The following is a 70195-nucleotide window of genomic DNA, read 5'->3' on the forward strand; positions in this document are numbered from 1 at the left end:
GAGAAAACCTGGTACATTTTAAAGAATCTTCTTGGGTCAGAACAGATCCAGGCCCATGCGGGTCAGGGACTGCATCCAAATTGATTAGCTTGTACCTACCTCAGTGTTTAGAACAGTGCCTGGTCCATAATAAGCACTTAACAAATACCATAAAAAGAAAGATGCAGGCACACTGGGTAAAGTGTACTCAGTTTCCATCAGGTTGGCTCTTTGAAGACCCGGGCGGCGGGATCATCACCCCGCTGAGCCGTGGACTTTGCCTGGAGGAAGGACCCAAGCCGGGACTCTGAGGGATGCAGTCTTGGCCATCCGATAATAGACGGATCCACTTGCTCACGGTGAAGGACTTCCAGTTCAGAAGCAGCAGGGTCCTGATCTGGCCGGAACTTCTGGAGCAGCGGTGAGCAAAGTGAAGTTTTCTGAACCTTTCTGCAAGGCTTCTGTCCAAGCCCCAGAAGGCTGGTGCTGTGTCCATTTTTCCCTTGGACACCAGTACGAAACCAGCACCAAAGTATAGCCCATTTATCCCCCCACCCAGTTGAAGTACAGCCAGAAATAATTCCTTCTCCTGTCTGCCCGAACCCTGCTTTCTCATGCTCCTCAAGAAAAGAAAAGGAAACAGAGGAGCAGAGAAGGAAAACCTTCCTCTGGATTCCCATTTCTGAGCAATCTCCCTCTTCAGATCTAGTTTGCATTTTCATAGCTCCTCGACAATCAGCATGAGAGCAAGCTGGGGCAGTCTGGGCAGGAAGGGGGCCTGACGCTCTGATCCATCTTATGCAGGTGAGGCATTTGCCTGACCCTCGCGGACACCGTGATGTTGGATTCCGAGGGAGGCAGTGTGGCCTAGGGGATAAAACGTGAGCCTGGGAGGCAGAGGGGCTGGGTTCTAATCCAGGCTCTGCCCCTACCCTGCCATAGTCCTTGGGCAAGCCACTTTATTCCTCTCTACCTCAGTTTCCTCAATTGCAAAAATGGGGATTCAATGCCTGTCCTCCCTCCTATGTAGACTGTGAGCCCCATGTGGGACAGAGGCTGTATCGGGTCTGATTAATTTGTATCTAACCCAGGGCTTAGAACAGCGCTTAACACATATTAAGTGCTTAACGAATACTATCAAAAAACCCAAAAAGACCACCCGGAGCCTTTTCTGCCTCCCTGTCGATTGTGTCCAGAGGTCGCTCACCTTTTACCTCCGGACTGTAGACGAAAGAGTGGGAGAAAACTTGAATGAAAATGGGTTTGTGCTCAGGAAACGTCTAGAATATCAGGGGACATTCCCCTTCATACTTCGGAGCAGGGTAGATGCTGCCAGAAGGGAGGTTGGCCCTGGAGCAGGTGAGGAAAAACCGTGCTTGCAGCATGGCACGCATCAACTTCCCACGGATGAGACAAGAATGCAGATGGCAAATCTGCCACTGCTACTGTCTTGTCTCATGTGATTCTGGCTTTCCTGGCCTTGTGAATGCAAGCTCAGAACCGTACCAGCTTCGGGGGGGAACTGGGGACTCTGTCTGGGCAGTGTGCCGACTTTCCACTTCCCATCTCTGTCTCTCGATGCCAGTTCCGTTGGACCGAATGTAGGAGGGAAGCAGCTTGGGATCAGACCGTGGCTTCCGGTCTTGACTTATTCTGACTTCTCAAAGACCTTTTTGCCCCACCATTTCTGAACTAAGAAATTCTCACTCAGAGAGATGGACCTGACAAGAGCTGAGCGTTGGCCCGTCTAGCTCGTTCGGTTTAAGTTCTTTCTGCAGGGAAGGTCAGGAAGGCAGGCTGGCCTAATGGATAACAGATGGGCCTGAAAGCCAGGGGACCTGGGTTCCAATCCCAGTTCCACCACTGGCCTGCTCTGTGACCTTAGGCAAGTCACTTCACCTCTCTGCGCCTCAGTTTCCTCAACTGCAAAATAGAGATTGAATAAGAGGTCTCCCTCCTACTTAGAAATGCAGCCTGGCTTAGAGGAAAGAGCCCGGGCTTGGGAGTCAGAGGTCATGGGTTCTAATCCCCCTCCGCCTCTTGTCAGCTCTGTGACTTTAGGCTAGTGCCTCAGTGACCTCATCTGTTAAATGGGAATTAAGACTGTGAGCCCCACGTGGGACAATCTAATTACCTTGTACCTTGGAACAGTGCTTGACACTCAGTTAGCGCTTAACAAGTACCATCATTATTATTATTATAACTTAGACTATTAGCCCCATGAGACATAGGGACTGTATCCAGCCTGTTTAACTTATATCTACCCTAACACACAGATCAGTGATCGACACATAGTAAGTGCTTAATAAGTACCATAAAAAGGGCCTTTTGCTTCTCTTCTAATTAACCAGGCCCAGATTTGAAAAAAAATAATAATGATGATTATGGTATTTGTTAAGCGCTTACTATGTGCCAAGCACAGTCCTAAGTGCTGGGTTAGATACAGGGTAATCAGGTTGTCCCATGTGGGGCTCACACTTTTAATCCCCACTTTGCAGATGAGGTAACTGAGGCACAGAGAAGTTAAGTGACTTTCCCAAGGTCACACAGCAGACAAGTGGCGGAGCCAAGATGAGAACCCACGTCCTCTGACTCCCAAGCCCGTGCTCTAAATAGTCAGATATAGTGTACCACTCCCATTTCATTCTATTTCAGAACAGATTCGCCATGAAATGAATAATGAAATATCTACCGATATGCACGGGATATCTACCCAAGCATGAAACAGGTGTGGGGGACTTTTATCCTGACCTCTCTTCTGGAAGACCTCACTTAGCCCAGGGACCGGCAGAGGGGCGGAGGTGGAGGAAGGGTCACGTTCATGAGCTGGGTGGATGTGGTCAGTGAACCCAAGTCAGAGTCCTTATCCTTCTGGAAATTCTCCCTGCCTGATGCTTCCCTCAGCAGCTGGGCCCCAGTGGGCCAGACTCAGCCACAGAGCCTGTGCTGGAAGTAGGGCAGGCCCTCCACCGGGCTCCTGGTGGGCCAGAAGGAACCCCGTGGGGATTTTTTACACCGTTTTATACTCCTACTGGGATACAGATGGGATGGGGAATTTGAAAGGATTGGCCTCATGCTCCCAACAAGCCCTGAGCATTTGGCACTGAATCTGAGCTGCCTTACCCCTTCCCTATCTTCTCTTTTTCTCTCCACAACTTTGCCCAGGCTAGGGCACGATTCACTTCCCCTCTGACACCCAGTGGCATATTGCTCAGAAACAATGGTGGGGAGCTGGGGAGAGGGGAAGGGGAAGGGGAAGGGGAGGTGTGTGTGGTGTGTGTGTGGTGGGGGGGAGGGCTGAACATTGAGGCTAATATTAAGTTTTGCTGCTGCTTTTGATGGCTGTCAGTAATGATTAATTTTAACCTTGGACAGTTTAAAGTACAGGATGAAGTTTTATATCTCTCCCTAAATGTTAAACCTTAGAAAATAAAAACATCCTCCCACCCTTAAACAGTCCATAGAAAACTGTTTCGTCAGACTGTGAGCGCCTTGAGCGCAGGGACTGCTTAGTTCAGAGGCCCAGTCAATGCTGGCTATGGGAAAGAAGATGATGAGGACATTGACTTTTATTGCTGTCTTACTCGTTTCTTTTCCACAGACTAAGACCACTTATACTCTTCATTTCTTTTGGCAAACTAAAGGATTAGTATTTCAGTAGTTTAACCTCATTTTTGAAACTGCTGAACAATTGCTGTGCTCCCATCCCAGTGAGCTCATTCTGTCCTTCACAGAGGCTCTACTGTAGCCACAGCTAGTCAAATACAGTGAGCAAACATTTTCTTAACTGCTGTCTTCTCTGATCTGAAACTAAGTTCTCATTCAATTTCCACATAAAGACCATTGCCTTATGACCTGCTAGATGACCTGCATTTTCCTCATTATTGCTCCCCAATATCCAAGTAGGATTTTAAATCACTTTTGCCAATGCTTAGGATGAATCTCAGGATGGATGCCTGAATGTTGCTGGAGTTCTGGAGAGAATCTTTCTGAATCTTTCTGTTTGAAGATGATTTACTCTCTGCAAGATCAATCCGGGTATTGGCTGGAGTTGCAAGGGCCAGCGTAGGACTGACACTCTTCCCCACAGGGGTGCAGATTTCATTAAGCTGGGAATGGGCTGGTGGTATGGCGGAGGCCTGGGAGAGGATGCTGCTACCTTGTAGGATTGGTGCTTTTCTTTCAGTCCTAAAATCCCTTTTGATATGAGCCCCCTGTAGGGAAGGAGGGTGCTAATGGAGCATGGCTTTAGTCATGGGTACCTCAGGGATATCAAAAATGGTCTTCAGCTCTAGGCAGTTCTCCCATTTACTACTAAAGTGCTACCTCACAAACAGACACACCATCAAGGCAGTAAGCAGCTGTCACGGGACACTATTTGGGCTCCACAGTCATGCTTTATCCTCTCCATGGTGCCCAACATGGACAAAGCCCTTAGTAGGGTTGCCCTAGACCCCTGCTGTCAGGAGCAAGACATCCAAGCGACCAATGCCTTGGGAGATGATGGTGCTTCCTCCTTCCTGTGTGCTGGTGTGGTGGAAGCTACTGGTGGATGGAAGAATGGTCCACGGGGCCAAAGCGTACACTCCTCTGAGGGCCTGAATACGATGATAATAATGATTGCGGTATTCGTTAAGTGCTTACTATGTGCCAAATGCCTTATTAAGCGCTGAAGTAGATAGAAGGTAATCATGTTGTTCACAGTCCCTGTCCCATATGAAGTTCAGAGTCTAAGCAGGAGGGAGAACAGGAAGTGACTCTCCATTTTACAGTTGAGGAAACTGAGGCACAGAGAGGTTAAGTGAGCTAAGCGACTTGCCCCAGGTCACATAGCAGGTGAGCGATGGACACGGGATTAGAACCCAGGTCCTCTGACTGCTAGGCCCGTGCTCGTTCCGCTAGGCCACGGCTCCAAACGTGAGACCAGCGGTAATCTCCCTGGGTTTGAGAGGGGGCCCCTCTGGGGCAAGATTAGTCCAGTGGGGAGAGAGAGCGTGGGGCTCCACTTCCCCTAAAGAGGTCCCTAGGAAACATCGGCTGGGCACCAAGTTTCCTGGCAAATTGCTTGGATTCAAATAGCCCTGAGAGAATGAAAGAGGCCATTGGCAAGCATCTTCTGAGAACGGGCCAAAGCACAGACCTTCCACAGGATAGTCAAAGTCTACCAAGGTTCAAGGTGGCAGAATAGAAAAGGTTTGTCACAATTTTTATCTCCGTGATGTGCGAACAACTAATTCTTTGTCCAGCAGGTGACGCCATCACCGTTAACTTTTCAAGAGCGCATTTCTGCCGTCTCTGCAGCCAAATGATTCCTTTTCCTTTTTCTAGAGATTACTTTTACCCCCAAATTGGATTTTTTTTCCTAGCGACGCCGTTGTTTTATGATTCTGCTGCCCGCTTATTTTCAAGCATTAGAGAACCTGATCTTTGGGCGAATCTCAAGCAGTGAAAAGTATTTATTAAATAATAATGATGGCATTTAAGCGCTTACTGTGTGCAAAGCACTGTTCTAAGAGCTGGGGAGGATAGAAGGTGATCAGGTCGCCCCACGTGGGCTCACAGTCTTCATCCCCATTTTACAGATGGGGTAACTGAGGCCCAGAGAAGTTGAGTGACTTGCCCAAAGTGTCTGAGCCGGGATTTGATCCCGTGACCTCTGACTCCCCATATTCCTACTATGTGGAGATCACTTTACTAAACACTTTGGGAGGACACAAGAGAGTTAGTAGACATGACCCTGCTTTCTAGGAGCTTATAGTCTAGCAGGGGGAGGCAGACACCAAAATAAATTGTAAGCTCCTTGGGGGCAGGGATCGTGTCTACCGGCTTTATTGTACTCTACCAAGTGCTCGGTACAGTGCTCTGCGTACAGTAAGCACTCAATAAATACCGACGATTGATTAATTGATGGATGAATGTCATAAGAGAATAAAGATTCTGTATGTAAGTGCCACGGCACTATCCCTTCTGTGGACTCTGGTCTGGTTTACAGATCACAGGCAAGGGAACAGTAGGTTGAAGGAATCAGGACACGGTGGTCTTCCGACCTCTATTCCTAATCTTGCCCCCCGTCCACTCCCCCCTCCCGAAGTCGAGTCTCCCTGAATCCCCCAGGTGGGGAGCCAAGGCCGCAGGACCTGCGACCGTGACACCCAGTAATCCCAAACCTCCCGTTCACCCCGCCCCAAGTGCCGCCCCTATTCCTGCCTCTTCATGGGTTTAGTACGTATGCTAAATCATCGTATGATCTGTTGGGTGGTGCTTTCATCATGTCATCTGATAAAAAAAATGTCACTAAGGTTTTTCTAAATTCACTTACAATGAGCTTGATTTGGGTGGTAACCTTTATCTCGACTCCCCTCCTATCTGTTTGTGGCCCCATTTATAAGGAAGATCTAGAACACGGGAAGGCACTTGCGGTTCCCTTGCCTCCTTATCTTATCCTTGTCTACCAGTTTTCTTTTTGGCTCTTCTGTCTAACCCTACTCCACTGCTGGGTAATCTACTGGAGTTTTTTCACTTTTCCTTCTCCATTTGATTGGCTTACTATTTCTCGTTTCATTTTCAATTATTCTGGTGCTGTCGGGGCCTCTTAGTCCTCCGCAGTATGATCCAGTCGAACCTACAAAATCTGTGAATTTCTGCTGTTTGAGTCAGTCCTGGTGATCAAAGGTGGAGAGCGACCACGGTCTGGGAAAAGCCAGCTGAGAATGGGGTGGTGGTATAGGAAGAGAAATCTTTGAAGAATGGGGTGGGCGGCAGCCCACTCCAGCAAGCAGGTTCTATTCCTCTTAAACCAATTTACTCACTGTGCTTCATTTTCTTTGCCACCTCTGACCTCTTGCTCACACACCCTCCTCCTGCCTAGAACACCCTGTCCCTTCACTCCCACTTAGCTTCTGCTCTCCCCACCTTCAAATTCCTTCTGAAATCACATCAGTCGTATCGATTGGCCTCGCCCAGACCTTCCTCTTTTAATCACTAATCTCCTGTTGCTATCCCCCCTACTGCCACTTCAGCTATTAAGGGTTCATACGACCCCCCTCCCCCAACATTGTCTTTATGTACATAGCATTTACTCTCTTACTTCTTCCTATATGTAATTTATTTAAGCATTTCTGCAAGATTGCAAATTCCTCAAAGGCAGGGATTGTGTCTACACACAGAGTAAAGTGCTCTGCACACAGTAGAAGCTCAAAAATCCTACTGATTGTGGTGAACTTTAGTGGAGCCTGTCTGGGAAATGGACAGACAGCAGGGTCAATGCTTTCCCTGCAGAGGGCCATTTGTCACCAAGCACCGTCTGGCAGCTCACCCTCCTTCGCCCAGGTCCCCAACTGGACCCCAAGCCGTTCACGACTACCCTTTGGGAACAATCTTCGATCCAGTTATGCCATGGCCCAACAGCAGTAGATCGTAATCCAGTCCATTAAACACTCCTTTGGATGGTATCTTTGACCTTTCTTATACTCTCCCCAGGGCTTACAGCAGTGCTCAGCACATAGTAGGTGCTGAAGAAATACCTTTGCTCGGTTATTTAGGGGAAGCAGCGTGGCTCAGTGGAAAGAGCACGGGCTTGGGAGTCAGAGGTCATGGGTTCGAATCCCAGCTCCGACACTTGTCAGCTGTGTGATTTTGGGCAAGTCGCTTCACTTCTCTCTGCCTCAGTTCCCTCATCTGTAAAATGGGGATTAAGACTGTGAGCCTCACGTGGGACAAGCTGATACCCTGTATCTACCCCAGCGCTTAGAACAGTGCTCTGCACATAGTAAGCGCTTAACAAATACCAACATTATTATTTGGTTGATAGAGTCAAGACCCAACCGTCTAGCTTGTCACTGGATTGCCTGTGGGCAGAATCAAAAGCCTATCATGTTCTCAAGAGAGCACGCCCCTTGCTTCTTGTCTACAGAAGCAAGCCACTTATCAGCTGTGTGACTTTGGGCAAGACATTTAACTTCTCTGTGCCTCAGTTACTTCATCTGTAAAATGGGGATTAAGACTACGAGCCCCATGTGGGACAACCTGATTACCTTGTATCTATCCCAGCGCTTAGAACAGTGCTTGGCACATAGTAAGCGCTTAACAAATACCATCATTATTATTCCAGAGACAGAGTCGGGCCCTCTTCCAAGTGCTTGCAGAGTGGTCAGTCAGCCTTCAACAGAGATGCCCAGGAAGATATTGGAGAAATCTTCCAAAAGTTTCATCTCCAAGATGGTTCTTTTTGACTTGGCAAGGGTGGCCTGATTCTCAGGGGCTTTCTCAGTCCTTCCAGATTAGCCAGCCAAGGGCCCCACAGGAATGTCAGGCAATTCCCCAAATATCCAGGGTGCATGGCATGTGACCCTCCTGGCTTGCAGATAACCTAGTTTTTTAAAAGTTCCCCCATTTCCAGTTTGGTTTTCCGGTCTTCCAGTTTCTGTGGGGGCCAGACTAATTGGTCACACTCACACTGGATGCTTTCCATTAAAAAAAAAACCACAAAAAACCCAAACCACAAAGTGCTCTGAAGTCTCACAGTGCCTTCTATTGGGTTTAGATCTTTTGGGAGGAACATTAACACTTTCCAAGGTCAAAAACCATTCACTGTACTTCCAAACAATGTGCAGCAACCACCATGGAGTTCTGGCTTTTTATTTAGCAACATCGACATATGAAAATCCAAGGGAGTTGGCTTAGGGTTGGATGAGGAGCAAGAGGCACATAATAGGAATCCAGGAAGACGTCCAGTGTTGGAAGAACCCATAAGATGCAGCCTGTTATCACAGAAAGAGAGGTGCCAGCCCAGTTTACTGGCTCCAAAATGCTCCAACCCCTGCTCCTGATAGCTGGGTTGACTCAGAAGGGAGAATGGGGCTGAAGGAGAATCCCATGTGGGACTGGAAGTCTCATGTCTTGTTGTTCAACTCTGCAGGCTAACCAGAGTGGAACTCAATGTTCTAGACAGAACAGTTCAATTCTGAGAATTGGAGATATAGAGGAAGGAAAGGAGAAAGGGTTAAAAGAAGAGGCAAAAAGAAAATGAAATTACCCACTTTCATAAATGAGGAAGAAAGGAAGGGGGCGGGGGGAGAAAAGAAGTTCAGCTGACTGCTTTATTCATCTTGCCCCCAGAGCATCCGTATTCAACTCAGTCTTTTAGTTGAGAGACTTCATACAGGTAGGCACTTAGCATTTTCACTCCCTCTATGTAGTTAGTCCTAGACAAAGGTGAAAAAATAAAATAGTTATTAGATAGGCAGTTGTGGGCCCTAGGGGTCATCCCTCCCTGCATTCTACAACAAGGACCCAAAACAATGTGCTCCACAGCTCTTGGAATCAGCGTGCAGGAAAAGTAAAAATTAAAGGCCCACAAAAATACAGAGTTGCCCTTTGCAAACCTGACAGGCCAGAACTGGAAAACGCCAGGAGCAACACAGCAGGGCAATCACAGGCCAGGCCAGCTGTTTTAGGGCAACAGTGTCATATTTTTGAATTTCTGGGCAGATTTGGGAGGCCTGTCCCCAACAACTGTCTGGTTGCACAGCCAGCCCAGACAGACACCCTTCTGATAAGGGAAGTCCTCTCCAAAAGAGTTGTAAATAAGAACTTGGAGATCAAAGCAAAGAGACAAACATCCAAAATAAATGGGAGAGTGGAGGAGTGAACTCCCTGTTTGTGTATAATTCTGCCCCTCAGACTCCCTCACTCAGACCAAGTCTGGTGGGACCTCTGGCTCCCAAATTGGTGGCCTCTGGCAAGTCAAACAGGGCCCCCACCACCACTACCAGCCCCCGCAGCCCTGCCAGTTTTATGTGGGACAAGTCTGTGCTCCACTAACTCCACAGTTCGACTAAGAGGCTGTTTAGTTCCGGGTGGGGAGGTGAGGCTTTCAAATAGTGGGTCTTCATTCATACATGTTGAAAATTTCCTATGAATGAAGGAGATTGTTGTGGAAGAGAAGGTGGAGGAGAAGGAGGGAGTTATGTGTTGATTCTACTTGACTGAGCACAGGGGAAGTTTTCCTAGCAGACCTCTGCGCTAAGAGCAAGGTATCTTCTCAAGGAACTCGTGCCAAATGGACAGGACCGGAGGGTTCTTTTTGTTTTGTTTTTCCTAGAAGAACACTCTGGAGAGAGTTGTTCTGGGTGGATAGAGCCATGATTTTTCTGGAGGAATGTTCTGGAAAATCTCTGCTACCTGGGACCACCCAGACCTCCTACCACTCACCTGTTGAGTTTTTCATTCTGAGAATGAGCCCCATCATCCGCTGACCCCACAGGCAGCAACATGACGTTCTTGCCGGTGGCCTCCTGGAAGGTGAGTGTTACAGGAATACTTCCTCCTTCCCTCGTCAAATCTGGCTCCACCCCAAAAACTGGAAAAGAGTAAACACAGCACACACAATTGACCCAATCTCCTGCCATTCTCCTAAATTCCTTAATCAAGTACCTTCGATTCTTCTAGTTTTTTCACCTGGAAAAGGAAACTTGGAAATCTGATATCAGAATTTCCCAAAACAATCAAGAGGAGTATTAACTCAGCAGAGAATTGGGCCCAATATACCGCTGACGGGCAAGTCTGCCTCTGCTCTAATAGCCAGGTAGCTGGTGAGTGTAATTATTTCCCATTTGAAATAAGAGACCTGGAACGCACAGAGGAACGTGTCTTTCCCACTGGAACTCTAAGCACTGGCCTCTGTCTGATACGGGGCGATGAACTCAGTAAGTTATATTGTTTTGTCATAAAAGGGGATTGTTGGCTACGGTAGTTTAGGGTGGCAATGTTGAAGAAGACCAGAAACCAGTGGCAGGGGTGGGGTCCCCATGGCAGGGTATGTTCACACACACCATGCGATTGCTCCCCTCTTCTAGACTGTAAGTCCATTGTGGGCAGGGATCGTCTCTATTTCTGAATTGTACTTTCCAAGCGCTTGGTACAGTTCTCTGCACCCAGTAAGCGCTCAATAAATACGACTGAATGAGCGAATGATTGTTCCTGGAAGGCTGCTGGGACTCAGCTCCACAGTGCACAAATACACGCAGTACCTACGAGCACCACAGCTTCCCAGCCAGTTGCTGCCCCTGGATTCTCAGGTGTAGACATCAGCAGTACAATCCGACATAGCTGCCCACCAGATGTCCCATCACCCCTGGAAGGACAGCATGGTGTTCTAGGGGACTGAGCCACACCAATGATGAAGCCCTGTGGTAAGACATAGGGAAATACATTCCCGTCTTTAAGGAGGATAAGACACTGGAACTGGCTGTGAAGGGAGGCAGGCCTGTGGACTTCCTCTCTGGATTTTTTCTTAGAATCATCATACTCAAAGTTTAATTCATTTTTAAAGTTAATTCGTATTCTTTAAAGAGACTACTTGTCTTGGAAGTTGATCCTTAAATGATCTGAAGTCAGAGGGTTGGCCCCAGTGACCTGGAGGTCTCCCTTGATTCTGTAAGAGGACTGAGAGCTTGTTATGGAGTCTCCCACCTGTTTTCATGGCTCTTCTGCCGGCCATGTAGTGGGGGTGGTTGAAGTCAGACACCCAGGGCTTCCCACCGTGGCCCAACTTAACTCGGAACTTGTTGGGACTCTTCAGCTCAGCAAACTTCTTTGTCAAGTAGTCTTCAACCTTGAGCAAAGGAAGACGGGGAACATCTGTGACTGACATTTAGCACTCAGACATTCAGGGCTGCTGGGCAGCTCTAACCCTGTCATTCACTACGGGCTGACTGGCCAACTGGCAGCAAACTGTAGCAAAGCATGTTCGGTTGAACTATTGGGAGAAAAATGTTCTATATTGAAACAAAACTATAACAAATGTAATTTTATACAACTTCACCAGCTGAAACCTGAAAGCTGGCGCAATTCCACGATTACATGTAATCGTGATAGAGAAGCAGCATGGCTCAGTGGAAAGAGCCCGGGCTTGGGAGTCAGAGGTCATGGGTTCCAATCCCGGCTCTGCCACTTGTCGGCTGTGTGACTGTGGGCAAGTCACTTAACTTCTCTGTGCCTCCGTTACCTCATCTGTAAAATGGGGAATAAAACTGTGAACCCCACGTGGGACAACCTGATCACCCTGTATCTACCCCAGCGCTTAGAACGGTGCTTTGCACATAGTATGCGCTTAAAAAATACCAACATTATCATTATTATTATTACACTGGCTTAAAAAACAACAACAATAAATCAGGGACAATATTTTCCTTCCAGAGCAACACCATGGAGCAATCCAAGCTGCCCGGGAGCTTATCTGTGTGGAAGCAGGGGGTATGGCCAGGGGTGGTCTGGGCCCCTGGAGATTCTCTGCAGAGGACTGGAAGCCCAAGGGTGCCGGCCGCACCCATTCTGGGGGCCATGAGTCCTACGTGCTTGCATCAAGGCCGTAGCAGTATTTTCAGCCTCAGGGAGTAGCCGAGCGATTCTCTGGATAAAACGGGAGGGGGTGGATAGAAGTTGTTCTTGGCTGAACGTTTTCTGGCCGAGTGGGAAAGAGGCTGGGGCTGTGGTCCCAGAGCTGCAAGGGACAGAGAGAGACCTCCACCGTCCTTATTAACAGCAACCAGCACTTTCTGATTACTATGGGCAGGGCACAGTCCTCAGGAGCTGTTTGCTGCAGGACACTGCTCTGCACTTGGACGCGAACCAGTAGAGAAGGTCCCTGTCCTTGAGGATCCTATCATCTACCGGGGGCGATACATAGACAGATAATATGCACAACTGGAAACAAGAAGGAAAACAACCCATCTCTTCATTTTTCTCTTTTGCTTCTATTAACCATACCTCTAAAAACTACACACATCAGTACCACTGGATATCTGATGAGGGAGATGAAGATCAGTCAATCAGTCAATCGCTTACTAGGTGCAGAGAACTGTTCTATATTCTTGGAAGAGTACGATTACAATAGAGTTCGTAGATATGATCCCTGCCCACAAAGATCTTAGAGTCTACAGGGGGAGACACAGATATTAAAATATACTAGAGAGAGGGGAACTAATAAAGTATAAAATATTTACCTAAGTGTCGTGGAGCTGGGGTGAGTACCAAAACACTTAAGGGGCACACAGCCAAGTTCATAGTTGATGCAGAGGCTCCCATCAAGTGTGGATAGGAGAAATAAAGGGCTTAGTCTGAGATGGCCTTTTGAGAATATGATTTTAGGAGAGTTCTGAAAGCTGGGGGGGGGGGGGGGGGCGCGCGGAAGAGTGGTGGGCTTGTCGGATACGAAGTGGGAGGGAGTTCCAAGCCCAAGGGAGAATGTGGACAAGAGTCAAGGAAAGCTCTTGGAGGAAATGTATTTTGAGGAGGTACACGGCTTGGTGTATTTGAGTGGACAGAAAATTTCATGTGAGAACACGGAGACCGAAGAGGCAAAGGTGAGACATAGCCAGGAGATTAACTTGGAAAGTGCAAAGAGTGTGAGCTGGGGTGTCGCGGAAGAAGAGCGCAAAACCAAAGGTAGAGTAAGGAAGAGACGGCTCACGAAAAGCCTCAAATCCCATTATCAGGCGTTTCTGTTTGATGGCAAGAGAAATGGGGAACTGCTACAACTGGTTAGTCCTCACTATTGGCTTCAAAGCTCTCCATCACCTTGCCCCTTCTTACCTCCCCACCCTTCTCTCCTTCCACATCTCCGCCTGCACACTCCACTCCTCTGGTGCTAACCTTCTCACTGGGCCTCGATCTCGCCTACCTTGCCGCCGACCCCCGGCCCACGTCCTACCTCTGGCCTGGAACGCCCGCCCTTCTCAAATCCACCAGAGCCCTACTGAAGATGCAGTCCTCCAAGAGGCCTTCCCAGACTAAGCCCCTTTTTCCTCAGCTCCCCCTCACTTCCACATCACCTCGACTCGCTCCCTTTGTTCTTTCCCCCACCCCGCCTCGCAGCACTTACGTATATAGTTATATATCTATAATTCCATTTATTTATATTGATGCCTGTTTACTTGTTTTGATGTCTGTCTCCCCGACTCTAGACTGTAAGCCCGTAGAGGGGAGGGATTGTCTCTATTGCTGGAATGTACTTTCCAAGCACTCAGTACAGTGCTCGACGCACAGTAAATGCTCGATAAATACGATCGAATAGAACATACCTGAGAGTTGACCATCTCTGGGGTCATGTCTGGCACCAGCCTAATGGAGAATTTGCCAATCACTTTCCTAGGAATCACGGTTTTCGCTCCAGTCCCAGAGAAGGCTCCTTCGATTCCGTGAAGTGACAGGGAGGGGAATCTCCACCTGTTCATCAAGATGTCTCTCTGTGGGGAAAAAGTTACAGTTCCGAGGGAGTGCCCCGCGTCTTGTGCGCGCCCTCGGTCGGGGGCTGAGAACATTCCAGTGAGCGGCTCCCTACCGGCAAGGTCCGGGCCAAGTGAGTCGGGGGATCCGAGCCAGGGGCTTTCCTCCGCTCTCGGCCCGGCTCCCAGCGGCGGTGGGGAGCCTGCCCATTCCCGACCCGGGACCCCAGTACCAGCTCTGAAGTATCGGTGGGGGCGTTCAAGGTGACGGGTGGGTCTCTGTCACCCGTCCAGGCTCCGAGGGCTGCCGGATGCAGCCCGGTCAAAGTAAAAACCCTCCAACGGCCCCCGCCGCCTTTGGGCAAGCACCTGCTTTCCCTCCGTCCGACCCCTGAGGACTCCGGTAGTGGAGCAGGGCAGGGCACGGAGCTGGGAGTCTGTCTCCCGTTGATGCGGAGTCTGCCGACGGCAGCTGTTCCTACCGGCGTCCAACAGAGGTTGCGGGGGGGAGACCCGCCACTATTAATGCCACAACCGCCCACATGCCAACCTACCCCACGCTTCTTTCCCAGTGCGCGGTGGCATCGCAGTCTGGCCTCCCCCACTGTTTGGATCGTGAGCACGTTTCAAATGAGGGGAATCACCCCCAAAGCAGTCAGCAACAACCACCGTATATGCCTCCTTGCCGATCCCGCCTCCCGTCTCTCCCGACTCCAGTCCACACTTCACTCTGCTGACCGGGTCATTTCTCTACAAAACTTTCAGTCCAAGTTTCCCCACTCCTCAAGAACCTCCAGTGGTTGCCCAACCACCTCCACATCCAACAGAAACTCCTCACCATTGGCTTTAAAGCACTCAATCCCCTTACCCCCTTCCACTTTACCTCACTCCTCTCCTATTACAACCCAGCCAGCACGCTTCACTCCTCTAATGCCAACCTACTCACTGTACCGAGATCTCATCTATCCTGCCGCCAAACCTCTCACCCACGTCCTGCATCTGCCTGGAATGCTCTCCCTCTTCATACCAAACAGACAGTTACCCTCTCTACCTTTAAAGTTATTGAAGATAAATCTTCTCCAAGAGGCGTTCCTTGATTAAACTCTCATTTCTCTTTTCCCACTCCCTTCTGTCTCGCCTTGATTTGCTCCCTTCATTTACCCCCCACCCCCGTCTCACAGTACTTATGTACACATTCATAATTTACACTAACATCTCTCTCCCCATCTAGTCTGTGAGCTCACTGTGGGCAGGAAACACGGACTGTGACATTATACTCTCTTAAGCAATTAGAACAGTGCTGTGCACACAGTAAGTGCTCTATAAATCCAGCTGATCGACTGAGGCCCTGAGGCTGTGGTGAACGATGGGGAAGAGGAATCCCTTAAATCCCTTTCCTTCCCCAGTGACACTGTGGAAAATTCTCTACTACTACTAGTACTAATAATAATACCACTTTTTAAGCGCTTACTATGTGCCAAGCACTGTTCTAAGCACTGGGGTAGATACAAGACAATTAGGTTGCCCCACATGGGGCTCACAGTCTTAATCCCCATTTTACAGATGAGGGAACTGAGGCCCAGAGAAGTGAAGTGACTTGCCCAAGGTCACAAGCCGACAAGTGGGGGAGCCAGGATTAAAACCTTGTTCCTCTGACTCCCAGGCCCGTGCTCTCTAACCACTAAGACACTTTCCGAGTCCCAACCACCTTCAGAGTCAGAACAAAGAGCAAAAAGGCTTCCCTGCAGCAGGTCAGACCCTTCTTCCTGGGGGGCTCAGCACCACCACATCTATCTGACTGGGCCAAACCTGACCCACAAAATGCCTAAAAGGCAAATTAAGGAACTTTAAAATGAGTAGGAAACAGGGTAATCAAAAAATGAGCACCTTATCTCTTTTAAGCGTGAACCCAAGCATTTAGCTGGTTAAGACAAGTACCATTTGGGGTTTTAGTGGACTGACATTTAAACTGAACACTTCGGTCCCTGAAACCTTTCCTGATGCTCACCCTTCATCAGCTTGAGCGATTTACAAGCAGGAACGGCCATCTTACAGCAAGCAGTGAGATGATCCAGTCTGACCCCAGAAGACCTCATCTCCAGCAGCAACCTGGCACAGCAGGCTGGAATATGCTCTATGAGGAAATGTTTTACCACTGACTTTCACAGGCACCTTAAAGAGCGAGGCACCGTAGACTAGCTTCCTCAAAACAGAGCTCCTTTTTCCAAAGAAACCGGAAATGCTCATTTTCTCAACACTCTGTCAGTATTTCCGCAGATCTCTGCTTTTAGCCATCGCACCCACTGATAACCTGCCTTCACCGGGGCAGGACTTCTGGACTGATGGACAAGTCACCGAGCGGAAACAAAGCTCCAGGTAGAGAGTTTCACCATCACCTTTGAGCCATGCAGGAGGGTATTTGCTCCTATGTCCCGCGCATACTCGTCCAAGTCAAAGTCGATCTGCTCGTAGAGAGAGAGCTCCTCCTCGGTGACCGGGGCCACGGCCTTGTAGATACCCGGAATCAGGATCTTCCCCTTCTTATCCACCAGGCAGCCTGGAAGCGACAGACATTCCGCCAAAAGAACCTGTCACCGTGGAGTGTGGCGCGCAAAATGCCGTACTCACCGGGCACGCTGCAGGCCCCGGAAGTGAATGACCCTCGTTCCTTCGGGTTCGCACGGGGAGAGATGATGCCAGTGGAATTCAGGGTAGGTCGGTGAGTTCCCTCCACGCTTACCCATCAAAGTGATGAGGTCTGTCATGGCCTCGTGCACCGAGCCACCGTATACCCCGGAGTGAAGGTCTTTGTCGCTGCATTCCACCTGTTTGGACAACAGTTTGGGGTGTGAGGAGGCTTAGTCGGGGGGCCTTGACTGGGAAAATGTTAGGCTGAGATGGGGAAGGCAGAGTGGTTCTGTGGAAAGAGTTTGAAACTGGGAGTCAGGAGACCTAGGTTCTAGGCCAAGCTCTGACACTGGTCTTCTGAGCAACCTGGGGCAAGTCACTTAACCTCTCTGGGCCTCAGGTCCCCATATGTAAAAGTGAGGCACTCCTTGTGGGTAGGAAACATGTCTTCTAAATCTGTAGATAAAAATACCACTGAATGATTGATAAGATCTCTGCAGAGCTGGAAAGCTATAAACATTAACACACATAGATAGGCTGGAACAGTAAGGTTGCATGATAGTTTCCTAAACAAGCTGGGTTCCCCTACCCTGTCCCAGCAGGGACTCCAGGTGCTTTACCTGGGAGGAAGGGGGAGAGCGCCAGGGAAGGACAGAGGTAGAGGGAGGGGGACACAGATGGAGGAAGGGAAGAGGAGGGGTAAGTTTGAAACCGAACCTCAATGAAAAAGTAGCAGATCCCTCTGAGCCCATAGGTGATGCAGGGTTTCTTCTTGCCCAGCCAGTAATTGTCAGAGATGCAAACGTAATCCACGTCTTTGAAGAAAGTGTCCTTCCGAGAGAAGATCAAGTCATCCAGGCCCTCGGAGCCAGACTCCTCCATGCCTTCCAGGCAAAACTTGACATTGACAGGAACTTCCTTAGAAATGGAAACAAGGAAAATGTCTGCACAGGTTGGAAGGGAGATAAAGGAATCTGCCAAGTTATCTCTGCTCCAGACCCATTTAAGCAATAATGAAGCCCAAGGGCAGGGCCCCACTAGCAGGTTCATTCACATTCCAAAGACCCATTTAAACGCTGCACTCCTGAAATGGAGTGGGCTGGTGTGCCAGAGAACCAGAAGAACTCGCTCACCTTCACACAGAAAATTCTGGGGAACTGATGACCGGGTCCCTTTAACGGGATAAAGTTATAACACACACCAGTCTCAGAATTGTTCATTAGGATTCCTTCTCCTGGACAGAGAGATGTGATTTCATCTCTCTATCACAGCAAAATCTTGGCTTTCGCTGTGGGATGGATGGCAATTTTTAAATATTTTGGCAGCCACATTTTTCTTAAAGGTAGCAAAAAGGAACCTCTGGTAAAGTCATTACAGAGGTTTGCTTGCTTTGCAATACGCTCATATCTGTTGCCTGATTTCTCCTCACAACACCTCTGAGATATTGAGAGAGAACCAATAACCACAACAGAGAAGTTAAGTAGTTTACCTAAGGTCACACAGCATACTATGCTGGTGGTTCCGCCAATCAATCGATTGATCCTCACTGTGGACAGAGCACTGGACTAAGTACTTGGGAGAGTACAAATTCCTGCTGTGCAAACCTGGGCAAGACCATTAACTTTTCATGCTTCAGTTTCTTCGGTTGTAAATTGGGAAGTAAATCACCCCAGCCTGTGAGCCCCATGTGAGATGGGGACTGTGTCTGATCTATTTTATCTACCCCAGCTCTTTCCACAATCCTTGGTACACAGTAAATGTGTTGCAGATATCACGATTATTATTACTAATATCTGCCCCCCACCCCCGCCGACAGTCTGACCCACACCTTACCATGGTACCCCTGCTGGGGAACGTGCATTCCGTGATGACAGTTTCTGACTAGAGCATTCCATGAGGTGGACAGGCTCAGCAGGAATCCTAAAAATTACTGCCTAATATAATGGCAATGGAGGAAGCTACCCAAGCGCTTAGGACAGTGTTTGGAACACAACAAGCGCTCAATGAATAAGACCGACTGATACCCTGGCAGGTCTCTGGCACTCCAGCATAGCATCAGCATTGTGCTGCAGTCACTTTGGCCAAAAATCGGCTTGTAAGTACTATCCCGCTCGCGCGCTGTCTCTCTCTCTTCCCCTCCCCCCAGCCCGCCACCCCTCACCCCTGCCCGCCTATATGTTTGTTGTGCTCAGGGCAGTAAAGGGAGAGCAAATGGCACTAGGCCAACAACCAACATCATAATCCATTCCTCCACTCAGGTTCTTCATGACTGGAAGCAGTCAAACACCACTGACTGATTGTGAATGATTGACTGATGGAATGGACCGAGGCTCATCTGTTATTTTCATCGGGACGCTAGAATAGTCAGGCGCTTCTTTCAGCTAATCAGGGTGCAAGTCCTACTTGCAGGCAGCCTGCTGCAGTTTTGCTAACTCTTCCGTACCATGAAAACAGTTAAACTTCACCCAAACAGCAATTTACGAGTTAAGGGGGAAAGTTGAGGTGTTAGGAACATATCTAAACTTTATTTGCTCCCCTTCTGAGAACTTAAATGATTTTTCAGGGGTGGGTAGCAGGTGGGGACTTACCTTCTTGGTTTGCTGAAAAGCCTCCAGGGCATTCAGCCAGGCGAGCACCGGGCCCTTGTCATCGGTCGACCCTCTCCCGTACAGCTTTCCTGCAAGAGACAGCAGCACATTCTGAGGAGAATCAGCTGGCTTCCCCAAGTAGCGGGGCTGCAGCATCGAGGCAGGGCTTTGACCCCTGGAGGGAAGTCACCGTCACGACAATCAGGATCCCAGAGGCCATCTTATGAGACAAGCCCTACACAGACCAAAACCACAGGTACAACAGAGAACTATCTTTCTGTCCACACACGGTGGACTGGGGCATCTGAGATTAATCTTTTCAGCCACAAATGCACACTTAGAAAGGATTTCACCATCAGTACAGTCATCTAGAAAAGGAGATATAATCATTCAAGCCATCGGTGCTATTTATTGAGTGCTTACTATGTACAGAGCACTGTACTGAGTGTTTGGGAGAGTCCACACAACAGAAGTAGCAGATGTGTTCCTTGGGAGACAACAGTGAAACAGAGTTAGCAGACAAGTTCCCTGTCCACATACACATACACATTCGCACGCATACCCAGTTCTTCCATAATACGTGCCCATCTTGGAAAGAACGCTGCTGGGAAATTCACAAATGTCCTTCTAACGATCTCGGCCCGTTTGCTTAAAACACGTTGCAACGTCCCCACGCAGGTTCCACCTCCTAAATGTCTAAGATGAGGCCCAAGGCTCAGCCTCGACAAATGGCTCCAACATGTCCCCCTGACCGGCGCCCTTCCCGCCCTACCTCCCAACACCCCAAGAACTGTAGGAAGCCCGAGATCCTGGCCTCCGGGGTGGCTTTCTCCCAGGCCCAGTGCAATGTTAGAGCACTGCCACGGGACTGGGGTCTGGGACTGCCCCTGCTGCGCGCCCCAGAGCATACAAAGGAATGATCACATCAGGGAATGGGGGAGTGGCTCAGCCCCTCAACCTAAGAGAAAGTTGGGGGAGGCTTAAAAGTAACGAGGCCTTGGGAAAGAAGGTCTGAAAACAAGAGAGTGAAGCTGCAGCACCAGCCCCACCAGGCGCTCCTCCAGGCCAGTGAGCCCGGTGGTCGAAGGCCGGTGCCCGGGGTATTCTCCAGACGTCCTCGACGTCTCAGAAACACTTGTCTCCTGCGCGAGGCCACTCTCGCTCAGGCCCTGCTAGCCCAGATCTCAGGTAAGGGTCCCATTCCTCAGGGGATGTCTCAGGACTACCCTCATTTTATACACTGGACACACTGAGGTGAAGGCAAAGGCTGGAATTTGCTCCCAGTGAAGGAAGGGGTTTCTTCTGCTGCCATATCAAATGGAATAGTTTTTCACCGCCAAAGGGAAACAAAAAAAAAGGTGTGTATGTCTCTCTCTCTATTTCCTTCTCTCCCTCCCCCACCCCCACTCCTCTGTATGGTCAGGATTCTTACCATCTCTTTCCTCCAGCGTGAAGGGATCGCTGTCCCAGCCGTCCTCCCGGGCTGCCGGCTGCACATCCAGGTGGCCGTAAACACACACGGTTTTCTTTTGGGGATCGGAGCCCAGTATGCCAAGTAGGATTGGAGGAAGCGGGATCTGGGAGCCATCAGGGAGCTAGAGGCCAAAAAGCAAACCATGATTTCCAAATTATTCTACTACAGTTTTTAATCCTGCCAAAGATTTACCATGAACTATTGTGAATGTTACCATTAAACTGTCAGTGTGCTGGACCTAAGGCAACAGTGGCACTGACCAACATGCGGGAATCCTGGGATTCCGGGGGTCCAAGCTCATACCGTTTCTTTCCCGTTATCCACCAGCTCGGTCGTGCCACCCAGGCGCTCTATTTCGGCGGCAGCCACCTCCATCATCCGTCTGATCTCGCCTCTCTTCTCCGGCCAGGCCGACACGCTCTGGATCGCCACCCATTCCGCGAGTCTCTGTTCGCCAAGAGACAGCGAGTGAGTCTATCTGTGAGCCGTCCAGGGGAGTGGGGAGGGAGAAGGGAGGGAGAGGGAATGGAGAGAGGAGAAGGGGTCTTTCCTGTCTGCCCCCATCGGGCTGTATTCTCCTGGTTAGGAACCCGCTTTGCCAAGGGCTAGAAACCAGTGCATCCCATTTATTGGCAGCGAAAAGTGAACTAGAGGGGCCAACACTGGAGCCATGGGAGGGGGGACTGCAGCAAAGTTTAGAAAGTGCGTAATCCATAAAGCACTAAAGCAGGAAACAGATGTCAAATCCACCAAAGTTTTCCAGGAAGGAGGGCAAACGTGATGCGATGAGATAAAAACGTATAAACGCATGAAAAATAGCCAACGTATCAGCAATCTGAAGGAGTCCAAATCACTCGATTGTATAAATTAAGCGCATGCTATAAACAGAGGACTGTACTAAGCACTTGGGAGCGTACAACAGAATTAGCAGACACATTCCCTGACCATAACGAGCTTAAGGTCTAGAGGGGGAGATGGGCATTAATATAATATTCCGTCCTAGTGTGACCTTTTGATTTATAATCCCGCAGGGTTGCATCTGAAACCCCTTCCTCCTCAGCAGTTCCCCAAGGGTAGGGTTTCATCCTGACCAACAGCTGGTGAGGCAAGCTCTCCTCCCCCCCCGCCCCACCAGCAGGAAGTGGTAACCAATGATCCCTAATAAGAATAACGATGGCATTTGTTAAGCGCTTACTATGTGCAAAGTACTGTTCTGAGCACTGGGGAGGATACAAGGTGAGGAGGTTGTCCCACCTGGGGCTCACAGTCTTCATCCCATTTTACAGACGAGGTAATTGAGGCACAGAGAAATGAAGCGACTTGCCCAAAGTCACACAGCCGACATGTGGCGGAGCCGGGATCTGAACCCGTGACCTCTGACCCCCAAGCCCGGGCTCTTTCCATTGAGCCACGCCGCTTTTCTCGAATAATAACGATGGCATTATTATCTAAGCGCTGGGGAGGATACAAGGTGATCAGGTTGTCCCACGTGGGGCTGACAGTCTTCACCCCCATTTTCCAGATGAGGTCACTGAGGCCCAGAGAAGCGAAGTGACCGGCGGGAAGTGTGACCGGCGGGAAGTCCGCCCGGCGAACGCGCCCCGCACCCCGCTGGAAATCAATCAATTGATGTCGGTATTTGTTAAGCGCTTACTACGTGCAGAGCACTGTTCTAAGCGCCGGGGGAGATACGGGGTCCTCAGGTTGTCCCATGTGGGGCTCACGTCTTCATCCCCATTTGGCAGATGAGGTCACTGGAGGCCCGGAGAATAATTATAATGATAATAATGTTGGTATTTGTTAAGCGCTTACTATGGGCCAAGCACTGTTCTAAGCGCTGGGGTAGATACAAGGGAATGAGGTTGTCCCACGTGGGGCTCACAGTCTTCATCCCCATTTTACCGATGAGGTCACAGCTGATTAGCGGTGGAGCCGGGATTTGAACTCAGGACCTCTCACTCCCCAGCCCGGCCTCTTTCCACTGAACCGTGCTGCTTGTAGATGGCCGGACAAGGAGGCAGAGGCAGAGGAGGCAGAGGCAGAGAAGCAGCGTGGCTCAGTGGAAAGAGCCCGGGCTTTGGAGTCAGGGCTCGTGAGTTCGAATCCCAGCTCTGCCACTTGTCGGCTGTGTGACTGTGGGCAAGTGACTTAACTTCTCTGTGCCTCAGTTCCCCTCATCTGTCAAATGGGGATTAAGACCGTGAGCCCCACGTGGGACAACCTGATTCCCCTATGTCTACCCCAGCGCTTAGAACAGTGCTCGGCACATAGTAAGCGCTTAACAAATATCAACATTATTATTATTATTATTAGAGGGTCGGACAGGGAGAGGGATGGTCGGGTGGACGGAAGGACAGGGAGAGGGACGGTCAGGTGGATGGCAGGGAGGGGAAAGGACGGGCAGGGAGACGGGCGGTCAGGTGGACGGCCGGGAGGGGGACGGGCAGGTGGACAGGGAGACGGACTGGCAGGTGGACGGCAGGGAGACGGACGGGCAGGTGGACAGGGAGACGGATGGTCAGGCGGACGGCGGGGAGGGGGAAGGACGGACGGGGAGGCAGACGGTCAGGTGGACGGCAGGGAGGGGGAGGGAGGGAGGGAGGGACGGACGGACCGGGAGACCGAGGACAGGCCCTGCCGGACATTGGCCACGGCGGCGCCGACGGTTTTCCAGGGGTGGACGGGCCCGCAGGGGCAACGGCCCCGATGCCCCCCTCCCCCCCTCACCTCCCCCATCCCACCCCGCCCCCCGCCCCCCGCCGGCCCCCTTGCCTGGACGTAGCGGTCCTGCTGGCCGTCCACGTGCAGGAACACGGGCTGGAGCGCCGACATGGTCGCCCGGGCGGGGTGGAGAGGGGGGCCGAGGTGGGCACCGCCGGGGGGCAGCGGGGGCCGGGCAGGGGCGAGGGGCGAGGGGCGAGGGGCGAGGGGCAGGGGCCGGGGCCCGGCCGGGCCGAGCAGGACAGCACGGGAGCAGCAGCAGCAGCAGCAGCAGCAGCAGCAGCAGCGGGAGCGGGAGGGAAGAGACGGCGCGCCTGCGCAGTAGGGCCTGCGCCGCCCCGGGGGCCCCGCCCCCTGGGGGAGGGCCGGGGCGCGCGCGGAGGACGCGGGGGCGCGCCGAGCCCCGCCCCGCCCCGCCCCGCCCCGCCCCGTCCCGCCCCCTAGCGGCGGCCGGCGGGAAGCCCGCCCGGCGAAGGCGCCCCGCTGGAAAGCAGATGAACTACTGTTGCAATTTGCTGAGCGCTTACTAGGCGCGGACCGCTGTTCTGAGCGCTGGGGCACCTACGCCCGTCCTCAGGTGGAAGCAGCCCGGCTCGGTGGAAAGAGCCCGGCCTGGGGAGGCAGAGCTCCTGGGTTCGAATCCCGGCTTGTCGGCCGGGGGACGGTGGGCAAGTCGCTTCCCTTCTCCGGGCCTCAGTGACCGCATCCGGAAAATGGGCATTAACTGGGAGCCTCACGGGGGACCACCTGATGACCCACGTGGGGCTCACAGTCTTCATCCCCATTTTACAGATGAGGTCACTGAGGCCCAGAGAAGTGAAGTGACTTGCCCACAGTCGCACGGCTGACAAGTGGCAGAGGCGGGATTCGAACCCATGACCTCTGGTTCCCCAGCCCGGGCTCTTTCCACGGCTTATCTCGACGATGTCATCTTCTTCTTCTTCTTTTGTTCCGTTTTGCCTTACGGTCCGTCTCCCCCGTTTAGACGGTGAGCCCGTCGTTGGGCAGGGATCTGTTGCCCAATTGCAGTAATGATAATAATAATAATGACATTTGTTAAGCGCTTACTATATGCGAAGCACTGTTCTAAGAGCTGGATTGTGCATGCCAAGCGCTTAGTACAGTACTCTGCACAGAGTGAGCGCCCAATAAATACTATTGAATGAAGCAATGAATAATAATGTTGGTATTTGTTTAAGCGCTTACTGTGTTCAAAGCACTGTTCTAAGCGCTGGATTGCACATTTCGAGCACTTAGTGCAGTGCTCTGCACAGAGTAAGTGCTCAATAAATGAATTATTGAATGAATGAATTAATATTTATTTTTTGTTAAGCGCTTAGTATGTGGCGAGGATTGCGCTAAGCGCTGGGGGAGATAGAGGGTAATCAGGTTGTCCCACTTAATAATAGTAATGATGGCACTTGTTAAGCACTTACTATGTGCAAAGCACTGTTCTAAGCGCTGGGGAGGATACAAGGTGATCAGGTTGTCCCACGTGGAGCTCACAATCTTCATCCCTATTTTACAGATGAGGTCACTGAGGCCCAGACAAGTGAAGTGACTTGGCCGAAGCCACACGGCTGACAAGCGGCTGAACGGGGATTTGAACCCATGACCTCTGACTCCCAAGCCCCGGCTCTTTCCACTGAGCCACGCTGCTTCTCTAAGCAGGCTTCTCTCCCACGTTTCTTTGGGAGCAGGCCCGGGCCCAGCCCTTCCCTTTCCCAGGGTCTTAAAGCCAGTGGTGTGAGCCCTGTCCAACCCCAGCAAGGCCACTTCTCTGGCTCTCTCCCAGCAGCGCTGCCGGCCAACCTTTAGAGCAAAAGCTGAATTTGAATGCTGCTCCTCTTCCCCAAAGCCCTTCCGCCCTGCCCCTCATTTGAGCTTCAGCTCACCTCCTCCAGGAGGCCTTCCCAGACTGAGCCCTCCCTTTCCCTCTGCTCCTCCTCCCCTCCCCATCGCCCCGACTCCCTCCCTCTGCTCTTCCCCCTTCCCCTACCCACAGCACTTGTGCCTATTTGTATATATTTATAACTCTTTTAATTTTGTTAATGATGGGTATACCTCTAGGATTCTATTTATCTTGATGATATGGATGCCAGACTACTTGTTTTGGTGTCTGTCTCCCCCTTTTAGACTGTGAGCCCTTTGTTGGGCAGGGATCTGCCTGCCTGCCTGCCTGTGAGTAGCAGAATATCCGGGAAAAAACAAATGGGACTTCTTAATTGTGAAAAGCGAACAAGGACCCCTAACGTGTCAGCTCGTCCTCTAGACTGTAAGCTCCTTGTTGCCGATCGTACATTCCGAGGGCTTAGTACAGAGCTCTGCACATAGTAAGCGCTCAGTAAATACGATTGATTGAATGAATGAATGAATCCCTGGGAGGCAGGAATCACCATCATTAACCTCATTTCGTGAATGATGAAACTAAGGCCCAGACAGATTAGGTACCTTGCCCCGAGGTCACACGGCAAGCCATTGGCGGAGCTGGGAGTTGGGAAGCAGGGAGGCCTAATGGAAAAAACACACGCCTGGGATTCGGAGGCCCTGGGTCCTAATCCCGGCCCTGCCGCTTTCCCGCCGAGTGACCTTGGGCAAATCCCTTAATGTCTCTGTGCCTCAGTTTCCTTATCTCTGAAATGGGGATTGAATACCTGTTCTCCCCCTTACATACTGTGAGCCCTATGTGGGACAGGGACCTGCTCACCTTGTATCTCCCCGAATGCTTAGTACAAAGCAAGCACTTGACAGATACCACAATTATTTTTACCGGGACTAGAATCAAGAACCCGCCCATTCCACTAGACCATTTTCCCTCCGCTTCGAGAGGGTGATGCTTCCGTGCAGATTAGGGTCACTCAGAGCACATCGAACTCCTGAGAACATTTTCAGTGTCATTCCCAGGTCAGATCGATCTGGGTTGTCCTCTGACTTGGACACAAGGTATTATTAGCCTCCTGGATCTCACTCTCTCAGCCCCGTTCCTTCGCTCTCCACCTTTAACCTGGTAACCTGTGTGATTAGAGCCCTGCTTGCTCCTAGCAGCTCCTAGATGTACAGATAAGGCAGTGGAAAAGATGCTTGAAGGGGAAAACATAGTTCACCCTACCTACGTTTTCCACATTTTCAAAAATTATACTTTTTGGCAAGGGTAGTGCAGAGAAAAAGGCAATGTAGCCTATGCTTCCAAGCCCCATTAGACTCATCTATTGGCTTAGGAGAACACTTCAAGTTGAGAAATAACAAAATCTTTTTCAAAGTGATTGGTTCAGGGGAGTTCAGAGGGACAGCAGCAAAGTAATGAAACATGGTGTCTCCCAAAGGGAACCGGTTGTTATTCGACATCTCTACATCAAACACAAAGTATCTGTGCTTCTTTTCTCAACCAGCCATCACTTCTGTTATGCCAAATCTCAGTCAGTGAGGTGCCCTTCACTTGGGAACAGAAAATGGGCAAGGAATTCCTTGCATCGTATTTCAGTTTGCCCAGTATTTATAATTATTATTGTTCTATTTATTACGTGCTTTCTATGTATCAAGCACTATTCTAAGCACTGAGATAGATACAAGTTAATCAGGTGGGACACAGTCTCTGTCCCACATGGGCTCACAATATCCTAGCTTTTCTAAACTAAGTGGCTTCAAATTTCCCTTCCTCCCAGGGACATAGAATGAGATTATGGGCCTACTATCCACTGGGGAGATAGAAGAGCAGGTCAAGTCCGAAGGGTTATTGTGAACTGCTGCTGGTCACAGTTCTCCCTCCAGGAAGAGGATTGGAACTGTTCTGGGGATCAGTCCAGCAGAAATTCTCTCTGAATCCCGGCCTGCTAGGTGAACAACACACTCCCTACCAACCAGACAGGGAGGGGCCGTCTCTTGTTGACTGCAGATGACCCATCGAAGCCCTGCTCAGAAAGCCAACTGGGCCCCTTGCCAACTGACCCGGGGGGACCTTGACCAGCTCTGTTCAGAGGAGAGACAGCTTTTACCTACTGGCAATGTCCTAGAGGCAGGAAGAAGTTATTGACTCTTCCAAACTAATGAAAACCATCATCTCTGTCTCTCTCTCTTTCTCTTGCTCTCTCTCTCAAATCAAGCAAGTTGTTTGCACTGTACCTACAGGAGGCAGGGCATTAAGTACTTACAATGGAGCTCGGCAACTAGGGTTTGTCAGCTTGTTGGTTAGTCCTGGGGCTTATTTTTATTTAGCAGCTTAGGCCCAAGATATACGAAGCAGTAGTTATTATATGACTTCTAGAAATGACAGTTATCTCTCTCCAGATTCTCTGGATGATTTGTTAAAGCCCAAGAGGCTGGTACCAACGGCCCTGCCCCGGGCCAGCCTGGACACTACTGGAAGCAGAAGAGGTTCCCGAAATGGAGGGCTGAAGCAAACGGAGACAGAAAATTTAAACCAAATTCACAGTTCAAACCTTTTACTTCCATTATTCAATGACCAACTGACCAGCTTAATAATCACATCAGGTGTGAGTGTCCAGGGGGAAAATAGACATCCCAACTCAATTCAGTTCTTTAGCTGAGAGACTTCATACAGGTAGGCACCCAACGTTTTCACTCCCTGTATGTAGTTATACCTAGGATGGGATAGCGGGAAGGGAGGGGAAAAGAGAAAGAAAAGAGTCACCGGACAGACTGTTTTGGGCATCCCGTCGCGTTTGGATCAGCTCTGTGGAGCCCCAGGGAACACTGGGACCTTCCACGGTAAGGACCAAAGACAGCCCTATTTCCCAGCAGTTGTTAATTCCCTTTTGCATCAACCGAGGCAAAAACTCCCTAAAGCGGGGGAAAGCTGCAAGTAGTTGAATGTGGTAGGGAGTCTTGGACTGAGGGTAGGTGAGTAGGTAGGTAGGTAGGTAGGTAGGTAGGTAGGTAGGTAGGTGTGTAGTTGTGCAATGGGGAGAAACATGCAGAGCTAGAGCTGGGGTCCTTTAGCTTGATCTCTCCAATTGGACTAGTGCACAGTGACTGGAGAGAGACTGGAGGGGAATGAAAGAGGCTCCTCCTGGCCCCAGAGGGTTGATCTGCACTGGCCCAATAAAACCCCTCTAAACTGTAAGCTTCTTGTGGGAAGGGAAGGGATTTTCTTTTAAAGGTATTTGTTAACCACTTACTATATACCCAGGCTGGCGAAATCACAAGCTAATCCAGTCGGACACAGTCCATGTCCCACAAGGGGCTCACGGTCTTTACCCTCAGTTTACAGATGAGGTAACAGGCACAGAGAAGTTAAGTGATTTTCCCAAGGTCACAAAGCAGATAAGTGGCAGAGCAGGGAGTAGAACCGAGATACTTCTGACTCTCAGGCCTATCCGCTAGGCCATGCTGCTTCTTTAACTGCCAACTCTGTTGTACTGTACTCTTTTAGGCGCCTACTACAGTGCTCTGCACACAATAACCATTCAGTTAATACCACTGATTCCTTGATATATATTGTTGGTATTTGTTAGCGCTTACTATGTGAAGAGCACTGTTGTAAGCGCTGATCCCACTTAGACCCCTGTTTCTCTTTCTGCCATCAACTGAAAAACAAGAAGCTTGTCATTAATGCTGCTGAGAAATATTCAAGCACTAATCTATGTCATTTGGATCAGGAGAACAGCATTTTTTCTACTGTGCCACTCCCAACAGTCTGGATCGGTGGTGGTGTCTGGGCATTTCTGAGCAATGGTGATTACCTGCTGTGATCAGCAGATGGTGGGGAGAGAAGCAAGGACCCCAGAGTGAATTATTGGCCCGGGATCCCTTTGCTCGTTCAATTAATAACTAATTTCCCTAGAACAAATCCTCCTGATGATCCAGATGCCCATCAAGGGTCTGCCCAGGGAGGCATCAAAAGAAAGCCAGATTAGCTCGTATTAACCCCAGTCCTTAGAACAGTGCTTGGCACATAGTAAGAGCTTAACAAACACCATTTTTAAAAAAAGTTCTGGAGGGAGTCTGCGTGTCTGGATTCTTAATAATAATAATGTTGGTATTTATTAAGCGCTTACTATGTGCAGAGCACTGTTCTAAGCGCTGGGATATACAGGGTAATCAGGTTGTCCCACGTGAGGCTCACAGTCTTCATCCCCATTTTACAGATGAGGTAACTGAGGCCCAGAGAAGTGAGAACGAACAACAGGAAATTTTCCTAGTAAAGGTCTGGGCAAAGAGCAAGGCATCTAACTGATGGGTCTTGCTCCAGATGGATAAAGCCCAGTGTTTTGTTTTTTTCTTGAATAAAGGTTCTGGGGGAACTTGTTCCCAGTTGGATGGAATCCGGTTGTTTCCCATCTCTCCACCCCCAACTCCCAACTTCTAGAACAATGTTGTGGAAAGACTCGTTCCAGGTGGACAGGGCTATAATTTTTCTGGAGGGGTGTTCTGGATGATTTCCGCCGCCTGGGGCCACCCAAAGCCAGACTCCTTCGCCTCACCTGTTGAGTTTTTCATTCTGCGAGTGAGCCCCATCATCCGCTGCTCCCACGGGCAGCAACATGACGTTCTTGCCGGTAGCCTCCTGGAAGGTGAGCGTTACAGGAATACTGCCTCCTTCCCTCGTCAAGTCGGGCTCCACTCCAAAAACTGGAGAAGAGTAAAGACAGCACCCACAGAGTTTACCCAGTCTCCTGCCGTTCTCCTAAATGTCTTAATCAAGCACCTTCAACTCCCCTGGTACTTTCACCTAAGAAGTCAAGCTTTAGAAATGTGATAAAAGGATTTCCCCTAACATCAGAAAAAGTGCAGCTCTGCAGAGAATTGGGCCTGTCTGACAGTCAATTAGCATGATGGTCTCTACTTTAATAGTGGGGTAGCTGGTGGGTAAAATGATTTCTAGTTGAAAATAAGAGACCTGGGACCCAAATTGGATAAATGCCTTTCCCACGACGAGGTAAGAGTCGGTCCCAGGCTTCCCATCGCTCTGTGAGTGAGTCGGATGGGCCCAGTTGTTGCCCTTGGATTCTCACGTATGGGAATTAGCAGTACAATCCAACATAGCCACCCACCAGATGCCCTATCACCCCTGGAAATACAGCAACAGCAACTAATTCTAGGGGATCGAGGCACACCAGTGGTGAAGCCTCTGCAGGAAGACATACAGAAATATGCTCCTGACTCTTAGGAGGCTAAGACACTGGAACAGGCTATGAATAGAACCAGGCCTATGAGCCTCCTCTTAGGAATTTTTTTTAATCAACATAATTTTATTGTTTAATTCATCTTTGTAGTTGCTTAATTCATAATTTTTAAAGAGTCAGTGTTTCTTGGATAGTTTGGTCATCGTCATCCCACTAGACTGTAAGCTCCTTGAGGTAGGGATCATGTGTCGTAGTCTACCAAGTGCTTAGTACGATGCTGTGCACACCATCAGCACTCAAGAAATACCACTGATTGATTTAGTGGTCTGGAGGCAGAGGGTTGGCCCATTGACCTGGAGGTCACCCATGATTCTGTAAGAGGAATGAGAGCTTGTTATGGAGTCTCCCACCTGTTTTCATGGCTCTTCTGCCAGCCATGTAGTGGGGGTGGTTGAAGTTTGACACCCAGGGCTTGCCACCGTGGCCCAACTTAACTCGGAACTTGTTGGGACTCTTCAGCTCAGCAAACTTCTTTGTCAAGTAATCTTCAACCTTAGCAAAGGAAAACCAGACAAGAAACACTTGTGATTGACAGAGCCTTAGGCCCCCAGGCAACCCCCACCCCCAACCCCTCATCTGCCTGATGCCGTCAGCTGTTTTTCGGGCACCCAGTGGGATGGGTTGAAATGCTATCTGCAAATCCTGTTCGACTCAAACATAGGAAAGATAAAAAGATTTGTTATTTTTAATACAAAACAGCTAGCTCGTAAAGATTAGGAAACCCTTTGCCCACGAACTAATTTTCCCATCTGAGCTGAGTTTACGTATTCATTCCTACCAGTCTTCCTCGGCAGTGGGAAAGTACCACAGGGGAGAGGGAAGTTATGTTAGACAGTAAAAATGACATTTAACTTTTTACCTGATATTTTTTGAAACCTTGCTGTAACTCTAATACCGGAATTAACAGCATCGGTTCAATCGATCATATTTATTATGTGCTTACAAATTCCCAACTCCCTTCTATAGATTTTTGAAAGATAGAGAATTCCTGATGTCTCTTCTTGGAGGAACAGCCCCACCCCTCATTCGTTGAGTCACTCATATTTATTGAGCGCTTGCTATGTGTAGAGCACTCTACTAAGCGTTTGGGAGAGTACGATATAAAAAAGGACATATTCTCTCTTCACAATGAGTTTACAGTCTAGAGGTGGAGACAGACGTTAATATACATAAATAAATTACAGATATATACATAAGTGCTGTGGGCCTGGGAGGGGGAATGAATGAAGGGAGCCATGACTGGGCTCAGGAAACCCCCAAATGAAGTCCCTGGTCATGCCCCTCAACTCTCGGTGGGACGGCCCAAGGCAGGGAGGGGACATCTCAGGATGTCACAGGGTGTGCCCCAGGGTTCCTCCACCCCCCCACCCCCCGATGCCAGCAGAGGCGAGTGGACTAGGGCAGCCCAGTGGGGGAATGTTGGAAACCGCATAAAGATAGAAACGATGTTGCCACTTCTTCAGCAGGTACCATTGGCGGACCTGGCTCGCCAACCAGTAAGGGTGAAGGCATCACCCTCTGTCACGGGCCGAAGGAGTGACTGCCTGCAGCCCTTCTGAATCGGTGTGGTGCAACGGGAGGGATCTCAAATCTTGGCAAGACTGGTGCGCCGAGTATGCCCTCAAATAATGTGGGGCAGCGGGATTGGGGGCAGAGCCATTAGTTTCAACCCATTACTCTTTGGGCTTCCGACCTGCCCCGCCATCCTTGGCCTTTGTGGAAAATGGGTTTCTTTGGGAATGGGCACTATGGATTCTTCTCATCCTTCCCTGCCTTGGGTCAGCAGGGAAGGGACTCTGACTGTTTCCCCTTCCCTGGGTAGGAAGGAGATGAAAAGGTGACACTCTGAGTAGTGGATAGGGTCACCAGTGAGGAGCATAATGATTAGTCAGAGGTCATGGGTTCGAATGCCGACTCTGCCACTTATAATAATGTTGGTATTTGTTAAGCGCTTACTATGTGCAGAGCACTGTTCTAAGCACTGGGGTAGATACAGGGTAATCAGGTTGTCCCACGTGAGGCTCACAGTTAATCCCCATTTTACAGATGAGGTAAGTGAGGCACAGAGAAGTTAAGTGACTTGCCCACAGTCACACAGCTGACAAGTGGCAGAGCCGGGAGTCGAACTCATGACCTCTGACTCCGAAGCCCAGGCTCTTTTCCCCTGAGCCACACTGCTTCCCGTACACTTCTCAGCTGTGTGACTGTGGGCAAGTCACTTAACTTCTCTGTGCCTCAGTTACCCCATCTGTAAAATGGGAATTAACTGTGAGCCTCACGTGGGACAACCTGATGACCCTGTATCTACCCCAGCGCTTAGAACAGTGCTCTGCACATAGTAAGCGCTTAACAAATACCAACATTATTATTATTAGTCCTGAAGGCCTTAACTTCCAGTGACAGCTCCATTCTGACTGTATTCACATTCCACTAGGTCATTTTGATACCTCACTGCTGATCCCTTGATCCACCACCAGTAACTCTTCTGGTGACAGAAGCAAAGAATGCAAGCTTCAACTAAAAAATGCTACTTGAAGGGACCTCCACAGATGTCTCGCTCCCCGTGTGAGGGCTTGTAAGGTTCCACACTCTGAGGTCTCCCTACCAACATACCTGCTGATTAACCACATCCGGGTTCATGTCTGGCACCAGCCTAATGGAGAATTTGCCAATCACTTTCCTGGGAATCACGGTTTTCGCTCCGGAGCCAGAGAAGGCTCCTTCGATTCCATGAAGGGACAGAGAGGGGAATCGCCACCTTTTCATCAAGACGTCTCTCTGTGGGGAAAGAGCAACAGTTACCTGAGTGCGTCCCACATCTTGGGCGCCCTGTGTCCAGGGCGAACAACAATCCGGTGAGCGGCTCCCTTCTGGCAACATCTGAGCCAGGGGAGTGGGGGAATCTGAGCTGGGGGCTTCCTCGACTCTGGGCCGCGGTGGGCAGCCGTGACGGGCAGCCAGCCCGTTCCTGAGCCAGCCCTGCGAAGGCACAGAGAGCGCTTCCAGTTCCGGCTCTGCTGAGATGACACGGGGCCCGTAGGCTTGGCTCGGGGATGTAGGTGGCGTCGTGCTGACCCAAACCTGAATCTCTCAGATTTAAATTCATCTGTACTGAAAATTTCCAGTATCATTATTCTCTTTCTGATTTCCAGCCAAGTCCTGGGAGTTAAAGCAAAGTTAAGAAATAACTTCTACTCAGACATTTTCTGCAAAAACAGTCCCATACTTCCTGAACTGACCCTAGCAGCCCCTAAGCCCTCTCCCTATCTGTGTCCTCTCCTTGGGTGAGAGGGGATATAGTGGAGCAGCTCCTGCCTCTCACATCTGATCCCGGCTGCACCACGTGTCTGCTGTATGACTTTCGGGCAAGTCATTTCACTTCTCTGGGCCTTAGATCCCTCATCTGTAAAATGGGGATTAAGACTGTGAGCTTTATGTGGGACAGGGACTGTGTACAACCCTATTTGCTTGTATCCACTTGAGTTACAGTGCCTGTCATATAGTAAGCACTTTAAATACCATTATCATCATCTCCAAGGTCACAGGGCAGAAATATAGCAGAGCCAGGATTAGAACCTAGGTACTCTGATTCCCAAGCCTGTGTTCTTTTCACTGCACTGTGTGGAAGGGGTGCTGGTTTGTTGATTTTAAAACAGTGCTCTTCCTTCTACCCAACATTAAGTTGCCTTAACCCAAGATATCAGCAGTTGCTAATTCCTGCCGTATCTGTATTGTTTTCCAGATTCTGTCAGTATTTCTGCAAATCTCTGCTTTTGGCCATCACGCCCACCGATAACCCGCCTTCACCGGGCAGGACTCCCAGCCTGATAGACAATTTAGTGAGAGGAAACAAAGTCCCATGTCATCATAGCTCTCCACATCAGCACCTTTGAGCTATGCAGGAGGGTCCTTGCTCCTATGTCCCGCGCATACTCATTCATGTCAAAGTCGATCTGTTCGTAGAGAGAGAGTTCCTCACTGGTGACTGGGGCCACGGCTTCGTTGATGCCCGGGATCAGGATCTTCCCCTTTTTATCCACCAAGCACCCTGGAAGCGCAGACATCTGTCAACATGGAGTGTTGAGAGCAAACCGCTGTACTCACTGGTTGCGCTGCAGGATCCCGAGGTGAATGACCCTCGTTCTTTCGGGTTCACATGGGGAGAAATGATGCCGGGGGAATTCAGGGTCAGTCAGTGAATTCTCTCCACACTTACCCATCAGAGCGATGAGGTCTGTCATGGCCTCGTGCACCGAGCCACCGTACACCCCAGAGTGAAGGTCTTTCTCGCTGCATTCCACCTGGTTGGAAGACAGTTTGGGGTGTGAGAAGCTTAGTCAGAGGAGCCTTGACTGGGAAAGTGCTAGGCTGATATATAGGTGCCCAGGCATCCTTTGTTCCATGGGTCATAGGCCAGGCTTGGGTTGGATCGACCGTCTGATTGACGTGGAATGCCATAGCTTACATTTTTCTGAAACTCCAGCCCAAAGGAAGAAAGTGAGAAATTCCCAAAATGTTAAAAAATTTGCATGTAACTGAAAGTTTCCTTGGACATGCAGGCAAGAGAGATTTCTCCAAGTTGCAGCTTGAACTAATCATTTTCCAACAGCTCTATTTTATTGACTTTACTTCAGTATTGAAAGATTATGATTTGTAAATGCAGTGTGGTGGCCCATGTAGAAGGAATTGCCATAGATCAGATTATTTCCTTTTCCTAAATCCCTACCCTCTGTGACCTCATTTTCTCCAGATGTCTCCCCCCAGGAGAAGAGTGAAAGGGGGGGTGTGCGGAGGGAGAGGGCAGGGTTGAAACCAAACCTCAATGAAAAAGTAGCAGATTCCCCTGAGCCCATAGGTAATGCAAGGTTTCTTCTTGCCCAGCCAGTAATTGTCAGAGATGCAAACATAATCCACGTCTTTGAAGAAAGTGTCCTTCCGAGAGAAGATCAAGTCATCCAGGCCCTCGGAGCCAGACTCCTCCATGCCTTCCAGGCAAAACCTGATATTGACTGGAATTTCCTTAGAAATGGAAACAAGGAAAATGTCTGAGCAGGTATCAAGATTACAAGTCCTTTCTACTCTCTGAGAATTGAATTTTTGTGCAGGTTGTTTCAGAATGAAAATTCCTAGGTACACTCCCATTTGAGAGTGGTTTACGGAATCAGGATCACTGAGCTTTCATCTCGCTTACACTAGGTGAAAAATGACTGAGTCGTTCTAACAGGAGACAATGAATGAACAAGTCCACAGTTGGAAAATCCCCTAGGGTTCAAGTTTTCTTTGCCAACCCCAGGGCATAGAGGGTAGGTAGAAATGTCCCACACCTGGCAAAGTCAAGGTTGCTAAGAACAAGTCCAGTGTTTGGGGTGAAATTCAGGAAGGCTTGTGACAAGAGAATAATAGATTTCTAAGCCTGCAAGTCATACACTATAAAATTATAACTAGTCCATTGATTGATAGTAAAGGGAAATTGTGTGGAAGTCATGGGAATTTTCCTTAAACCACTGTAAGGTTAGTTTGCTATAAGACTTTTCAAATTACCGGGATAAAAACAAAAGTCACTGTGATGCTACTCTTGTAAATGTAACTGTCACTGTGGCAAGAAGAGGCCTGTGTCATACTACTGAATCACTGATCTAGTAACAGCACAAAATACAGTATGACCTGAGACCCGGGTAGCAGAGGAGAGTACGGATCACTTGAAGGGGCAGGACATATAGTGGAGATTGATGCCGGTCTACAGGAAAATTGTGGTTTGTAAAAAATCTCAATTTAGAAATCAAAACAGTATACAGAGTATTTCAGGTGCACTCTCAAGGAGGTTGCGCTGGAGGGAGGAGGAGTTGCAGGCATGGGGAAGGACCTGAGGCGGGAGAGATAAGAATAATAGTAATGATAATTATGGTATTTACTAGGCACTCATTATTTGCCAAGCACTGTTCTAAGAGCTGGGGTAGTTACAAGGTAATCAGTTTGTCCCATGTGGGGCTCACAGTCTTAATCCCCATTTTACAGATGAGGTAACTGAGGCACAGAAAAGTTAAGGTACTTGCCCAAAGTCACACAGCAGTCAAGTGGCAGAGCCGGGAGTAGAACCCACGTCCTCTGACTCCCAAGCCCATTCTCTTAAGGCACAGGGTGAAGTAAATTGGCTTGAGAGAAACAAAGAGGGTGAACTGGGGTGTTGTGATAGCAGAGAAAAAGTACACAAAAGGTAGAGAGCTGATGGAATACCTTCATGTAGATGGACTGTCAGAGGTCTGCTGGACTTGAAAAGGAATGGAGGTTGCCTGGAGGTTTTTGAGGAATAGGGTGGCACGTGTAGAACCCTTTAGAAAAATCATGTGTGCTCGAGAGGACATGCGGGAGGCCGGAACATGAGTGAGGAATGATCAGTTTCGAACCCTTGGAAGATACTTGCCCCATAAACCCATTTACAGCTATTCATTTTCAGAAGTATATCCTCAAACCATCCATGAAAGATGATTTGTGATGGGCAGTATTGAGGAAACAGAGGAAACCAAGTGGTATTCCCTTAATCTCACAGTCAGTAGGTGTCATCCCACCCCCAAGGAAGCCCGGTCCTCTAGGCTGCTTTAGAATTGAGACTGCAGAGTTAGTTGTTTTCCTTCTTGCTGACCTTCTGTGAACCTGATCTTTGAGACTACTAAAAAAACTTGACTTAAACTTTACTCAAAGCTGCAACCTTAAATTCTAGTCAGAGGGCTGAGTCAGCAGGCAATTTTGCTTCCTGGTTTTATGAAGAACCAAGTGATCTGGAGAAGAACTCTGCTACCACAGGCCATCTGTAGATCTTTATTATTCTAGATAAGAGGCCACCCACAGGCCGCCCTTCTCCAAGTTACCCTGGTGGGGACTTACCTGCTTGGTTTGCTGAAAAGCCTCCAGGGCATTCAGCCAGGCAAGCACTGGGCCCTTGTCATCAGTCGACCCTCTCCCGTACAGCTTTCCTGCAAGAGACAGCAGCACATTCTGAGGAGTAACAGCTCTAAGGTACAGATGCGCTTCTCCTAGCACCCAGCGAACTCCCTTGCCACCTCAGCTGGGGTTATTCTCAGCTCAGAGCCTGGGAATTCATTCATTCATTCAATAGTATTTATTGAGCGCTTACTATGTGCAGAGCACTGTACTAAGCGCTTGGGATGAACAAGTCGGCAACAGATAGAGACAGTCCCTGCCGTTTGACGGGCTTACGGTCTAATCGGGGGAGACGGACAGACAAGAACAATGGCAATAAACAGCGTCAAGGGGAAGAACATCTCGTAAAAACAATGGCAACTAAATAGAATCAAGGCGATGTACAATTCATTAACAAAATAAATAGGGTAACGAAAATATATACAGTTGAGCGGACGAGTACAGTGCTGTGGGGATGGGAAGGGAGAGGTGGAGGAGCAGAGGGAAAAGGGGAAAATGAGGCTTTAGCTGCGGAGAGGTAAAGGGGGGATGGCAGAGGGAGTAGAGGGGGAAGAGGAGCTCAGTCTGGGAACGCCTCTTGGAGGAGGTGATTTTTAAGGAGGGTTAAATGGGAATGCTGTCCAGATAACCACAGATAGTCCCGTGATGGCTACAGGGACCCTGGGCCTATGGGTCAGGGGCTCTGATTAAGGATCCTGCAGGGTGAAGATCAAGCCAAGGCTCTGTGTCAGTACTGGCTTTTTGAATAACTTCAAAACTGACTCTCCCCTCCAACTTTGGGGTCCAAGGTGATGCTTGTTGTTTTTGTTTCAGCAGGGGACAGCGTGGATGGAATCGAAGCCGAGAAAATGCTCTCCCGCAGCTTGAGCTTTAGGCCCGGCAAAGTCACGCTAATCGCTCAGAGCACCCTGGGATGATAGCCTAGATATTGTTCCCCTTAGTTTGGGGGCTATACAGGGAAGAGGGAGAGAGTAGAAGACCATTGCGTGAGCACCTCCAACTGGTCCATGTGTCCACTGGACCAGTCCAGGCCCTCTGTGGCTCAGAGGTCTCAAAGGCCCTCCTGCTCCAATGAGAAGGAATGAAAATCAAAATCACAGGTAGAGTCCAACGACTGCAGCCTTTCTCCTTCAGATGAATGAGGCAGGAAACTAGCGGTCATATTCTTCTTCCCTACCAGCCAGAGTGGGAAGAGGTGGGGAGGTTGTGGGCCAGGGTTAATAGAAATCCTACATTTGTTTTCTAATTTTATCTGCCAGCCTTTAGTATTTTATTGTTGTCTTTATGGAACTCGCCTCATATTGCAGCACCGTGTCACCTCTCATGAACTTTGAACAACTGGAGTGGTGCCCGAGGCCTTAACCTCCAACAGCTGCCTCTGAATTGGGTGGCCCTAGACTCTCACCCGATTTTGTCTCGTATCCATCCCAAGACTTATTATGGTGCTCAAAGAAAGTGCTTAATAAGTACCATTAAAACAAACAAACAATAAACCTTGAGCCTTTGGGGAGAGTCTGACTTCAAAAATTGGACCCCAAACTTCCCAGGGTCATTGGGAGGCAGGACAGACCACCATTTGGCATTTAGCCATCAGTCCAGTTTGCCAGTTTCCAGAGATGAGGAGCTAGAACCAGGCTCGGTACTGGGCCCTGGGAGCTAGACCTGTTACAGCCAGGCTCTCAGAAAAACTGGAGCCCAGGGAAAGCCAGGTGCATATCTGATATGGCACTGATGATAACCCTGCCGGGTCTGTGTATAATGATAATAATGATGATTATAGTATTCATTAAGTGCTTATTATATGCCAAGTACTGTCTTAAACGCTGGGGTAGATACTACAAGGTAATCAGATCGGTCATGGTGCCTGTCCCACATGGGGGTCACAGTCTGAGTAGGAGTGAGAACAGGTATTTTATCCCCATTTTACAGATGAGGAAACTGAGGTACAGAGCAGTTAAGTGACTTGCTCAGGATCCCACAGCAGACAAGTGGTGAAACCAGGATAGAACTCGGGGCCTCTGGTTCCCAGGCCCGTGCTCTTCCTACTAGGCCATGCTGCAGTCATTATCAGGGGCTGCGATTTTGAACTTGGGTTTAAGTCTGCCCTTATGTGGCTCTCTTTGTGTGAGGTAGGGGAGGTTTCCTGATTTGCCTAGAAAAATACTAAGGAAGCATTTTCCTTACAGGTAAATGTAATGAAAACAGAAATTTCTTTTTTGGATGTTCCACACTTGGGCTTAGTAGTAATCATAATAATAACAGCAATATTTGTTAAGCACTAACTATGGTGCCAAACACTACTAAGTACAGGGGTAGATATAAGATAATCAGGTCAGATTCAGTTCCTGTCCCAGTGGAGCTCACAGTTGAAGAGGGAGGGAGAACAGGTATTGAGTCCCCATTTAACAGATGAGGAAACTGAGGCACAAAGAAGGGACTCACCCTAGGTCACACAGCAAGCAAGCGGAGGAGCTAGAATTAGGACTGAAGTCCTCTGGTTCCCAGACCCGTATTCTTTCCACAGGGCCACGCTGCTGCTTACCATCTCTTTCCTCCAGGGTGAAGGGATCGCTGTCCCAGCCATCCTCCAGAGCTGCTGGCTGTACGTCCAAGTGTCCATAAACACACACGGTTTTCTTTTGGGGATCAGAGCCCAGGATGCCAAGTAGGATTGGAGGAAGCGAAATCTGGGAGCCATCGGGAAGCTAAGGGCCAAAGAGCACACCAAGGCTATTTGGGTGTTTAGTACTTCCCTGGATTTAAAGCTACAAAAATGTTACTGTGCTTTATTGAGAATCTAGTCAGCTGAGCTAGAAGCTGGAGTCAGTCTTTCCTTGTCCAGGTGACAAACTGCATCTTCTCAGCTGCTGAATTTCACTGTGACTGAAGCCCAAAGTTCCAGTGGCAATCGGAAATAGGAACTAGAATACAGTTCCGGGCAATTCCAAAGTTAGGTCCTGAAGTACTTAGCTTCTGCACTGTGTGACTGATTCAAATCAAGGCAGCAAAGAATTGCAGAGATTTCAAAGAGTCTGAGACAACAGGGGCGGGAGCTCTGATGAGAGAGGGGGGAGATTGCCAGCCTAAGGAAGCTTGGTTGGGAAGGAGAAAAAGGGGGAGGGCAGGGAGAGAGATAATGAGCAGAGCTGGTGAGAGACCCAGACAAGATTCTACCCAACTCTCCCACCCAGCCACCAGCCTGTCTGTCTGCCTGTCTCCTTCCCCTCCACAAAACTCCCCAAAGCTGACTCTCTTCTCAGCCCCTTGGCTACTCCTCGATCGCTCAGAAATAACTGACACGTGCACTTTTGAATGAGTCCTAACCGACATCCATGCTGAGTTCAGAGAATAGATCAATACAGTAGATAGCAAGTTTTGACATTGCCCCTTCGAAGCCTTTGTACTTACAGGTCTGGATAACCATGAAGTGCTTTTGGGCCAGTGCATGATAATTCAGGGCAAAGCTCACAGACCTGCCCAAAATAGCCTGCTCATCAATTTTCACCACGATCCCATAAAGAAAGCAGGTTGTGAGTATATTTGAGGGAACAGAAAGCAGCAAATTAGTTTCCAGCCTGGACAGAACCTCAGTCTCCACCTAAGCCTTAGCTCTCTTCATCATTCCACATGGATCCTGGACTTGGTTCTACTTTCCAACTAATAATGGTGGTATTTGCTAAGTGTTTACTATGTGCTCAGCACGGTGCTAAGCTTTGAGGTAGATACAGTTAATCAGATGAGAGACTCAGTCCCATGGGGCTCTCCGACATAGCTCACCAGCTAAAGAGCAGGGAGATGGCAGTCAGCTCATCGGACTCGATGGACCTGGGTGCGAATCTGAGACACCCAATGAGGAGTTAAAGAACAAGAAATGGTCTCTCGTTCATTGGAAAAAAGTGATCACAAAGAATATTGAAAAATAACTGATCATTTGAAATTTAACATTAAAGATTTTTCCTCTAGGAAGAATTTAGTGATAGAGTGATTATTGAATTATTTTCTAAAGACTTTTCAGCCTTACTACAGTGCTGAGTACCTTTTGAAGAACTAGGAAGCAGCGTGGCCTAGTGGATAGAACACGGCCCTAGGAGTCAGAAGGGCCTGGGTTCTAATCCCAGCCCTACCACTTGTCTGCACTGTGACCTTGGGCAAGTCATTTCACTTCTCTGGGCCTCTCGGTTATCTCATCTGTAAAATGTAAAATCTGTAAAACTGTGAGCCCCATGTGGGTCTTGGATTGTGTCCAAACTGATTAGCTTGTATCAACCCCTAGGAAACCACTGTTCCTAGCCCAATTTGAAGCCAGACTTGTTTTAGGCACAAGTCATTCATTCTTAAGCAGCTGCCGGGATTCTCTCCACCTCAAGAGAGTGACCCTGACCCTTCCAGAATCTCCATGGGCCAAAATAACTGACCAGTGTGTCTGAGCAGTCCACTCCCAGCCTTTGCCATCTGCCTGCAGGAGGGAAGAGAGAAGACCTGGCTTCTCGCTCCAAACCCTCAAAAACAAGCTCAACAAGGCTCTGTCCAGCTGGTTTCTGTTGGGGTCTGAGGGTCCAAGCTCGTACCGTTTGTTTCCCGATGTCCACCAGCTCGAACGTGCCGCCCAGTCGCTCTATGTCGGCAGCAGCCACTTCCATCATCCTTCTGATCTCCCCTCTCTTCTCCGGCCAGGCCGACACGCTCTGGATTGCCACCCATTCTGCGAGTCTCTGTTTGCCAAGGGACAGCTAGTGAGTCTATCTGTGTGCCATTTGGGGGAGGCTTCTTCCACCTCCACCTGCCTACAGACTTCAAGCGTAAACAAGCCATTAGGGTTTGTCTCATTCATAAACTTTCAGAGGCTCAGTGGAGCACATCACATGGCAATGAGAGGAAAAAAAGAACCTCACTTGTATGCTTGTACAACAGAAAAAGCTGTATTCATTCATTCATTCAATAGTATTTATTGAGCGCTTACTATGTGCAGAGCACTGTACTAAGCGCTTGGAGTGAACAAGTCAGCAACAGATAGAGACGGTCCCTGCCATTTGACGGGCTTACAGTCTAATCGGGGGAGACGGACAGACGAGAACAATGGCAATAAATAGAGTCAAGGGGAAGAACATCCTGTAAAAACAATGGCAACTAAATAGAATCAAGGCAATGTACACTTCATTAACAAAATAAATGGGGTAATGAAAATATATACAGTTGAGCAGACGAGTACAGTGCTGAGGGGATGGGAAGGGAGAGGGGGAAGAGCAGAGGGAAATGGGGGAAAAGAGGGTTAAGCTGCGGAGAGGTGAAGGGGGGGTGGTAGAGGGAGTAGAGGGAGAAGAGGAGCTCAGTCTGGGAAGGCCTCTTGGAGGAGGTGAGTTTTAAGTAGGGTTTTGAAGAGGGGAAGAGAATCAGTTTGGCGGAGGTGAGGAGGGAGGGCATTCCAGGACCGCGGGAGGACGTGGCCCAGGGGTCAACGGCGGGATAGGTGAGACCGAGGGACGGTGAGGAGGTGGGCGGCAGAGGAGCGGAGCATGCGGGGTGGGCAGTAGAAAGAGAGAAGGGAGGAGAGGTAGGAAGGGGCAAGGTGATGTAGAACCTTGAAGCCTAGAGTGAGGAGTTGCATTCTAGCAGTTTCAGTAGTACATCTATATCTTCCACTCTTACACTGTCATCTTTGGAGGGCATCACCTGAAATTTGCACCTCTCCCTCAGATCTCAAAATTAGTTTTTTCTAAAAGAAAACAGACTCACTTTCTCTTCCAGTAAACACTGACTAATCATTGTCCATCATGAAAACTCTGTGAACATAAATGAAAAACAGCTAAGTGAATCTGCAACTGGATCACATTCACTTCAAAGAGCTCCAGTGGCTCAAAGATTGGGAAAATTAAAAGATCAAATGAAATTGATAGCAGCCCTCATTGTTATGGCTCTTAATCAGTCATAAATCATGAGGCATATACAGTTTTGAAAATGCAGTTAACCAATTGCAGGCACCATGTTCACTAGGTGGAATGATACGTGGTTCCTCAATTAAATGGGCAAGGTAAGGAAGTCTTCCGAAAACACTTTTGGAACTGTTGCTCCTGTGATAGGATTGAAACGAATTGAATTGTCTACTTAGCCTTAATTAAATGGAGTCTCTCCCTACCTTTACGTAAAGATCCTGGTGGCTGTCGATATGTTTGAAGACACTAGTGAGGGTTGACATTTTCCGATCAGTTCAGTGCTCTTGGAAAGTCTACAGGAGACCAGGAGAGCAAGAGTCAGAGAGGAGTAGGAGGCAGTCAGAACTGTAAATGGGTTGGAGTTCAGCCGGTCAAGCAATTTAAAGAGATTGACTTCCTCCTGTAATCCCAGTGTCTCCGCCCTCCTAGGGAAAGATTGCAACACCCTGAAGTCACGAGAGATGGGGGAATGATCACAGCACCGCAAAAGAAACGTTCGCAGATGCCAAGGTGAGGTTCTCAGGAAAGAGAAAGAAAGGACAGGAAAACAGCAACTTTTAAGTTTAATTCACAAAAATAAAAATTCCCTGAAAAGCGTTGGGAGGGACCTGGGGCTAAAAGGAGGGGTTGAGTCTAGGCGTGGGATGAAAAGGCTACAGGGTGAAGTTTAGCACTTTTTTCAAAGCATTTTGCCTCGTCTCCACCCTTGCTCATCCACTCACACTCCCTTCTGCAAGCCCCTCGCTCTTAGCATCCCGGCAAGGAGTGCTCTGCGGGAGTCGTCGGTCCCAGGACTGGCAACTAATGGTCCCCTAGGGTCATCTGTTTCTGAGGAAACTGCAGGTATCACGGTCTCCAAGGCAAAGAGATTTCCTGTCTGCCTGGAGTTGGGCAGAACTTCTCGGGAGAGAGGACTGCCACCGCCATGGGGCAACCACAGCAATGAAGCAGTGTGGCTTAGTGGTAGACCATGGGCCTGGGAGTCAGAAGGACCTGGGTTCTAATCCCGGCTGTGAAATGTCTGCTATGTGACTTTGGGCAAGTCACTTAACTTCTTTATGCCTCACCTCATCCGTAGAATGAGGATAAGATGTTAGCCCCATGTGGGACAGGGACTGTGTCCAACCTGATTAGCTTATATTTTCCTCAGTGTGGAGAACGGTGCTTGACACACAGTAAGGTTTAACATGTACCATAATTGACTAATTAACGTTGGGTGGCAGCAGCAGTCAGGCAGTGTTGGGGGGAGGCACTTCTCTGCTCTGCCTGTCGTAAAGACACCGCTCAAGGGAAGGTGCATAGCTCTTTCAAGGCTCCTTACCAACTGCTTTAAGGCACTCTCCCCCTCTTTCCTAACCCCACTTCTCTCCCACTAAACTCCAGTCCAGAAACTTTGCTCCTCTAACACCAGCTTACTTACTGTACCTTGATCTCTCTCTCTCTCCATCTACCCCTTGTTCTCCCTCCTGTCTGAGACTCCCTCCCCCTTCTTTTTTTATGGTATTTAAGTGCTTACTTTGTGCCAGGCACTATACTAAATGCTTGGGTAGATACAAACTAATCGGGTTGGACACAGTCCATGTTCCACATAGGGTCCACAGTCTTAATCACCAGTATATAGCTGACAGACCACCACTAATCCCATCTCCAATGCCCTGCTAAAATCATATCTCCTCTAAGAAGAACTTTGCACCTGGATAGTCCACCCCACCCCCACCGCTCTTAGGTATAGTGCTTTCCCTAGCTTTACTTTATCTCCCTACAGTCTCCCCATCTAGACTATAAGTTCCCTGAGGTTGGGGACCAGGCCTGCCAACTCTATTATATGAAATTTTCCTGAGAATTTTAGTACAGTGTTCTGCACTTAGTAAGCGCTTAATAAATACCATTGATTGATATTAGACTGATAGGTTGGAGACTATCTCCGGGCCTGACACTTTCAAAGCTGCGATCTCCTCCTCTATTGTCTGGGACTGTAAATCCAGTCACTGGCCCAGGGGTCCAAGCTCAGCCTGGGTTTGGGAACTGCAGAAAAGAGCCTACCATCACTCCAGGGTGCTCAGATTTGACATGTCCATGAGTTTGTCCTGGGGAAGGTGGGTTGCTTTCACTACTCCCTCTTCATCACGTGCTGGTTGGCATCCCCAGCCGTGTTCAGGTATGTGAGAGACCACGCCCTTCAAACTGGCAAAGCTATGACTGTGCACAGCTTATTATTAATAATTATGGTATTCATTAAGTGCTTACTATGTGCCGGACACTCTACTAAGTGCTGGGGTGGATACAAGCAAATCAGTTTGGATGCAGCCCCTGTCCCATGTGGGGCTCACAGTCTTGATCCCCATTTTACAGATGAGGTAACTGAGGCATAGGGAAGTTAAGTGACTTGGCCAAGGTCACATAGCAGACAAATGGCAGAGGCAGGATAAGAACCCACGACCTGCCTACTCCCAGGCCCGTGCTCTATCCACTACGCCATGGTGCTTCACAGATTGCTCTAAGCACTGGGGTCACTGCACTAAGATCAGTTGGGGAGCGGGCTCCCAGCCCTCCAGAGTTCAGTTTCCACAGTCACTTTGAAAAGCAAGGAATTGAAGCCAAGCAATCTAGAATCTGGCTATCCAACGGGGATTCCTAGTACAGTGCTCTGCTCACATTAAGTGCTTAATAAATACCGACCAATCAATAGTATTTATTGAGCACCTACTGTGTGCAAAAAGACGTACAAAGCACTTGGAAGGGTGTCATATAATGGAATCAACAGACAAGTTCTCTGTGCACAAGGAAGCAAGAGGCAATCAGGCAAGCTCAGATGCTGCGGTTTCGAAGGGAGGGAGGTGAGGGAGGGGAGGGAGGCCTGGCTGAGCCACCCACTCTCACAGTGAATCCCAGGGCTTGCCCAGCTGCGTTTCATTTGGCTTCAGAGGGTTAAATCACTCCCTTGACTTCGTATGTTTCCCACTGTGATACCGCTAGCTTGGTGTGACATCCCAAAGCTCACAGCTGGTGACTCTATGGTAGAAAGGCTGAACTTGGTAGAGACTATTTAGTAAAAGCTCTTCCGGCAACTGGGAGGCTTCAAAAGAAGTGCACTGTGTGATCTGCGATGGGGAGGTTTTGTTTGTGTCTCCTTGTCATTAAGCCCCACTTTTCCTCATCTCCCACCCACTTCTGCTCCCTTGGCTCCCCCCTCCCCCCAGCCCCACAGCACTTATGTATATATCTGTAATTTTATTTATTTTTAATTGATGTCTGTTCATTTGTATTAATGTCTGTCTCCCCTCCTCCCCGCTGGAGCTCACTGTGGGCAGGGATCGTCACTGTTTATTATTGTATTGTACTTTCCCAAGCGCTTAGTACAGTGCTCTGCACACAGTAAGCACTTAATAAACCTGATTGAATGAATGAATGAATCTTAAAGCAGAAATTAAAGGGGCAAGTGATTATAACTTGCAACCCCTTACCCCACTCCACTGCAGCTCCATCCCCTGAGGCTCACACTCCTATCTATCCTGGCCTCATCGGCCACATGGAGAAGGGGCATCCGGGAATCTTCTGCCCCTCTATCTTCCCCTCTCCTCCCCTGCAGCGCCCGTCCATGGCAAGGCAGGAGTAAACCAGATCGCCTGAATTATGTGCAGCCACGTTTCAGTTCCAGCTGAAGGACGCTTTAGGGCGGGGGCTGTCTCGGTTGACCTGATGCTCCCGCTTCCTGGTGGAACTAAAGGCCGGAGTCGCTCAGTTGGTAACTCCTTCCTCAGGCTAGTGAACTGAAGCTGGACTTCACCCGGGCTTGGGGGCCACAGCCCAGGAACTTGGAGCAGGCTCGCTGAAGCCCTGCTGACTTTGCTTCCTGTCTCTTCCTGCGGCTGTATCTCCCTTCTGTAGTGCCACCAACTATTTCTCCTTGCTTGGTCTCCCTCTGAGACCAGAAGCTCCAGAAGATAGGGGTGGTATCTTCTTCCTTTCATTCCAATTCTTTAAGGGCCTGAAATGGTGGTGTTTAACCTGGTGAGAGCAATCAATCATATTTATTGAGGGCTTACTGTATGCAGAGCACTGTACTGAGCAGTTGGGACAGTACAATATAACAGAGTTGGTAGGCATGATCCCTGCCCACAATGAACATACAGTCTAGAGGGGAAGACAGACGTTGATATAAACATGTTATATTATAGAAGGTACACAAGTAAAATGGAGCTGAGGAAGGAATGAATAAAGAGTGCAAATCCTAGTGCAAGGGTGATGCAGAAGGAAGTCTTATCAATCGATCAAACGTATTTACTGAGTCCTTACTATGTGCAGAGTACTATATTAAGGACATAATAATAATGTTGGTATTTGTTAAGCGCTTACTATGTGCAGAGCACTGTTCCAAGCGCTGGGGTAGCTACAGGGGAATCAGGTCGTCCCACGTGAGGCTCACAGTCTTAATCCCCATTTTACAGATGAGGTAACTGAGACACAGAGAAGTGACTAGCCCACAGTCCCACAGCTGACAAGTGGCAGGGCCGGAATTCGAACCCATGACCTCTGACTCCCAAACCCGGACTCTTTCCATTGAGCCATGCTGCTTCCCCAAGGGAGAGTACAATATAACAGAGTTGGTAGATGCATTTTCTGCCCACAATGAGCTTGAGGTCTAGAGGGGGAGACAGGCATAGAAATAAATTACAGATATGTACTTAAGTGTTATAGGGCGGAGGAAAGGGGTGAACAAAGGGAGCAAATCAGGGCAACACAGAAGGAAGCGGGAGAAGAGGAAAGGAGGACTTAGTCAAGGAAGGCCTCCTAGAGGAGGTGTGCCTTCAATGAGGCTTTGAAGGTGGAGAGAGTAACTGTTTGTCAGATATGAAGAGGGAGGGCGTTCCAGGCCAGAGGTGGGGTGTGGGTGAGTGGCTGGCAGTGAGATGAATGAGATGGAGGTACAGTGAGTAGGTTGACGTTAGGAGAGCGAAGGGGGTGGGCTGGGTTGTAGTAGGAGAATAGAGAGGGGAGGAAGGAGGGAGCAAAGTGATTGCATGCTTTAAATCCAGTGGTAAGGAGTTTCAGTTCAAGGGGGTGGATGGGCAACTATTGAAGATTCTTGAGAAGTGGGGAAATATGGACTGAACATTTTGTAGAAAAATAATCTGGGCAGCAGAGTGAAGTATGGATTGGAGTGGGAAGAAACAGGGGGCAGGGAGATCAGCAAGGAGGCTGATAGAGTAATCAAGGCAAGATAGGATAAGTGCTTGGATTAACGTGGTAGCAGTTTGGTTGGAGAGGAAAGGGCAGATTTTAGTGATATTGTGAAGGTTGACCCAACAGGATTTAATGATAGATTGAATATGTAGGTTGAATGAGAGAGGTGAGTCAAGGATAATGCCAAGGTTATGGGCTTGTGAGAAGGGAAGGATGGAAGTTTTACAGTGATAGGAAAATCAGGGAAAAGATAGGGTTTGGGAGAGAAGATAAGGAGTTTTGTTTTGGATGTGTTAAGTTTGAGGTATCGACAAGATATCCAGGGGGGAATGTCCGGAAAGCAGGAGGAAATGCAGGACTGCAGAGAGGGTGAGAGATCAGGGCTGGAGATGTAGATTTGGGGATCATCTGCATAGACGGGTGTTTAAAGCCATGGGAATGAATGAGTTCTCCAGGGGAGAAGGAGATGGAGACTTAGTAGGGGACCCAGAACTGAACCTTGAGACACTCTAACAGTTAAGGGGTGGGAGCAACCAGGGAGATAGGAAGAGAACCAGGAGAGGACTGTGTCAGTGAAGTGAGGTTGGATAAAGTTTCCAGGAGAAGGGGGTGATAGACTCTCTATAGATTCGATGACCAACGTGAGTGTAGAACTCCTGCGGGCATGTTGTCATCTCATTCCTGAAATATGGTGCCAGACTTGGAGGTTAGCCCTTGAACTTTGGGCCTAGAGTTCTTCCCTTCTCACCCGCCTCCTACTCCTCCCTCAACCCCTTGCTAAGAATCACTTACTTTGCATTCCATGCTTTGTTTCCATTTTCCCTTTCAGTAGATACTTTGTCCCATTTTCTAACTGAAAAGTCTCATTCCTCAGACCATCAGTTCCATTTTGCCTATTCAAGTTTCCCCGGAGTCTCTCTTTTGAAAGCAACTCTTCCCAGGCAAGGATAAAGTTGATAACCCAGCAGCATAATCCAGTAGTGCATTTGATTTTTAAGCTGATGGATCCTTTCCACTCTTCACTTCTCTGTTTCTGAGGGACTTTGCCAGTAGTCGTAGTGGAGTAGTGGAGGCAGCAAGGCTTAATGGAAAAAGTAGGGGCTTAGGAGTCAGAGGTCATGGGTTCTAACCCTGACTCTGCCACTTGTCAGCTGTGTGACTTTGGGCAAGTCACTTGACTTCTCTGTGCCTCAGTTACCTCATCTGTAAAATGGGGATTAAGACCGTGAACCCCACGTGGGACAACCTGATTGCCTTCTATCTACACCAGTGCTTAGAATGGTGCTTGGCACATAGTAAGCGCTTAATAAATGCCATCATCATTAGTATTAGTAGCGGTAAAACTGTTGTAAGATGCATGTAAGACACCCTCAAGTCAGCAAATGTCACCCACCTTTTAAGATCCCTTTAATGCTGCCCAGGCAGGAACATACATTCATCTTAAGTGCAGACACCTGGTGGGTAAACATCTCCACTAACCTTGCCACCTACGACCTGTTAGCCATACCAGGAGCACCTGTTCTCCAGTCTCTCTGGGCTCCAGGGGTCCAGAGCAGGGGTTAGAGCCTGGGACTTCAGAGTAAGAGGATCCTTACCCAAAGGAAAAAGTGAGAGCAGCTGCATGGAGGGACAGGAGTGACTTCAGAAGGTAACGGATGAGGCAGCAACTTCAGAGGGGACTCTGAAAGTGGCGGGCATGGGGGTGTGGGGTGGCAGGGGTTGAAGATTTGAAAGGGTCCAGCCTCCTTTTCCCTGAACTGGAATTGGTTCCTGGATGAACAGACTAGGGACTGATATCCTCAAGGGTATGGATCAGATCCTAATCCCTCATACTCTCCCAAGTGCTTAGAGTGATGCTCTGCACACAGCAGGTGCTAAATAAATACTGTTGATTAATAAGCAAACAGGTTCTTCGGGATGAGAGCAGATGTGAGATTAGAGTAAATCGGTGATTCCTCTTTGAGTGCCTACTGCATACAGGGCATTGTACTTGGAGGGCTTGGGAATGAAAAACAGGGAAAAAAAAATCCTGTTCTGCTGGCTAGCATTTCACTGTTCTTTCTGATTTTTTCTGCCTTGCATTTTCATGTCAATGATGCATGGGTGGTCTGCCCCTTATTTTGCCGTGTTATTTTCGGTTTAGAAATCCAGGTGTGCATTCTGCAGCTAGGTTTTTGAGTAACATCTTTATTACCAGTTTTGTTGTTGGAATCTGAAAGTAATTGGGCCTCTTAATGGCTCCATTGTTGTTGGGCAATTAAATATGGGGAAATGGAAACACTGAGAGATGTGGGTCTCTGTGTGTCCCCTTCCACATGCACACACACGCATACTCCCACACATGCTAAAACTGGAACCAGCCTTGCTCCTCACCCCTACCTCCAACCCCCCACCCCCCACCCCCCAGTTCTCATCTATTTCAATCAGTCAAGAACACACTTACAGGCGTTTTTACCTGGAGGCCTCCCCATTTTTAAGGGTCCTTTATTCTCCCCTTTAAGCTCCCTACTGGCCCCAACCCTGCCCCTACTCACCTCTCCCCAGCCCTCCCCTACAAGCCACCTAAAGCAGCTCTGGCCAGGGACAAGATTGAAGAGAGCTCAGTGCTGCTCTGGGCAGATAAAGGGGGGTCTGTGAGAGTATGTCCCGTGAATTGCCAGAGGGGAGAGATTGAGGTGGCAGCATTGTGTCAGAACCACAAAGTGCATGGGGATTGGCCTCTGCAATCCCCATGATTTCCCACAGTCTCCTGGGTTCTCACCACCCCTGAGATACACCAACCTGGTGACGGTGGGTCAATTTGACGGGACTGAGGTTCCCAAGTTTGCTTCTTTCTGATGTCAGAGAGCATCACTGGCACATATAGAAACCACACCCCTCAACCTTCAGCTCTCTGCCCAGTGTGTGCCCGTCACGCTCTGGTCAAGAATGTCTGGCAGTCTCGCGGAGATGGATTCACAGATTGTTAAAAATGGCCAATGCAGACACCCAGAGGGTTAATGAGGCTGAGCAAGCAGTGTGTTAAGTTTATGTACCCATTATGTATTATGGATTCAGTTCTGTGAGAAGGACCATGTGGACTCCAGACCCCTGAGTCCCTCTTATGCCCACAGATTCAACTAAGCCTGACATTTGTCATCGTTTTCAGCAGAACGAACTCCCAGGAGTGATCGTTTACAGCCTCTACCCATTACGCTTAAAATTTCTGACCCTCTTTTTTGCAAGTCATCAGAAGACCTTATTCACTGGCAGTCTTGTGGTGGATTTGATTGGGTAAAGGCAGAAGGAGCAGTAGAGTGGACCCAGTGGTGTGGTTATGCAATCTCCCAGCTGCACTTGCTTCAAATCCTCAATGGGAAGTTCAAATTCCATTTTTCCACATTGTCTTCTGCCAGATTGAAACTTCCTTGGAGTTAGAATAACAAGGCTATAGTCAAAGAAGCTTTGTTAAAGGGGCTATCTCTCGGGGTGTGGTTGGAAAGGATCACCAATAAGTGCTGTGGGAATACAGTCTTTGCATTTTCCCTAAGATAGGCGAGTCGAAGAATTCTTTGCTGCTAAGATAGCTCTCCCCCTTTTAGACCGTGAGCCTGTTGGGCAGGGATCGTCTCTATCTGTTGCTGAATTGTACATTCGAAGCGCTTAGTACAGTTCTCTGTACACAGTAAGAGCTCGATAAATACGATTTAATGAAAGATAGGCAGCTTTCCAGAAGGGGTCTGACAGTCCCCAGGAACCTTGAGGCTCTTCCCGTGCCAAGTCAGCACTGATCGATGACTGTTACTCATTCCCACTCCTTTCCAAGGAAAATTTCAACCTAGGTTTCTACATGTACCTGGTTTCTTTTTAGTAGCACTTGGCTTTGGGTGGGTGGGCAGTCCTCCTGGGATGCTCCTGTCTGAACTGAAGTTTATACTTGCCCCATCTCCAGTGTCCAATTCTCATTGTCTACCATACCTGTCTACTCTCTCCCCTGTTAGAGTGCAAGTTGCTTGAGGGTAGGAATTTGGCCTTCTTTTACTTTTGCATAATGCTCCGGTGCCATGAGCAACTCTCTGTACCCAGTGGCCTGCATGAGTAAACCATTCAGAACAGGTGGCTGCTGTCTGTTTCCAAAGGCATGATGCTTTCCAGGCATGGACTCTTCGGCCTCCAGAGGAAAACCTCCGCCAAGGTTTCCTCACTCTGGTTGGTTGACATCAGTTAAAGGGAAAATCCAACAGTGCACAAAGTCAACACGTCTGTTGTTCTTGGGGCCTTGCTGCTGTTGATCCTTCAGGGTCCAGCCTGCCTGAGCTGTTGCAGCTGAAATCTGTGCGCTGTTCCCTGATGCCAAGGGCAGGAAACACTTCCTCCGCTGTGTGTGGGGAGTGGGGGAGGGCGGGGGAGCCCTGTCTACCAACTCTGTTGTATTGTCCTCTTCCAAGCGCATAGTACAGTGCTCAACACACAGTAAGCGTGCAATAAAGACCACTGTTTGATCACGCAGTCCTCATGCTGCATCTGAGGCCAGACAATCAGAGAAACGGGGAAGGGCAACCAGTGTGACTGGGGATGGAGAAACTTCTGCACGAGGATAAAATCAAAGCATTAGGATTCTTTTGTTTGGGTAAATGAAGCCCAGGGGGGATGTGAACTCTACAAAATCATGGAGGGTATGGACAGACATGGAAATAAATGCAGATAGGAGAAATGGCAGGGCTAAGCGCTGCGGGGCTAAGGCTGGGTTGAATAGCAAATACTTAAAGGGTAGTCAGTCGGTCAATCACATTGCTTGAGTGCTTACTCTGAGTAGAGCACTGATTTAGCACTTGGGAGAATACAATACAACAATAATCAGACATATATCCTGTCCAAAATGAGCTTACAGTCTAGAGGGTACAGATCCAAGCGCATAGGTGATGCAGAAGGGAATGCAAGGAGGGAAATGAGGGTTTAGTTGGGGAAGGCCTCAGGTTTAAAGTCCTAAATCACCTTGCCCTCTCTTACCTTACCTCGCTGATTTCCTATTACGAACCAGCCCTCGCAATTTGCACCTCCAATGCCAACCCGCTCACCGTACCTCGAGTTCATCTCCCCGCCATTCCCTTGCCCGCATCCTGCCTCTGGCCTGGAAAGCCCTCCTTCTTCATATCTGACAGATGATGACTCTCCCTTCCCTCGAAGCCTTATTGAAGTCACATCTTCACGAGGTCTTCCCTGATTAAGCTCTCTTTTCCTTTTCTTCCACTCCCTCCTCCGTTTCCCTGACTTCCTCCCTTTATTCATCCCTCCTCCCAGCCCCACAGCACAGCTAATGATTATAGTACTTTTTAGGCCCTGGGGTAGACACAAGTTAATTGGGTTGGACACAGTCCCTGTCCCACATGGGGCTCACACTTGTTAATCCCCATTTCACAGATGAGGTAACTGAGGCCCAGTGAAGTGACTTGTCCAAGGTCACACAGCAGACAAGTGGCAGAGCCAAGATTAGATCCCAGTTCTTTCTGATTCCGAGGTCCGTGCTCTTATCCACTAGGCCATGCTACTTCTTGAGGAGTGGGGAGAAGTGGACTGTGGGGGAGTTGCTGGGAGGTCTCTCTCCTGGCAAAACTGAGAGCAGAATGAAAGTGACTTTGGGGTGCATTTCACCACATACACCCCTCCCTGCTTGTCAGAATTGTCAGGAAAGGACAAATCAGAATACTGTTCACATTTATTCACTTCTTTGTCTTTCCTTGCATGTCTACTACCAGCAGGATCTCTGCATCTTCCACCTGCTGTGGCTATTTGTGAACCTCCTGTTTCCCGCTCAGTGGTCTCCCCCATTAAGTACAGTGCTCTGCATACCGTCAGCCCTCAATAAATCCCACTGATTGGTAGCTACTGGAGGAGAGATACAATATCTCTTCTGCCCTACTCTCCCAAGCGTGGCTCAGTCCTCTGGACGGTGGCGTGGCTAGTATCTCGAATACCTCTGAAGTAAGGGTCGGGAAAGGAATTTGGGGGCTGAGTTACGGGGATAGTAACCTTACTCTGCCCTTTGTTTGAGGGTGGAAATCCAGCTCCAAGTGCTTGGGTAGGCAACCAAGACCCGGACCACCGAAGCAACAGGAAAATGAAGTACGCAGCACAGCTGCAGCGCCAATCGGTGCCTCCAAGGACGCTCAGACCCTGAATCGATCGGTCCTCGGGGTTGGGAGAGGAAGGTGCCAACCGTGAATTCTAGCCCTTAAGTGAGCCACGGACGCGAGACCGATCTCCTTCCCGCTTCATCCGTAGGAGGTCGGGTCCTCATGCGCTGGCGTTTCGGTCCACTCCCTGCCTCTGCTTCCGAACCGCCTCCCACCGGGCCAGGCTGGACCCAGGGGTCCATACCCTGGAGCTAGAGAACCTTGGGCCGGGCTGACCCAGCCGAGACCCCCGCCCCTGCCAACCCACACGGCTCAGGGGTGTAGCCGGCCACTGGTCCCGTACGACGGAGGGAGCGGGGGAGGAGGGGGGGACCCAGGGGAGGGATGGAACTTAAATAGGTGGTGGGGTGGGGAGTTGGGGGTGCAGGGAGGAGGAGGGGGGGCACAGAGGTAAAGGGGACGCGGGGTCTTTCTCCTTGGAGCTGCGAGGCTAACGGGGTCCTGGGGGAGGCAGGGGGAGGCAGGGGGAGGCAGGGGGAGGCAGGGGGAGGCAGGGGGAGGCAAGGGGAGGCAAGGGGAGGCAAGGGGAGGCAAGGGGAGGCAGGGGGAGGCAGGGGGAGGGGGCTGACCCCATCGGCAGCAACAGCCACAAGAAGGCGGAACTACGTGGCTGCAGTTCCAACGGGACCTCCACAGCGCACAAAGGGGAAAAGTCTCCCCGGCTGAGGGGGAGAGGGAGATAGAGAGAAAAAGACAGGCAGAGACAAGAAAGAAAGAAGAGAGAGACCCCCTGCCAAGGCAGCCTCACCATCCTAATTTCTGCATCTGGTTCGGTCCCAGGAGCCTCCGATCCAAACAGGACCCCCTTGCCCCCCAGCCCCCCAGCCCCCCAGCCGGTCGCTGTCCCCGGAGGGAGGCCCGGGTGGGAGGAGCGGCATGAGGACGTCCCCGGGGGTGAGGGCGGCTCGGTGGCGGCTGTGGGGCCGCGGCCCCCTGCTCTTCCTCGTCTTCTGGACGGTGGGCTGGCTGCTGGCGGCCGCGCTGCTCCTCCACGTCCACAGGAGCGTCCTCTCGGAGCGCTGCACCGACCGGCGCAGCCAGCGGATCCTGGCCGGCCTGGTAGGTCCCCACGCCCCCCCGCCCCATCCCGCATCGCCCCCCGTCGCCCCCCGTGGACCCCCACGGGTCCTGGCGGACGGAGCCCGCGCCTCCGACTCAGGAGGGCATGGCTTCTCGCCCCCCACCTCTCTGCTCTGTGACCTTGGGCAAGTCACTCGACCACTCCGGGCCTCGGTTCCCTCATCCGTAAAATGGGGATGAAGACTGGGAGCCCCACGTGGGACAACCTGGTACCTACCCCCGTGCTTAGAACGGTGCTTGGCACATAGGAAGCGTTTGACAGATGCCGTTATTACTATTGTTAGTTACCTGGTGTCTACCCCCGTGTTTAGTACAGTGTTTGGCACATAGGAAGCGCTTAACAGATGCCGTTATTACTATTGTTAGTCACCTGGTATCTACCCCCGTGCAGAGAACAGTGCCGGGCACATAGGAAGCGTTTAACAAATGCCACATTAATAACTATTTTTATTTATCTTGTATCTACCCCAGTGCTTGGCACCTAGGAAGCAATTAACAAATGCTATCATTATTATTATTATTATTGTTTACCTTGTCTCTACCCCAGCCCAGAACAGTGCTTGGCACATAGGAAGCGCTTAACAAATACCACGATTATAATTATTATTACTTTGCATCTACCCCGGTGCTTGGCACCTAAGAAGCAATTAACAAATACCGTTATTATTATTTACCTTATATCTGCCCCAGCGCGTAGAACGGTGTTTGGCACCTAGTGAGCACTTAACAAATACCATAATTATTATTATCAACCCTGTATCTACCCCAGCGCTTAGAACAGTGCATGGCACAGAGTAAGCGCTTAGCAAATACCATACTGATAATCACTATTGTTTACCTTTTATCTACCCCAGCGCTTAGAACAGTGCTTGGCACAGAGTAAGCGCTTAACAAATTTCATAATAATAATTATTATTATTATTGTTGTTGTTTACCTTGTATCTACCCCCCAGCGCGTAATAATGACGATCCCGGCACCGCCACTTGTCTGCTGTGTGACCTTGTCCCAGTCACTTCACTTCTCTGTGCCTCCGTTCCCTCTTCTGTCAAATGGGGATTAAGTCTGTGAGCCCCGTGTGGGACGGGGACCGTGTCCGACCGGATTATCTTCTATCGACCCCGGCGCTTAGAACAGTGTCCGGCACATAGTGAGCGCTTAACAAATACCTTTTTCATTAATGATCATGATAAGGTCGTGCTCTTGCCCCGGGGGGCGGGAGGCGCAGCCCCCGGCGCTCAATAAGGAGCCCCGAAGAGGACGCGGCTCCGGACGGCTCCTTAACCCCTTGCGACACCGACTGCGCTTTTTTCTTCCGTCCGAGGGGAACCCGCGGGTGCCGGCTGCGAAATGCATCAATAAAGCGAAGCGGTCGAGGGTGTCGATCCGATCCGTCGGCGACCTTTTCGGGCCGAGGCGCGGGGCGGGGCGGGGCGGAGGCTGGGACTGGCCAGACCGCCGTCCGGGAGCCTCCAGCTGAGCAGGCCCCTTCTCCCTCCCGGCGCCTCCTACAGTGCCCCGGGCCGAGCCAGGAGGGGGCCACGAGTTTCCAGCTAGGACCCCCGAGGGGGCCGGGGATTTCCAGTCAGGACCCCCGAGGGGGCCGGGGATTTCCTGCCAGGACCCCCGAGGGGGCCAGGGATTTCCTGCCAGGACCCCCGAGGGGGCCGGGGGTTTCCAGCCAGGACCCCCGAGGGGGCCGGGGGTTTCCAGCCAGGACCCCCGAAGAACCAGGTGTTTCCAGCCAGGACCCTCGAGGAACCAGGTGTTTCCAGCCAGGACCCCCGAGGAACCAGGTGTTTCCAGCCAGGACCCTCGAGGGGGCCGGGAGTTTCCAGCCAGGACCCTCGAGGGGGCCAGGGGGTTCCAGCCAGGACCCTCGAGGGGGCCAGGGGTTCCCAGACAGGATAATAATAATAATAGCATTTAAGTACTTATTATGTGCCAAGCCCTGTTCTAAGCGCTGGGGGAGATACAAGTTCATCAGGTTGTCCCACCTGGGGCTCACGGTCTTAATCCCCATTTTCCAGATGAGGTCACTGAGGCACAGAGAAGTGAAGAGACTTGCCCGAGGTCACACAGCTATCGAGTGGTGGAGTCGGAATTAGAACTCACGATCTCTGACTCCCAAGCCCGGGCTCTTTCCACTGCTCTTTCCCCTGAGCCATACTGCTTCAGGACCCCCAAGGGGGCTAGGGATTCCCCTTCCTGGGGACCAAGAGGAAGCGAGTGGCCAGGAGAGAGTAGGTGGCTCCCTGGTCTTCCTCAGAAAAAGAGCACGTTCTGGGTGTTGTAATGTTGTTATGCCTCCGTTGCCTCATCTGTAAAATGGGATTGAGACGGTGAGCCCCACCTGAGACAGGGATTGTGTCCAACCCGATTTGCTTGCATCCACCCCAGCGCTTGGTATAGTGGGCTGGCACACAGTAAGCCCTTAACAAGTACCACAGTCATTACCATTATAGGCGGCAGAGCTGGGATTAGAACCCAGGTCCTTCTGACTCCTAGGCTTATGCTCCTTCCACTCGGCAACACTGCCCTATTCTTCTTGTAAATGACCTAGTTAAACGGGAAGAGGGCTTAATAGAAATAAAATAAGTTATTATGAAAATAGGTCATCGATAAGCATTTACTTCAAGTCCTAGGTATAATCGAAGAGTAAATAGGCTCATAAACCTTTTAAAATTTCAGCAGTATGGAATTTTTTCCTTCTGACCAATAACTACAAACATTTTTTCCTACCAACTGAACTATTGAGAAATAATCCCCTCCGTCCATCTATTTCATTCCCCCTTCAGTCTTCATTCCCTCCTCATCCTCCATCACCTGACCCTTGCACTCCCCAGTCCCTTCCTTCCATCCCTCTTCACCTTTCATCCTCCTCATCCTCTCCCTCTCTCTCTATTCCCACTATACATCCCCTCGATCCATCCCAACCTTCAATCGGCCAAGCGATCCATTATATTTATTGAGGACTTCTTGTGTGCAGAGCACTGTACTAAGGGCTGGGGAGAGAAAATACAAGAGAATTGGTAGACACGATCCCTGCCTACAAGAGAAGCAGGGTAGTGTAGTGGATAGAACACGGGCCTGGGAGTCAGAAGATTCTAATTCTGGATCTGCCGCTTGCCTGCTGTTTGGCCTCGGGCAAGCCACTTCGCTTCTCTGTGCCTCAGTTTCCACATCTGTAAAATGGGGATTGAGACTGTGAGCCCCATGTGGGACAGGGACGGCATTCAACTTGATTTGCTTGTATCCACCCTAGTGACAGTGTCTGGCACATAGTAAGAGCTTAACAAATACCATTGGTATTGTTATTAGAAGCTTACAGTCTGGAAGGAGACAGTGAAATAAATTAGAGATAGGAAAAATAGCAGACGGAGTGTAAGGATCTGTATATAAGTGCTGTAGGGCTGAGGATGGGGTGAATATCAGGTCCAAGTGCATCTATGCCCTTCCACCCTTCCCTTCCCTTCCCTTCCCTTCCATCCCTGTCCTGAATTGGTTGGTTTGAAAGCTCTTGCCTCGCTGAAACCGGTCCCTAGCTCCCTGGGGACGGGCCAAGGGGAATTGGTGAGTGGAGCATCTGTGAATCCAGGCTGAATGGGGTCTTTCTGGCTCCCGGTGGCAGTTTTCAGCTCAGCTTGACTCAGTGCTCACACTTAGTAATCAAAGCGGCCGTATTTTTCTGACTTGCTTCCAGACTCTCATTAGCTTTCTCACTGAACACAACAGCGTGTTAGCCTCAGCTACACTAGCGGAGCCAAGAAGGAACCTCTCTCTTTCTGATCCCAGAAGAATGATGGTGAGTCTCTCCCAGCTGGCAGGCACTCCTGAATTCTGAATGGCCCCAGCCCCGCAGGTGGTTTTCCCTGGGCCAGAGGCCAAGGGCTTAGGAGATAAAGCATTCGACAGCCGCTTTACCGGCCTCAAAGCAGGAGAACTAGGCGGCCGAAGGGGGAGGTGAACACTCGAAGGAAATGGGCACGCCAAAGGGGCACTGATTGCCAGACGAGGTGGCGAGTGCCAAGTCCTCTGCATCACGGCAGCTTTGGAGGGCTCTCGATCCACCTATCAGTAGAGTTTACCGAGTGCCTACCATGTGAGGAACCCCATACTGCATTCTTGGGAAAGTGGAGTAGAGTTAGAAGACAATTCCTGCCCTCGAGGAGCTGGCAGTCTATCAGGGAAGATACAGTGTGTTACAATTAGGAGGAAGAAGTGCTGAAATAGCAGAATGTGTGGATCAAAATGTTCCCCAGTGCTTCAGGTGGGTGTGAGTGCATAAGGGCAGATGGGTTGGATGGGAGGAAATGCCCCTAAAGGAAGAAAAAATCATTGGAAAAAAAAGCTTTCTGGTGGAGATAGAATTTCAGAAGGGCTCTGGAGAGGAAGAGAGCTATGATCTGGTGGATCTGAAGGGGGAGGGAGTTCCAGGCAGGAGGAAGGACGTGAGGCTGAAGAGATGAGAACAAGACACAGCGAGTTGATCAGCCTGAGAGAACAAAGAGTCAAATTGTGATGTAGTGGGAGAAGAGTGTGGATAAGTAAGAGGGGGAGAGCTGACTCCCTGCTAGGTTGGTGCTCTGTGTTTGCGTGGCCAAAGAGATCGTGCACCTGCCCACCCTCTAAGGTTTGGCTGCCTTGGGGAAACCCCTTGGGAAGTTGAATCACATTTAAATGGGAAGGGTGACTCAGACATTCTTGTCCTCAAAACTGGAACCCCTACAAGGCACAAAGTAAATCTGGGGGACCATTTCTCTAGCCCCCTCCCACCCCCCCTCAAATTCTGACAAAAAATACTTAACTGTTACAGCATTTCAATTTCCTATTCCAAGGTAGGCTCTCCTTTGGACAGGATTGCTGGATTGTCTAGGAGTTTATTTGGTTGAGTACAATAGGAATGCCAAACAAACCGCATGGAACAGAATTGACAATGGCTTCCTTAATCAATGTCGATCGATCGATGGTATTTACCGAATGCTTATCGTGGGCCACATACTGTACCAAGTATAGTATAGTAGAGTATAGTAGAATAGGCAGAGCTGATCTCTCGTTACAATCTAGCAAGAGGAGACAGGAATTAATATAAATTCCAGTGAGTAGCAAAGTGCTTAGGGGCTAGGGATTTAAGTGCAGAGGTGACTGCAGAAGGGAGGGGGAGTAAGATGGAAAGTTGAAAGATTAGTCAGAGAACGCTTCCTGGAGGAGAAATGTTTTTATTAGGGCTTTGGAGATGGGGAGTGAGGTGATCAGTCAGATAAGAAGGGGGAGAGAGCTCCAGGTAGTCAGAAAGGAGGGAGTGAGGGAGTGAGCCAGGGGTCGATGAGAGAGAGAGACCGAGGTATGATAAGTAGGTTGGTCTAAGAGGGGCAAAGGGTGCAGGCTGGTTTTGTAGTATGGCCTAGTGAGCCTGGGAGCTAGAGGACCTAGTTTCTAAACTTAACTCTGCCACTTGTCTGCTGTGGGACCTTGGGAAAGACACTTAACTTCTCTGTGCCAAGGTTCCCTTATTGTTCTTGCTCCTTTTTAAAAGAATGTGACTATTTTGTATGTACCCCAGTGCTTAGTACTGTACTTGGCACAGAGTAACCACTTAAATGCCACAGTAATTATTATGATTATTATTACTTGGAGAGAAGCGAGGAGCGGTAGGAGGAAGAGAGATGATTGAGTGGCTTAAAGATGATGGTGAGGAGTTTCTGCTTGATGAAGAAATGGATGGGCTACCGACGAAGGCTCTTGAGGAGTAGGAAGATGTGTGCAGAATGAACGTTTAGGAAAATGATATGGGCAGCAGAGAGAAGAATGAACAGGTAAAAGAAGAGGCAGAAGGCGGGGAAGTCAGGAAGGAGGCCGTGCATTAGTCGAGACAGAATATGACAAGTGCTTGGACCACTGTGGTGGCAGTTTGGATGAGGAGGGAGGGGCAGATTCTGGAGATATCGTGAAGAAAGAACCGACAGGATTTGGTGACCAAACATGTAGGTTAACGGAGAAGGATGAGTCAAAGACATTGCCAAAACTGTGGGCTCTTGAGACGGGGGACGGTGGTTATGTCAGTAGTCTTGGGAGATGCCCGGAGGTACGGAGAGGTTTTGAGTTCCAGACTGGCCTAAAAGCTCACCAGGTCTCTAATGATCATTTTGCTCATGCAGACACCACTGAGTCCAGTGTCCTTTCTCCCCCCAAAAGGAGCCCCCCAGTGTGGGGAGGCGATGCCCGTTGAACCCTGAACTCTGAGGACAGGGATAGTGTCATTGGAAAGTTCAATCACAGAATCTAAGGAATTGGAAAGGGTTCCAGCCAAGGGGGGCCTCAGAAAGTTCAGGTTAGAAAGAGAGGGCGAACACATCAAGCTGCCGGCCAACCCAGATCCTCTGTAAGAGCAGTCTGACTGCCTTGCCGGCTCCTGCCGGTGCTCGGAGCTCCTGTCCCGGGTTCCCTGGCTAGGGTGGACCGGTATGGTTCCCCGGAGCTGCGGTGAGTACAAGTCAGGGAGGTTGTGAACAAGTCTTCCCTCATCCGCCCTCCCCTCAGGGTCGACAGTGTAATACCTGCCTCGGTCCTATGCAGCGTGGCTCAGTGCAAAGAGAGTTTGGCTTAGGAGTCAAAGGTCTTGGGTTCTAATCCCGGCTCTGCCACCTGTCAGCTGTGTGGCTTTAGGTAAGTCACTTAACTTCTTGGTGCCTCAGTTCCTTCATCTGTAAAATGGGGATTAAGACTGTGAGCCTCATGTGGGTCAACCTGATTACCTTGTATCCACCCCAATGCTTAAAACAGTGCTCTGCACATAGTAAGCGCTTAACAAATACCAACATCATCATTATTATTATGGAAATATTCCAATACTCTACTATGTCCCCTATCGCTAATTTATTGTAAATGCCTGTATCCCCCTGTAGACCCTAAGCTCTTTATGGACAGGGATCGTTTCTACCAAGTCCATTGTACGGTTCTCTCCTAAGTGCTTTGTAATATGCTCGGTGCACAGTAAGCAGTCAATAAATACTGCTGATGGATTGATTGTTAAATATCCCCTCTAGCACTTCTGTATTTATTTATACCCAACCCCAGGGCTTGCATACAACTAATAATGATGCTGTCTATTAAGTGCTTATTCTGTGCCAAGCACTGTGCTGAGGGCTGGTGACGATATAAAATAACCCAATCGGAACCAGTTCCTGTTCCATGTAGGGCCCAAAGTCTAAGTGGGAGGGAGAATAGCCCTTTTATCGCCATTGTACAGGTGAAGAAATGGAAGCTCAGAGAGCAGTTGAGTGACTTGCCCAAGGCCCACAGAAGGCTAGTGGAAGAACCAGGGCCAGAACCTTGAGTCTCTCGACTCCCAGTCGCAGACTCTTTTATTCTGCTTACACTATTTGTAAATATTCTTATGTCTTTCTCCCCACATTTTGAGTGAAAGTTCCTTGTGGGGAGGGAACATGTCGTGTTCCCGTTGTGCTTAGAATAGTGCATTGAGCACCCAAATCGCCATTACTACTACTATGACCGATTAGGGGTGACTGGCAAGCGACACCCAGAACCAGAGGCAAAGGTGAATGAAGTAAAAGTGAATTTGTTTTCCATTATGAAATATCCAATTTGGGGGATTTGCCTCAAATTGAGGGTAGTCTTGCTTTCAGAGCAAGATGATGACAATATAATGAGTGCAGGATGAAGTGCAAAAGTGCACTAAGGAAACTGCACATTATCCATCATCTCTTTAGCTCCCGATCTTGCCCTCTCTTCCATCAGCGGCCACCTGACCCCACCCTCCACGCCCCCACCCCCGTCCCCGCCTCTGCTTCTTGGACCCTTGATGTCTTTGCAGCTACCCTTTGGGGTTAATCAGAGTGCTTTCCAGCACCCATTATTCTCCAAATAGAGGGGTCTGCAAACAATTATGGAGTGATTGACAGGGAGAGGCCTTCCGTTTCCTTAAGATGACCCCTTAATCACCGCGTGTCCGGTTCCTCCTGGGAAAGGGTGGACCGGGATCAACCGTGAAAAGAAGGAAATTGTTGAAATCTGGATTAAATTCCAAGGCTAAACACAGAGCGTGTTTGTTTGGAGAAAATGGACACCCTCCACCAGAGTGGCTCCTTGGCTCCTCAAATAACCTCAGGTTGAAGAAGACTCCTTCCTCCCCGCTGGCTTTGAGACCTTGGACGAGTCCCCGAACAGGGTTGCTTGGAGGCACTGAGGAGATGCCAGTTGCTTGGGGTGATCCCAGGACGGGGAGCGGGGGTGGGAGGGTGGCCCGCCTGGGGCCGGCTGGCTGCCCCGAGGCCTCGCGCTGGTGCTGGGCTCTCCCTCCCGGCCTGGGCAGAGGGGTCCCCGGCCGCTCCCGGCTTGTGACGCTCATCCCATCCCACCCCCTCCTCTCCTGCCCCGTCCCGTCCCATCCTGTCTCTCCGCTTCAGTGTCGGGACTTCCGAGGGGGCGCGGTGATGGGAGACCTGTGTGAAGACCTGTGCGTGGCCCACCGGCTGGTGTACCGGCACTGCCTCTACTTTGAGCGCGGAAAGAAGGTCCTCCGGGCAGACTGGAGGGGCCGGCCCGTCGTCCTCAAGTCCAAGAAAGAAGACTTCTCCAGCTTCCAGCCCCTCGGCCTTCTGGATGAGGACGGGGGCGACCGGGGCCTGTCCGAGGCCGAGCTCCTCCTGGTAGTGGCCCTGGAGGTCAAGAGCACCCTGGGACTGGAGCTCTCCAACCGCTCGCTGGGGGCCCTGTGGGCGGCCGCGGGCGGGGGGCCGCGCTGGAAGGCCCAGGTGGCCAGCGCGTGGGCCCTGCTCCAGCAAGAGGAGTACCTCTACTTCAGCCTGCTGCAGGACGTCAGCCGGCACGTGTTGCCGGTGATGGGCTCCTGTGGTCACTTCTATGCGGTGGAGTACCTGGTGGCCGGCCACCCCCAGCACAGGACTCTCTTCCCCCTGGAGGAGGTGGCCGCCCCCGGCCCCGCCCCTCTGGGGGACCAGGCCCAGGCGGAAGCCATCAGTCACATCGCGCTCAGCTTCCTGGACATGGTCAGCCACTTTGACGACGACTTCTCCCACCGCCTCCACCTCTGTGACATCAAGCCTGAAAACTTTGCCATTAGGAGTGACTTCACAGTAAGTGGGTCTGAGAAGGCGGAGGGCGTGCGGGCAGGGTGGATGAAGGTGGGGTACGGCATTGTGGGGGAGGGCCCGGTGGGGCAGGACATGGTGGAGCAGAGCATGGGGGGTTCGGGGCATCAGAGGGTTAGGGTACTGGGGGAGGGCATTGGAGGGTTAGGGCATGAGGGGCAGGGCATTGTGGGGCAGAGCAGACTGTTATAGGGCATGCAGAACAGAGCACTGGGAGCACGGCATTAGAGGTTTAGGGTATGTGGGGCAGAGGGCTGGGGGAAGGACATGGAGGGTTAAGGCATGGGGGGGAAATGTCATGGGAGGCTTGTACCTGGGGAGACAGGGCATGGGAGACAGGGCCCGGGGGTAGGGTAATGGGGGAAACAGAGAGAGGGAAGAGAGGGCAAATGGCAGGGCATCACTCATTACTTAGAGTTTGGCCCGGAGGCTCTCTGTCTCAAGTGCCAATGCTGTTGGGCAGCAGGACTGACCTCTTTTCCTTACTTCGTTCAGCGCAAACGTAAGTCTGCTCTTAGACCGACATTTAATAGATGAAAATGATGCCGATGTATAGACACACATGGAGGGGGAGAGCTATAGAGGGTGAGAAACACAGGAGAGGTAGGAGGGACAGAGGCTCAGGAGCTGGGGGAATGGGAGATGCCGACCTCTCCTCCCCTGCAGCGACATCCAAACTCCAGAGAGCTCGGCCCTGTGGTCCCTCCTCCCCCTCCCAACCCTCCCTTACTCCCCAACCTCCCCACCCCCACCAGGAAGCTTTAGCCCTTGGCAGACCCTGGAGGCTGGCTCACACTCTCCACACTCTTTCACTGCCAGTTGGGGAGCATAATTTGTTCCTTAACTCTTGCTCTTCATGGTCTCCCCTCCTTGCTTTAGTTCCTTTGCTTGTTCGTTTGTTTCTTTGGACAGGAGCAGCTACTGCTTCTGCTGTCCCCTGCCTTCAGCCTTTGGAAAAGTAGTTCCACTTATCTTGAGGCCCCTAACCTTCCCCCACCTCACCACCTCCCCCTACCCAGCTTGGTTTTTGCTCCCTTCCCTACCCCTCCTCCTCCACTGAAGCTCTTTGCAATGAGGTAGGAGGCTGACAGCTTTTTTTTAAATGGCATTTGTTAAGCACTTACTATGTGCCAGGGACTGTACTAAGCACTGGGGTAGATACAAGGTAATCAGATTGAACACAGTCCATATCCCAGTCTTAATTCCCATTTTGCAGCTGAGGTAACTGAGGTGCAGAGAAATGACTTTCCCAAGGTTACACAGCAGATGAGTGGTTGAGTCAGGATTAGAAGGATTAGTCCTTCTGACTCCCAGGCCCATGCTCTGTCCACTGGACCACATTGTTTCTCAGTCCATCAATTGTATTTATCTACACTGTGTGTAGAGCACTGTACTAAACGCTTGGGAAAGTATGATAAAACAAACAGGCACATTACCTGCCCACTATAAATTTACATTGCTCAACATTCCAGCTCCTTGAACATCCTGGGTCTCCAAGTTATTGCTGCTTACAGTTTAGAGGGTGAGACAGACAGTAACATAAATTACAGATTAAAATAACTGTGAGGCAGTGGGGGCTGAAAAACAAGGATAGGAGCTAGTGGGAGGGCAGAGAAGTGAGGGATGTGTTATATGCCCACCCTCTGAGGAACTTTACTAACTGTTAAACAGTAGTACAATTAACTGAAATGTGGTACACTGTGACATGGTCATTCCATGATACATGGTAGCAATGGAGTAATTGCCCAGATAATTGAAATCCATGGATAATCCCTAATGCTAATATTTGCCATTAATTTCAGTTGCTTTCCCAAAGGAGCTACTAACTAGAAGCAAAATGGATTAATGTGGATTCCATGATTCCTCCTAGCTCCTCCCCACACTTCAGAGGGTGCTAGTTAGCAGGGGAAAGATAAGACTGGGAGAAAACGATTCCAGAGAATCCAGAGGCCCAGAAATTCACCAATTTAGATCATCAAGGCCTGAAGAATTGAGGGTTTTTTTAATGCTATTTTTCATATGCTATGTGCCAGGCACTGAGTACTAAGCCCTGGGGTAAATAATAATAATAATAGCATTTATTAGGCATTTACTACGTGCCGGGAACTGTTTTAAGCTCTGGGGTGGTTACGAGCAAATCAGGTTGGACACAGTCCCTGTCCCTCGCGAGGTTTACAGTCTTAATCCCTATTTTACAGATAAGGCAACTGAGGCCCAGAGAAGTGAAGTCATTTGCCCAAGATGAGACGGTAGGCAAGTAGTGAAATGGGATTAGAAGCCAGGTCCTTCTGACTCCCAGGCCTGTGCTCTATCCATTTGGCCACGCTGCTTCTCCATACACTATCACAGGTTGGACACAATCCCTGTCCCACATGGGGCTCACAGTCTAAATGGGAGGGAGGAGGATTCAATCCCCATTTCACAGATGAGGTAACCAAGACCCTGTGAAGTTAACTGACTTGCCCAGGGTCACGCAGCAAACTCTAGGCAGCTAGAATAGAACCCAAGTCCTTGACTCCCTGGCTCTTACTTTGAGAGCACCGAAGTCGTACTGTAATTATGAAATGATATAATTAGTTTGACTTCAGAATGAGCCCAAGAAGATTTATTAAAGCAATAGGCTCTGTTGATTTCTGCTGAATTTGCAAGCCAGTCCACCGTGACCCTCCTGAGTAATTCCTGTTCTCTCCGCTTTAATTCCTCTCCGCCGATCTCCCTGTAAATCAATTTCCATCTCTCCCCACCCTCTCTCTCTCTTTGTCTCTCTCTTCCCCTGGGCCCTCCCCGCCCCGACTGCAGGGTCACAGGAAACTTTTCTTCAATTCAGTTTTGGAAACTTTTCTTCAACAATTCAATTTTTCTGCTTTGGGACACCCCCACCATTGTCATTGCACCCCTCACTACTTGTCGTTCGGATAGAGTTTGGATTTTGAAGTTGCGCTGTTGAATTCAGGGAACACTTGGCCCAGTAAAAAGGGGGTCTTTGCTGCCTCCCAGAGGCTAAAATCATTCTTTTCCTGCTCGCAAAGAGACTCCACTGATTTGCCTAATCAATCCATCAATCAAATCGGGTAGGATTTACTGAGTTCTTACTCTATGAAGAGCACTTGGGAGATTACAGTAGAGTTAGTAGACGTGATTCCAGCCCTCAAGGAACTTTCAGTCTAGCAGAGGAGACAGATGACACTTCTGAGTTTATTTCAACCCTCTCCTCAACCCTCATGTAATAATGTAATAATGTTGGTATTTGTTAAGCGCTTACTATGTGCCGAGCACTGTTCTAAGCGCTGGGGTAGACATAGGGGAATCAGGTCGTCCTACGTGGGGCTCACAGTCTTAATCCCCATTTTACAGATGAGGGAACTGAGGCACAGAGAAGTTAAGTGACTCGCCCACAGTCACACAGCCGACAAGTGGCAGAGCTGGGATTCGAACTCATGAGCCCTGACTCCAAAGCCCATGCTCTTTCCACTGAGCCACGCTGCTTCTCAATGTATATACGTGTAGCCGATTTATTTTGATAATAATGATTAATAATCATGGTATTTGTTAAGCGCTTACTATGTGCCAAGCACTGGGGTGGATACAAGGTAATCAGGTTGTCCCACGTGGGGCTCACACTTTTAATCCCCATTTTACAGAGGAGGTAGCTGAGGCACATAGAAGTTAAGCGGCTCGCCCAAGGTCGCACAGCAGACAAGTGGCAGGGCCGGAATTAGAACCCGTGTCCTCTGACTCCCAATACCGTGCTCTTTCCACTAAGCCACATTGTAATTATTTTTAAATCTGTTTAAACTCCTTTGAGCAGAGATTGTGTCTTTTCAATATTCCGTACTTCCCAAGTGCCTGTCCTATTACAGAGCCCCACACCAAGTGGGCAAATGATAAATTTTTATTTTTTAGGGTATTTGTTAAGCTCTTACTACGTGCCAGGCACTGAACTAAGTGCTGGGTTAGATAGAAGATTGGGTTGGATACAGTCTTTGTCCCACATAGGGCTCGCAGTCTTAATCCTCATTTTACAGATGAGGTAACTGAGGCACAGAGAAGTCAAGTGACTCATCCCAGGTCACTCAGCGGGCAAGTGGCAGAGACTGGATTAGAACCCAGGTCTTCTGACTCCAAGGCCCATGCTCTTTCCGCTAGACCATGCTGAGTCTCAAATATTGCCACTGATGCTACTATGGCTACTCAAAATATGAGTATAGGTAAACAATAGAATGTACGAATATGTACGTAAGTGCAATGGTGGGGATGGGGCAGTGAGTAGCCAAATGCTGAGGTGGCCTGGAAGTATTGAAGTGGCAGTTATGGGGAAAATAGGGTGGGCAGGAAAGAGGTTTAGATTGGGAAGGCTTCCTGGAGATATGATTTCAGAAGGGTCTTGAACGGGGGAGTCTACCGGTCTGCCAGATGTGAAGGGTTTGAATCCCGGCTCTGCCACTTGCCAGCTGTGTGACTGTGGGCAAGTCACTTAACTTCTCTGTGCCTCAGATTCCTCATCTGTAAAATGGGGATGAAGACTCTGAGCCTCACGTGGGACAACCTGGTTACCCTGCATCTACCCCAGAGTTTAGAACAGTGCTCTGCACATAGTAAGCGCTTAACAAATACCAACATTATTATTATTATATGAGCTGGGGGGTTGTGGGAGAAGAGCGGAGGCCTCTGGGCCATCGAACCCAGGTCCATGGAGGACCAAGCACGGTACGGTGGCCCTGGAAAAGGAGTTCTAAGGCAACCCTAGAGTGGGCAGTGAGACTACACCTCAAATGAATGAGGAGGGCCTAAAAGGGGGCAAGGGACCCACTCACTGAAAGGAGTGAGGACCAGGCAGAAGAGGCTCCCCTAGCTGGACATTGCTATCACATAGGTCTGGAAGCTTCCCCTGAGAAGGGGTAACACTTATCCAAACCAGCGGAGACTTTTTCCCCGGTGCGACGGGCTACCCACCCACAATCCTGCTGGAAAGTTCTTGCCTCTGCGGTGCTGAGTTCGAGTCA

General features: G+C 49.7%; 3 protein-coding genes across 3 annotated transcripts in view; 1 reads left to right on the plus strand and 2 right to left on the minus strand.

The window, feature by feature from the left end:
- Positions 1-8600: 8600 nt before the first annotated feature.
- LOC100076899 (cytosolic non-specific dipeptidase) lies at positions 8601-23726 on the minus strand. Its single transcript, XM_029052752.2, has 11 exons — positions 23667-23726; positions 21198-21341; positions 20853-21015; positions 19421-19509; positions 17550-17750; positions 16945-17029; positions 16601-16761; positions 14061-14225; positions 11452-11593; positions 10192-10339; positions 8601-9182 (listed from the first exon to the last, which is right to left on the minus strand). Exons 1-11 carry the CDS (start codon positions 23724-23726, stop codon positions 9113-9115), a joined length of 1428 nt encoding a protein of 475 aa, XP_028908585.1. The 3' UTR covers positions 8601-9112.
- Positions 23727-28037: 4311 nt separating this feature from the next.
- On the minus strand, positions 28038-43972 carry LOC100076934 (cytosolic non-specific dipeptidase). Its single transcript, XM_001507274.5, has 11 exons — positions 43830-43972; positions 42265-42408; positions 40239-40401; positions 37640-37728; positions 35576-35776; positions 34974-35058; positions 34645-34805; positions 33371-33535; positions 31108-31249; positions 30056-30203; positions 28038-28213 (listed from the first exon to the last, which is right to left on the minus strand). The coding sequence occupies exons 1-11, from the start codon at positions 43887-43889 to the stop codon at positions 28144-28146; spliced, it is 1428 nt and encodes a 475-aa protein (XP_001507324.1). The 5' UTR covers positions 43890-43972; the 3' UTR covers positions 28038-28143.
- Positions 43973-55859: 11887 nt separating this feature from the next.
- Positions 55860-70195, plus strand: part of DIPK1C (divergent protein kinase domain 1C) — a 21401-nt gene continuing 7065 nt past the window's right edge. The window contains exons 1-2 of the mRNA XM_029053402.1: positions 55860-56042; positions 64488-65177. Of these exons, the coding sequence (XP_028909235.1) occupies positions 55860-56042; positions 64488-65177 (873 nt within the window). The remainder of the gene's footprint in view (positions 56043-64487; positions 65178-70195) is intronic.

Source organism: Ornithorhynchus anatinus, chromosome X2 (assembly GCF_004115215.2).
Source record: "Ornithorhynchus anatinus isolate Pmale09 chromosome X2, mOrnAna1.pri.v4, whole genome shotgun sequence".
In the NCBI taxonomy this organism is placed as follows: Eukaryota; Metazoa; Chordata; class Mammalia; order Monotremata; family Ornithorhynchidae; genus Ornithorhynchus; species Ornithorhynchus anatinus.

Bases quoted from the DNA above. Each gene is read 5' to 3' on its own strand.
- LOC100076899 (XM_029052752.2), bottom strand. From the start codon at position 23,726: ATGTCGGCGCTCCAGCCCGTGTTCCTGCACGTGGACGGCCAGCAGGAC. The intron at 14,226-16,600 runs GTGATGGTGAAA...TTTTCCCCACAG, and splicing joins CCCTCCTGCATGGCTCAAAG to AGAGACATCTTGATGAACAG. The intron at 11,594-14,060 runs GTATGTTCTATT...CCTTTGCTCAAG, and splicing joins CAGAGATGGTCAACTCTCAG to GTTGAAGACTACTTGACAAA.
- LOC100076934 (XM_001507274.5), bottom strand. From the start codon at position 43,889: ATGTCAACCCTCACTAGTGTCTTCAAACATATCGACAGCCACCAGGAT. The intron at 31,250-33,370 runs GTATGTTGGTAG...TCCTTTGCTAAG, and splicing joins CGGATGTGGTTAATCAGCAG to GTTGAAGATTACTTGACAAA. The intron at 30,204-31,107 runs GTGGGAGACTCC...ACTCTTCTCCAG, and splicing joins CAGAAGAGCCATGAAAACAG to TTTTTGGAGTGGAGCCCGAC.